The 70,549-nt window shown below is 29.9% G+C and overlaps 6 protein-coding genes across 9 annotated transcripts; 1 reads left to right on the top strand and 5 right to left on the bottom strand.

Moving 5' to 3' along the window:
* Nucleotides 11,175-26,735, top strand: LOC109325538 (auxin response factor 18-like). Of its 3 annotated transcripts, XM_019557961.1 has the most exons (15): nt 11,175-11,179; nt 13,184-13,187; nt 22,764-22,878; nt 23,005-23,100; nt 23,318-23,374; nt 23,479-23,631; nt 23,732-23,816; nt 23,920-24,010; nt 24,142-24,306; nt 24,406-24,525; nt 24,665-24,737; nt 24,822-24,975; nt 25,061-25,656; nt 25,773-25,960; nt 26,255-26,735. In XM_019557961.1, the coding sequence occupies exons 3-15, from the start codon at nt 22,777-22,779 to the stop codon at nt 26,391-26,393; spliced, it is 2,019 nt and encodes a 672-aa protein (XP_019413506.1). In that variant the 5' UTR covers nt 11,175-11,179; nt 13,184-13,187; nt 22,764-22,776; the 3' UTR covers nt 26,394-26,735. The 3 variants fall into 3 exon arrangements, with proteins under 3 accessions (XP_019413506.1, XP_019413504.1, XP_019413505.1); XM_019557959.1 differs by lacking the exons at nt 11,175-11,179; nt 13,184-13,187 and having other exon boundaries at nt 22,439-22,878; XM_019557960.1 differs by lacking the exons at nt 11,175-11,179; nt 13,184-13,187 and having other exon boundaries at nt 22,439-22,878; nt 25,064-25,656.
* On the bottom strand, nt 16,323-28,673 carry LOC109325539 (thaumatin-like protein). 2 transcript variants are annotated; one of them, XR_002105143.1, is made up of 3 exons: nt 28,509-28,673; nt 27,224-28,018; nt 16,323-16,333 (listed from the first exon to the last, which is right to left on the bottom strand). XR_002105143.1 is itself a non-coding variant. In XM_019557962.1 (2 exons), the coding sequence occupies exons 1-2, from the start codon at nt 28,579-28,581 to the stop codon at nt 27,342-27,344; spliced, it is 750 nt and encodes a 249-aa protein (XP_019413507.1). In that variant the 5' UTR covers nt 28,582-28,673; the 3' UTR covers nt 27,065-27,341. The 2 variants fall into 2 exon arrangements, 1 of the variants encoding a protein (XP_019413507.1); XM_019557962.1 differs by lacking the exon at nt 16,323-16,333 and having other exon boundaries at nt 27,065-28,018.
* On the bottom strand, nt 33,370-35,056 carry LOC109325541 (light-harvesting complex-like protein OHP1, chloroplastic). The gene is made up of 3 exons (XM_019557963.1): nt 34,785-35,056; nt 34,540-34,662; nt 33,370-33,514 (listed from the first exon to the last, which is right to left on the bottom strand). The coding sequence occupies exons 1-3, from the start codon at nt 35,007-35,009 to the stop codon at nt 33,446-33,448; spliced, it is 417 nt and encodes a 138-aa protein (XP_019413508.1). The 5' UTR covers nt 35,010-35,056; the 3' UTR covers nt 33,370-33,445.
* On the bottom strand, nt 36,743-38,975 carry LOC109363175 (L-type lectin-domain containing receptor kinase IV.1-like). Its single transcript, XM_019609333.1, has one exon. The coding sequence runs from the start codon at nt 38,817-38,819 to the stop codon at nt 36,813-36,815; it is 2,007 nt and encodes a 668-aa protein (XP_019464878.1). The 5' UTR covers nt 38,820-38,975; the 3' UTR covers nt 36,743-36,812.
* LOC109325858 (L-type lectin-domain containing receptor kinase S.4-like) lies at nt 45,396-47,807 on the bottom strand. The gene has a single exon (XM_019558455.1). It carries the CDS (start codon nt 47,646-47,648, stop codon nt 45,597-45,599), a length of 2,052 nt encoding a protein of 683 aa, XP_019414000.1. The 5' UTR covers nt 47,649-47,807; the 3' UTR covers nt 45,396-45,596.
* LOC109325027 (zinc finger protein GIS-like) lies at nt 68,506-69,926 on the bottom strand. Its single transcript, XM_019557174.1, has one exon. The coding sequence runs from the start codon at nt 69,685-69,687 to the stop codon at nt 68,833-68,835; it is 855 nt and encodes a 284-aa protein (XP_019412719.1). The 5' UTR covers nt 69,688-69,926; the 3' UTR covers nt 68,506-68,832.

Here is a 70,549-nt window from a genome sequence, read left to right on the forward strand (position 1 = left end):
GAAATGAATGAACTCATTCTCATTCAATTGAATTGAATGAATTACAAAAGATACCAACCTACTATATATAGTAAGTGGTTAAATAACTTCCCTGACAGCTTTCTACTAAGGGAAACAAATGAAACTAAGCTAGCATAAGCTTAAACTAATCTAATTCTAAAGGGGAATAGCAAAACCAAATCCCAAACAATCCCAATTCAGCATATAAACCAACAAGAGCAATCAAAATATATCATTTACTAAATAAAAAAAATCATAAATCAATATTTTTATATTATGTGATCTTAACGTAACATTTACATCCAAAAACAACCAACAAACATAAACATACAACACCAAAATAGAACCAAACTCGCAAAACAATTGATAAATAATGAAGAAGAATGTATCTATTGGGCTGGAGAAGAGTAGTAAAATGCTTGAATAGGAATGGAGAATGAGGGATTATAAGGTAAACAAGCCTCAAATTATTTTTGCTTGCTACTCTAAAATTCTAGAGAAAATTGTGTCACATTTCAACAAGCTTCTAATTTTATCCTCTTACTATCACTCAAATATACATTTGGTATGAAGTGCAGAAAGCTATATGATTATATTTACTTTTTGTTCTCTTTGTTAACAAGTTTTTTTAGGAATCATGAAAGTATTATAACACAACCTTTATGTGGTCATATAATATTTTACCTAAGAAATAATTATTGCAAGCCTTTTGATATCGTAAGGGTTTATTTAGGAGTTGGATGTTGGAGGGAAAGAAGAAAAATAAAAGGTTTGAGAGTAATTTTACAAGTGTATTTCATGGCTCTAAAGTCTTTTTTTCTCTTTTTTCCCCTCCAAAATCCAACTCACAAACAGACTCTAAAGATGTAGTTTTGTTAGCCCAATCTGCAGCAGTTTGTGGTCCTTGATTTGAATCAAGTAATTAAAAGCTCCTCCTAGCTTTGGATTGCATAAGTTTTGCTTTGGTATTGCCATTTTCTTCTTGGTCTCTAAATCTATTCCTTTGGGCTCTTATCTTTTATTATTAACTATGATTTGGAAAGGAAGTGTTGAATGAGTATTACTAAATATTGTTACAGTTCATGGGAATATGCTTATAGTCTTATAGATTCTCGACAATACCCATGTGCATGCTTAATTTACTGAACTAATCTATGCATCAATGTATGGTATCAACTTATGATTCCAAGCACATTCTTTTCAGTGAAGTTTTTATATCAAGGCTTTAATAAAGAAACAATAGAAAAAACTCCTCCAAAGATAATTTTAAGCAACTTCATATGGCATTGGTGTATCTTGCAAAAATAAGAGGAATTTTATATGCATGCATACTTTCATTGGAGGAGAAAATGTTCTCCACATTGATTGTCTCTAAGTGCAAGCATATATGTTGTTGTAGTTGTATATTAGAGGAAGAATACTATATTCTCCTAAAATTTAAGCTTAAAATCCTTATAATAATATCTAAAGTAAGTATTGGGTGAAAGAAAAAAGTGTATTTATTATCTTAGAAATATAAAAAAAAAACAGGCAATATTTATTTTAGGAGAATTTATCATTTATTTTTATATAATTAAAGGAACTTTATTAAGATATACATCTAGTTAAGCATTAAATTGGAGGCTTCCCACCTTCTAGGAAAGGTTGAAAAGCCCAAAATTTTATCATGTGCTACAAGCAAGATAAAATACAGCCACCAAATCTCATACATAATAAACTTCAGCTTTTTTGCAAATTCCCCCAATTTATGTAATAGCTTACACTAATTCAATAAGTTCCAAAAAAACAGCATATATAATCTGCATCAAACATTATATGATCATAATTTTATGTCACGTATGAAAATAATTCTTGTAGCTTATATTTGCAGCTATAACACCAGTTTGCATAATGTCTCATATTTAATTTAAACTATTATAAAAAGTGAACCTCTGAAATTTCGTTGCTGAGGAAACTAATATATTTTATATATTCAGAGGAAATATATCACTGAAAACAAACAATGTAAATGTAGTATAGGATCGATCAATTATAGCTTCTTCAGGAATACCATATGGAATGTTTTTTTTATATTCTCTCAATCTCTTTTCCCTTCATCATAATCACCACATTCAACTTCTTGGCTTTTCTTTTGGAGTAAATTACACTCATAAGCATTTTGCATTATTTATTTCATGTATGTTTAGGTATCATTTCATAGTTTGTGATGTGAAACTTGTTGGTCCTCTTATTCCTAGAGAAAAATGGTGTTCAACTCTTCATTCAATGCCCCATCAATGTTAATTTGATATGATGATTATATTGCTTCTCAAGTTTAATAAGACTAACAATATATAAAGCATATTTGGTTCAACATATAATAATTATTTTCATATTGGTGGTAGGTATGTGAATATTTTACTCCATTCTTATATACAATGCCCCATCAAACAAGGAAAGGAACAAGAAATCAATGGTTGCATTCTGTTTCATTTCTTCCTCTCAGGAGATTAATTTTATGATTCAATCAAATTCTTGGAATAAACAATAATAAAATTGAACTTTTTGTTAGCTTAACAAAAGATAAAATACTTCATTAAGATAGCACAATGGATGTTAACTCAATATAACTAAGACAACAAACCTAACAAGAATCAAACCAAGAACAAGGATCCACAAACCAACTAGCAAAGTCAATACTGTTATTCTTTATTAAAGCAGAAAACCAAAGTCAGGATCTACGCTTAATCAAGTCCATAATAATTAAAAAACTACACTCTTTCCCATTAAAAACCAAATCATTTCCCATCAACCACAAGAACCACATTGTTACATACCACAATATATACCAGACTTGAGATCCTTTCTTCTTTTTCCAAAAACTAATGTGAAGTTTAAAAAAGTCATTACACTTTGTCGGCAAAATGAAATTAAAGCCAACCCAAGAATAGAACTCTTTCTAAACCACAGTAGAGAACTCACAAGAAAGAAAAAGATGATCAATAGTCTCATTGCCATGCATGCAAAAATGACAACCAACCCCTAATTGACTAGAAAGGATAGATCTTTTTAGAAGTTCACACTTAGTTGCAACTTTTCCCCTCAACAACTTCTACACAAAGCAGTAAATTTTAAAAGGCAAACAAGAAATCCAAACCTTACAAAGAAGAGTGTCTAGTGCATAAACCATAATCTGCAATTGTCATAAATAAGTAGCCTTCAACGTGTATAAATGAGTAGAAGACAAATTCCAAGACCACTCATCCACCAACCCCTATCTACAGGAAAACTGATGCAATAAAATGACTAATTGTGCTTCTAGATCCTCCTCCCAAACAAACAACCTCCTTCTCCACTTCAGCAGCCACACCCACTGCCTATCCCTCCACTCCCCACAATCACCAACACCACAATTGACATCCATCACTACCAAAAACAGCCTTGGAAAAGAATCACATAATCTACTCAAACCACACCATACATCCAACCAAAAGTTGGTTGGAGAACCATCACCTAAGTTTCTATAAGTGTTGGAAGAAAATCAAAGACCACCCTCCCCATCAGGTCCACCCAAACTAACAATATATTTCCACCACGTCGATCCTACCCTAGACCAATAATTAACATAAGAACTCCCATACTTTGACTTAACAACCAAATCCCACAAAACATTGTTAAACAATAAAACATTGTTCCATTTTCCCAATAAAACATTGTTAAACAACCTCAAATACTTAACTCCTAACCCACCAACATTCTTCGGCTTACACATCTCCCTCCAAGACTCCCTTTATTATTACCCCACAAAAACTTCATTTGAATTCTAGCCAATAACAGAATTACAAATTTTGGAGCTTTAAACAAAGAAAGAAAGTAAATTGGAATATTTGCTAACACCAAATTTAACAATACTAACCTGCCCCCAAAACAAATAAACTTACTCTTCCAAGATCCAAGACGAGATTTAACAGCCTCAATCACTAATAACCATGTTGACAACTGTTGGTGCAGCGGAAGCGATCGTTGCGCATCATTGGCCACAATCAATCAAATAAAGGCATAAAATAAATAGAAGAGAAGAAACAAGAGAATTTGTTAACAGGGTTAGTCTTGGTAATTATGGAGTGCTGGGAGTGAAGTTTTTTTTTTCCAAGGGGTTAGTCTTGATTGGGTTGAATTTTGAGTGAAGACCTATTTTGGTCCTTCAAAATTTTGGAGGGTAATAATTTGGTCCTTAGAAAATTGAAAAACTTAGAATGGTTTCGAAAATATTAAATGTAAGTCAAATTAGTTATTTTTTACATTTTTATGACTCTCAACAAAGACTATTTTACCACTCATTCATAATATTTGAGTACTAATTTGATTTTTTTAATTTTTCGGAAATCAAATTAGTACACAAAAATATTTAGTTAATTTCATTTATTTATAATTATTTTATCAATTATTATTATCTTATAGTTGATAATAATCTTTACCTATATAATAAATTATTTTTGGACAAACTCATAATTCAATTTAACCCATCTTGTCTAAACTTCTAATTAAACTCCATTAGGCATTGGTCTATGATTTCATGAACCAAAGTAGACCTACCCAAGTTCTGCTAGGCATATTTTATTAAAATGCAAAACCTTAAAACAATGGTTATATGAGTTTTTTTCACTTAGCTCTAATCTTCCTCATCAATTTTATTAAATGCAAAACCCAACAACTTTATTCCAGTTAGCCTCATAAATAACTTCATGTATAGACATGATCGTCAATGTATTATGACTTCCATCATATAAAGCTCACGTACAAAAAGAGTATGGTTGCATTTTTAACTAGTATTTTTTTTTATATAAACTTGCACCCATTAAGCCTAAAATTGGCATTAATCTCACTGATAATAAGAGTTATGACTGACTAATCAAAAGGTTGTAACATGTATTCCTAATTGATTGCCAGTTAGCTAGCTATCTACTTTAATGACAAATCATATGGTTCTTACATGACACACTTTAGGTTATATATTATTCAGAGAAGTGTCTCTTGAAGCTAAGGTAGGGTTATATATGTTATGTTATATGTGTTTCTGTCTGAATTAAAGAAAATACTATACTTTATGGTGGAGAATTTCATCTTTAGTTTATTTGGGTGCTATGACTATTATATGCTAATGATAATCAAGAAATCCCAAATGGTGGAACAGAAAGATTTGAAATTGATAAGCTTTTAAGATTTATTCATTTCTGGTGTAAAGTTTTTTACACGATATATTATTTATCGTTCATTTGTATTACTTTTATTTAGAAACAATAATCCCTAACATATGAATCAAAAATTATGTAGTGCAATGTATAAAAAAATTTGCACTTCAATCCAGTAAATAAATAAGAAAACTTTGTTAAATTGCAAGGAGTTGATGATGATGTCATTAAAATATAGTACAAGTCTTTTACCCCAAACAGAAATATATTTAATGCGTTCTCCAAATTTAAATGATTTATAATGGGACATTTTATGTTACTAATTATATCATATACCTTTGTAGCTGTGTGTGCACTATGTCAATAATGGATCTTTCTCTAAAGTTCATATAATGCTCACATATTATGACTCACACAAAAAATGTCTCACTTGAAAGAAAGATCCCACAAGGCTTCGGATACATGATTATAGATTCAAATCTTTTATTTTAAAAGTCTAGATGAATATACTCATTCTAGCTTTTGTATTGATTTTTAACTTAACTTGGAAAGGGACAAAGCACAAGGAGTTATTGAAAGTGGAAAAAGCAATTGAGGTTGTCTATGGTTGTCTTGGTTCTTTGGTTGAAAAGAAACCCACCTCTATAGTCAAATCAACATTTATAAGATGATGTTCTTTTTCCCTAGATAGCTAAGAAGAACCTTAAATAAGGTATAGGGTGGGGAACAACTTGGGATGTTAGAGGACCAAAGCTTCCACTAGGACCATATATTTTTCTCTTGTGACCAAACATATGCAAGCATAAAACCAATGGAATAATGGTAACCCTCCACCACCTACAATACAAAACCTTAAAATTTTCTTCCCATTTTCTAATGATTGTGCACACATGGATCCCAACTTCCCAATCCAAAATGTTAATTTATTCAGAATATTTTGAAAGGGAAAGCATCCAACTAATATATATCATATCAAATTGCATTTTCCTACTTAACAAATACAAGTTGAATACTAGCCCTACTAAATCAAGAGGGAGATGGTATATTGGTCCATTAATTGATTATGCATCGATATTTCAACCGAGTAAATCAACACATAGCAAGACACAACAATAATAATATTAGACATATTATCACTAATTGGTATCAACTTTTTTTGAACATTTAAGAATTAAGTCCACTCACAAATGTTTTGGAAACTAAAACCAAAATAGAATCAACTTAAGAAATAAACATATATTTAACCCTAGTTGTTAGGAATTCAAATCCTATTAGATTATTAGTAAACTATTTTACTTCAATAGAACAAGCTCATTAAACTTTTAAGGTGTGTCCTAATTATGAGATGGGTGAGATAGCTACCTCCAACCTAACTTCACCTTAAGAAAATAAATGAAGATAGATACAGAGAGGAATCTTCACTCTTAGGTCAATTTGCTAAAAGGCATTTTATCATTTGTTTCCTTTCCAAAAGAATATATATTAATTAATTTAGCTCCAAATGAAATCTTTTGCTTGTGCAGGCCAAGGAAAACCAACCCAACCACCTACATTGGTCTCCACATGTGGTCCTCGATATATATATATATATATATATATATATTAAATTACAATCTCCACCAAACATGCCACTTCTCTTTTTCTCTCACATACACACACCTATAAGCAAGTGCAAGTTTATTGCATAATTGATTATACTAAGGTTTAAAGCTTTGAGGTCTTTGTCTATTGTGCTTTATAAAAGTGGAAGAAACATTCCCATTTGAGTATGAGGGGGTGAAGGTAGTGATGGTGGTGGAGGAATCAGCAACATGTCCCTCTGAATCCTAAAAAAAGCATAGATAATAATAACATATCCACAATCATTCATCTAACCTACTTTTTTCCTACCTCATCTCCTGGATCATAATAATATGATAAATTGACTTGTAGTTTTTGAACTAGTTGGAAATGTTTGAATAGATTCCTCAAATAAATAAATAAATTGATTGGATCTTTTAAGGTAAAAAAAGTTTTTGACTAGGGCATTGAAGTGAAAAAACTTTTTTAGTTGGGTCCTATAGCTAATCTTTGTCAATAATATTATCAATTGTGATGGAAAATTCTAATTTATGACATCTTATATTCAAATAGATTAGTTCAATGCATTTCACTTTTTGCTAGTTCACTACACAACAGATTGATGAAAAAAATATTTGTAATGTCAGAGTTTTATATATTATTAATCTATTATTCACCATTCATTTTTTAATTATTATCGACTCTTCAAAAACATACAAATGAATGGTGAATGATATATTAACTGTGTATAAATTATACTATCAATATATAAAAATTATATTGTTAATCAATTCATTGCAAGGACACATAGGACTATATACTGAAATTACCTAGTTTACTAAGTGTATCCCCTCCCTTTTTGGATAACGAATTAATCTATTTCGGGGTACTTGATTGTTCCTTCCAACAAGTGTCGTTCATGAGAATCAAACTCTTGACCTTTTAGTCATTCTAGAGATATCTAGTAGGGCTTTACACCACTAAATCAACACCTTGTAGTTTTTTTTGTCACTTTAAATACTTAATTAAAGACCATTTTTATTTTAGTGTGAGTTACAAATAAATATATAATAATAACACTAATACTATGGTAATAGTATTGTTTCCCTTTTTATTCATTTGCATGTATAGAATAATAGTTTGTATTTAATTTAACATCATAATAATAATACTTTTTTCGTTGGCAAAAGGATGCAAGTGTAATTGGTGGAATAAAGCAAAGGACGTGATAAGCATACAATTAATTGGTTGCTACTTAAAGTAAAATTAATTTGGTTATATTGTCAGAAAGACATGTGTCAATTAATAAGGTAATGTATAAGATATTCTACTTTAGGCATAGTTATGGACAAATACAGCTTAACACACACATAACTAAATTGTGATTGGTTTTAAGCAATTTTAATTTGTCTCTCTACATGTCCATGTTCCTTGAAGAATGCTTATCCACACTAGTGTGGTTTAATTAGTTTGCTTTATCCACCTCTGACCTAAAATATTATAAATTGAACAATGATTAGGTGCATTACTATTAGGACCCATTAAAAATAAATGGGAAAAAGTGAAGTTTTCTTTTCTATAGTTAGAGGATGCAATAAAACCTTGAGAATAGATACTTGAAAATTCATTCTATCAAAGTCAAAAATATATCCTAAAGACGGCTTAATTTGGAAATGATTATAAGATCCTAGAAAAATTTCTTTTAGGTAAATAATCCTAATTCCCATCCTTTTAAAGTAAAATTTCATGGATCTATATTCTTCTCACCTTTTCAAGATTTTGGTTCTTTCAGTAATAAAATATTTTGTAAAACTAATTTTTGTGTGGTGAATTAGTGACAAGTGTCATGTTAATGGGTACGGTTGAAATAAAGTTAGTGGTGATAGCAATAGCAATAGCAATATGGTGTACGAATTATAAAGGAAGGTACCATTAATTAACACTTAAAAAAAGCTTATGATAAATTAAAAAAAGTTAAATAGGTGATTGGGAGAAAGGGATCGAGCATAAAGGTTTTGATCAGTGGTGGTGGGTGGATGAGAAAAAACATTGCCAAAAAATATTAAATATGATTGTATGAGAGAATTATTTGATTGGGAAATATGAAAAGTGGGAACAAAACAATGTCACTAATTCATGCAATTATAAATTAAGCATCTACTTTTCTCTTTATTCCTAGCTCTTCTAAGAAAGTGCTCACAAAGAAAAAGTAAGCAGACAAATAATTCAATATGTATTGGAATTTAATCTTAAATTTTACTTAGATACTTTAATTATATATAGTTAGTGTGAATATAATCATGTATTGTACTTAATTAGTCTTTCAAATCAAATCTGGAAAGGCTTTAAAATTTTGTCTAGTATCTTACAATTAGTTTAGAGATAAATAATTTTGTATGGATGCACTAAAGAGTAAAGAGGGACTGAGAGAAACAACATTAGGAATTGCACGTCTTCTCTTCTAAAAAAATAATCTAACTTGCATAAAAGTTAATATAACTTACATTTTTGCACGCTTGATAAATAAAATGTTAAAAGAGTAATGAGCAATGTATTATTTTTTATTTATTTAGTGTGAAGTGTGTTTTAGGTACTCTTGTTTGTGTTATGGGTTATGACACTTTTGGGTAAAACAAGTTTGGTACTTTAAAAAGAGAGTAGAAAATTCTTGAGAAATTCAATAGATTAGATTACGAGTTTATAGGAGGATGTGAGGATGCAAAAATAAGAGTGTAGTCCTAAGTTTTGAGAATGCTTTGAGAATGAGAATGAAGATGAATGGTTATAGTTTTTGAACTAAGTCTAGAGTTGTGTGGATTACAACAAAGATATGTTGAGATGGGAAATTTTTAGGTGTACATATGTATTTTGAGCTAGGTAAAACTATTTTAAAACACTTAAGCTCCAAATGTAAACACATGAGTTTTTTGTGCAAGAGGTAACCTATCAAATGGAGCATAATGTAAATACTATCTTAGGTAGTATTGGATGTTAGTTATAGTAGTGTAGTTGCTATAGTATGGGTACTTTGGTTATTGGAGATATTTCAAAGATTATTTTATAAGTTGGTTAGGTGGTTAGGAAGCTAGGTAGTTAGTTAGAAATTAAAATTATTTTGTTATTTTATATTATTCTTTGCTTGGAGGACAAGCTTCTTTTTTATTTGTATAAATAAGTTATCATTGACTTCTTTTTCGAACAATGAGAATGAGCTAAATTTCCAAATTAGTAACCTAGGTGAGACTCTATGGTTTTATTGTTTACCATGGGTGTCTATCCTTAAGTAATAATTGATAATAATCTTTCATGTAAGGTTGATGAGTTATTATGGTAATGTTTATTTTCTACCAAGTTGTGGTATGTTTAAGATCCGATTCCACAAGAATAATTACGGGTTGGGATAATTTAGGATGGGTCAATCAAAGTTTAAAATACTCATTAAGAACTTAACCTTGCTAACTTGAGTTAGTTTGCATTTTCATTTAACTTTTGATTTTGAGGCATATATTTGTTTTGGTTCCCTTATTTTAAATTCCAAGCCTTTTATATTTTAATGTTAGAGAAGGCATAAGTACATTAAGGCACTACTTTCGTAAAATTTTAATTTTAAACAAAAACTTATATATGATTTTATATAAGATTTCTTTGCAATTGTTATTTCAATGTACTACATATTTAACTTGCATGTCTTTCAAGAGTATCAAATTTACTCTCATTTTTAGATAAACTATTTAATTTCTTAGATAAAGCTTTGAGTCAAAAACATATTCAAAACCTCTAAACATCCTTTCTCTTCTTTGCATTCTATTTTTTTCCTTTTCAAATGTATAAATTGGACACAACCCTATGCGTCACATACCAAAAATTATGTTACTGTAGATAAATATTTTTTATAAATATATACTGTAACAATTATGATACGAATTGTATTATTTATACATTTAGCACTATAAGCATTTTTTTTATCTCATTTATTTTATATACATGGTTTCAAAAGTACATAAAAAACACAAGTTAATATCCTTATTTTGATGTAAAAAAGCAATATTTTCCTTGTAATAATATGTCAACTATGTTGCGTTCAAATTCCCCATTGTCTAACTGTCATCAATAATTATATTACATCCATAGATAAAGTTAAGAAATATGAAGTTTGAGTGTCCAAATTCAACTTTTCTAAAGTATGTGCTAACCTTCTCTTTTATGAAACTCCCTTGAGGAAAATTAAAAATCTTATATGTATAATTTGCTTACCTGTTTGCCGGTAATTAATTTCCGACTTAATAGCCATTGCTCCATAGGGAGCAAGGTTTCAAATAATTAATAAATTTTGGAAACTATGAAAGTTATGATATTTTAGGTAATTGTAGACATTTATGGTCGATGTAGTCACAACGGTGATCGTGATATGGGTTTAACGATAAAACCTTGACATATTAGTGTTTGTAGTGATTGTAGATCCAAATTTAAGATCTTTATAGGAAGATCCATCAGCACAAAAAAGCTACATGAGACTAGCAGCTATGTGTAGAAATCCTAACTCCCAAGTATCTCATGCAATTCTCTAGAGAGAAAATTATATATACAATAATTGGATAAAAAAATTTATACTGTAATTGCATCATTCATCGTATAATCAAATATAATAATAATTGATTTTAAATAAAAATAATACAAATAAATAATAAAAAATATATAAATTTTTAAATTGATAATATATAATTATTACACTCTACCTATATTGATACCAATGGATGTTGGTTCAAGTGGTACATACTTGATTCCCCTTATGCAAGGTCTCGGGTTTGAGTCTTGTAAATGGAAAAAATGTCTGCTGGGAGAGTTAGCCTCACGTACCTGTGGATGTTCCCGGCTCAGATAGGATTGCCTCCAGTGTAAGGATACATGTGGGAAACCCAAAAACTCTACCTATATTGATCCATGAACCTTATATATCATTACTAAAATACATCTCATTAAAAATTAAGAAGAATATAAATGAAACATTTATGTATAAACTTACTACGAGTCGATTCACAATAATATGCAATATTAAATCCTATTTTAATGGTTAATATTAAAAAATAAATAGATAATATTTTTTTTACTCTAAATCATTTATGTAAAATTATATAATCCAAATTTATTATTTTCACAATTTTCAATTTTTATATGATAATTTATTATCACTTGTGTCGCTTCATATATATCTATACTAACTTATAAAGCCAAAACACTTGATAACCACCCATGGTGTAATTTTGATTTCAAATTTACCCTTAATTAAAATTAACACTATACTTTTTTCAACTTATGAAGAAAATGTGTTTAATTGGACACTATATTCCATGAGAGATGAGGATAGGGATGGCAACGGGCACGGGCGGGCACGGGTGGTAGCTACCCGCTACCCGTTTCGAAATAGGGGAGCAATACCCGTACCCGCCCATACCCGTACGGGTACCCGTTGCGGGTTTTTTGCGGGTATTTCTGTGTACCCGCGGGTAAAACGGGTACCCGCGGGGTTTGCATATTTTCATTGAATTTCTAATTTCCTATTTCTATTATGTTTTAAATGAGATGAAATTTAATTATTTTTGTGTATTTTGAATGAATAGTTGACAAAAATGCTAAATCTAATGAAATTTTCTGTTTTGGTGGTTTGCAATTCTCATTTACTTAACAAAAAACATATATTTTTCTTTGTAAGACATGTGTGTTTTTACACATGAAATAATATTTGTAGTGTATTTCAACACCAAATTAAAAAGATGTAAACAATGTAAAAAGATGTAAGCAAAGTAAAAGAAAAATATGTACATAGTGTAATGAAGGTTATGATAATATATTTTTTATTTTAATTAAAAATAATATAGTAATCATATACATAACGGGTACCCGCGGGTACGGGGACCATAATACCCATACCCACCCGTATGTACTACGGGTATTTTTAAAAACCCGTTTTTAAAACCCGCGGGTACCCGTTTGTGAGCGGGTACGGGTTTTTTTGCCATCCTTAGATGAGAGCGGTTTCTCCTGGTAAGAAAACTGTACATCAACCAAACAACACCTTTATCTTTTGTTTCATTATTCTATTCTCTCCCACTTTCTATAGATTACTATTTGTTATATTGTTCATTGACAGTTTTTGGAGAGATACTGCAATATCATAGTTTTTTGTTCTTTACTGTTAATGATCATTTTTATTTTCTCTCTTCTTTATTAATGACTGCTTCTTCTTTTTAAAATGTGTAGGTGAGTAAGGAAGAATTTATGAAGAAATTTGTGCACAAACCTATTTGATAAAAAAATTCACTCATTGCGTTTGAAGATAAATACTACACTGAGAAACCAGATAAGTATCATAGTTTTTTCTTTCTTTATTGTTAATGTTCACTTCTATTATCTCTCTTCATTGTTAATGGTTGCTTCTTCTTTTTAAAATGTAGATGAGTGCCATGGCTTCATCTACATAAGTATCAATCAAAATATGTTACTTTTTTGTTTTCCTAATTTTTAATAATCATCTCTTGTACATATTCATGTAATATGGAAAGGAAGAATTTATGAAGAAATTTGTGCACCAAACCTGTTTGATAAAATGCTTCATTCATTGCGTTTGGAGATAAGTATCATAGTCTTTTCTTTCTTTATTGTTAATGGTCACTTCTATTTTCTCTCTTCATTGTTAATGATTGCTTCTTCTTTTTAAAATGCAGGTGAGTACAATGGTTTCATCTACATAAGTATCAATCAAAATATGTTACTTTTTTGTTTTCCTGATTTTTAATAATCATCTCTTATGCATATTCATGTAAGATGGAAATGAAGAATTTATGAAGAAATTTGTGTAGCAGACCTTTTTAGTAAAATGCTTCACTCATTGCGTTTGGAGATAAATACTAATGTATGCCCAAGAACCAATTTGTCATGTTTATAATAAAAAATTTATATGTATTATCATCTTAATATCATATTCATTATTTATCAAAATAATTAATATGAAAGATCCTTGATTAAAATTAGAGATTTATTATTATAATAGAGATTATAATAATGAGAAATAAATCTTTTATAATTTTAATCCAAATCGTTCTTGATCATAGGATTATTGAGCTTAGGATACTATTAATCCGGATAGATCAATATATGTGTAATGGTCTTTATTAGATAATGATTAATATATCTCATTTATTAAATAACACATATAAATGGTGCATATAGAGATATGACAATTGAACTGACTCAAATGAGAATTCTTAATGGTTAATATATTACCTTTGAATTGTCAATAACATATTCTTGTGAAGAAATATATATTTTCCTTAGACTTGAGATTATCATAGTAATTAACAAGTTATTTATTATATTTTGATATCGGACACCTAATGCCTTATGATATTAGTTGAATGATTATTGAGTATAATTAAATCCTTGTAGAATTAGTGACTAATCAAGAAAGAATCCATCAACTCGTGGTAATGAGTTTGAACTCAATAGAAATAAAGACCTTGGCCAAGGGAAATTGAATGAATGAAGAAATGAGTTTCTTAAGTCATTCACTACGAGTTAACTTATTAGAATTTGACAATTATACCATATTCTAGAGTTAACATAGAGTTGTAAAGATGGAAGGAAATATTATATTAGTCTTCTAATGGTTTTAAAGTAAAAGATATTACTTCATTTCTATCGATCGTTAAGGAGTATTGCTAGATGCCAACCTTGATTAGTAAATTAATGAGTTAATTTACTACCAGTTTAGTAATGAATCTACGGGGTCACACACTAACGAGTATTCTGATTTTTGTTGGACAAGAAAATATTATTGATTAAATTAAATAGTTTAATTTTGTATATTTACTTTTAAGTGGAATATTATTGTATTTTTTGCTAGCACCGAAAATACAAATAGTATTATTCAATCATCACTATTTAGGCCTTTCATATGATTATCAACTCAACCTAATATATTTTTCTCTTATATTCGTTGGAAATTCAAGAATAAATGATAGAGATTGTAGTTATAAATTAAATTTGAGATAAAGTGGTTCCATTAGAATAATTAGGTTGCCCTAAAACAGAGATATAATGTAACAATCAGACATCAAAATTTATATTTTTGGCAGTTTCTTATTTATCCTTTTGGCATTGGTAGCAATTTGGTCTTCCATTTTTATGCTTTAATTCTCACATTCATTCTTATTTTTAAATGAGAAAGATCTTTTCAATTTTTATCATGGAATACTTGGACTTGAAAATAGATACCATGGAGAGAACTCAAGGGGTATCAATCACAATAAGGATGAAAAAATTTCTGAGCAAAACCTATTCAGTGAAAAAATTTCACTAACTGCAATTAGAGAGAACGCAAAACAATATAACAAATATGATTTATCTTATAAATTCCAAGGTATATTCATAACCTAATTTAATATCAAGTTTGCATGGGATTCTTTCATCACTATTTATGCAATTCATATAATTATCAAGTTAATCAATGTCATGGTTATTAGTAAGATAACATAATGCAATGCATGTTTCTACTCTAATGATATGACAAGCACATTGATTCATTTCTTTAAGGTTCATGTTATAGATCGCTTCTTCAAGAGTTTTTATCTTTGTGCTTCATATGAAGGTATTGTTTATCTTTTTTCCCCTTAATTGCAGGATATGGTAAAAGTCCAAATCAGTAAAGCTTATAGTTTTTGTTGTTGTGTTTGAAAATAAGATTCAAGTACAAAACTTTCATTTTTTGATGAAGTTTTCATTTTTCCATGCTCTGTTGTTATTTTTGTTTGGGTAAGGCATAATTTCGAAGTATTATATTAAGTAAATGTACCTTAAAGTACAAACTTCACTATTGCTTATGAACTTCATATAATCGAAGTTGTCATTTTAAATGAAAGTGTATAAATCTTTGATTTTTGGTAAAGTATCTATCTTTGTGTTGGAGTTACTATTATTTATTTGCTAAGATGATTTTATTTATATAAATCTTCTATCATTCTTCATTCTCTTAGTGAAAGATGATTTTTATTTTTTGTAGCTAACTTTTGTTTTTGTAATTCTATATTTATTTAAATGACATATTTTGACTTGATGCCAGTTCTTTAGAGAATTCTAATTGAAAATCACAAAAATGTTAAAAACCTTACGCATAAATGGTAAAACATTAGACCTTTCATCAACATCAATGTTTCGTACTATAGTTACTTATGGACATGATAATGGACTCAAGACTATTTGATCTTTACCAACTCATAAATCAATTATTTTATTTACTAAAGCAAATAACATAATTTTTAGCTACAATAAAACAAATGTAAAGGAAATTAGTGTAAATGCTGAAATTCAGGTGATTGTGGAAAAGTGATTGATTTTTGGATGAAAAAAGTGATTAGCCTTTTGCCATAAGGATACTTATAATTTGTTATACTAATAAATATGTGGAATTAGTGATCCACCTTAAGTTGTATGATCACATATACCTAAATTTATACGATATGAAATTTAGAGAAACATAATAATGTAATTTTTTACACGCAAAAAGTTTGCATTATACATACATCCATATAATTTGGTTACACTAATTACTAATATAAGTGTATGATATCTAACTCTCACTATTGTTAATAATGAGAGGGTATATGTCTTGAATTGCAACTTCAATTTAAAAGCTATCAATCTTCTATAAATATGGTTGGGTTAAATTATTTAACAACAGTAATTATGTCACTAAATTTAAATTTTAATACTTTTGGTATTAATATATCCAAGTATTCAAGTGTGAGAATAGTTGTAGGCTCGGGTGTAAGATGCTACGACTTTTTTAGTTTCTTTTTAATAGTTTTCTTTGGCGAATATGCAATCAAGCATTTGCTTTTAGAATTATTGTTCTGATCAATTTCTATAATTAATACAAATAATTTATGCTCAAGTCAAGTACATGTATTAAACATGTAGCACTAGACTATATTATCGAAAGCCTTTTTTACCTTGGTAGTCTTTCTCTGTTACCTCTCTTACTAGTTTACAAACTCAAAAAAAAAATTGCTGCATCCTCTAAACTATTAATCACGTTGATGTTGATCTTTGGAATGTCTATGATGGCTATAAGAACTAGCCATATGAGAAGCAATGTGGTTCCTGTTGTTTCTCGCACTGTTATTTCTCAAGTTATCCAATAGTTTAAGTCTTTTTTATTGATTTAAATGTTATATGAACATAAGATTTTTGAGGTTTCGTGAATTGCTTTAAATATTTTGAAATGAATATAAAATTCAATAACGATATGGTTACAATCACTTCTTTCTCTTTGAACATGTTAGACCAAAATGTAGAGATTTTGTACTTCAAATTTCTGAAGTAACACTTTGAGAAACTTAAGCTAAAATATTTTAATCAATAATAGTGTCATCATTACTTTTAAACCAACATCATCGATTCAAGATTATTCTTTTCTTCTTTATCTTATCCCACTATTTTTTTTGTAACTCAATTATAAATCATTTACATTTTGCATATTTATTACATCGGACAATTTACATATTATATTTTCCTCAAAAAAAAAAAATTACTGATAAATTTTAGCGTTCACTATAATGGGACATTACGACTTTAATATTCAACAACAACACTATAAATATAATTATTTATCAATTACATCCTATCAAATAAGAATCATCACTAGGATTATAATATTTACTAATTTGTACACTCATTATTACAAAAAATAAGAATGCAGTTGACAAGCATTTCACGATGACATTAACTATTACGTTTTAAACATGATAACTTTATTTCAATGATTACGCCCTAATTATATGCTTCACTTACAAAGATAATTGTGAGTGATGCAATTATTCGAAAGTTCAATTTTTAAAAATAAGATTGAACAATTACCCCAATCGAATATATTCAACTATAAATTATAATATATAACCCAAATTACTATATCTGACATTGACTATAATGTATAGTCCTATAGATGTCAAATTTTATGCCCTCATTTTACCTATTACATTTTAAACATGATAAGTTTATTTCAATCATTACGCCCTAATTATATATTTCATCTATAAAGATAATTGTGAGTGATTCAATTATTCGAAAGTTCAATTTTTAAAAATAAGATTGAACAATTACCCAATCAAATTATTCAACTATAAATTATAATATATAACTCATATTATTATATCTTACATTTAATGTGTAGTCCTATAGATGTCAAATTTTATACCCCCATTTTACCGTGACATGCTTATTTACTATATTTGACATTTATATCATGTAAACTATATATTACAAACGATAAAAAAATGGATTGACAAGAACGACACTGCATGTCAACACGCTCATATTTATATATAAAGTCTATGAATTAGATGGTTGAAAGATATGGGATATGAGAAAAATACAAAATCCAATTGTTTAGTGGTAGAGGGAAGAGGCATGGAGAACAGTTAGAGAGAAAAGACGTGGAACACTCACCAGCAAGCATCTTCGTACATATTCTCCTAAATCCTAATGAAAAAAGAATATTAAATAATCTTTGAGTCTATGCTACTATCAATATTGGGAACACCATTTGAATATATCACTCAAAATTCCATCTAAATTTTCAGATATAGCTGATAGCTTAGTTGGACAACATAATTGATAGCATGTTTAATTAGTAAATTATGTCTTTATATTAATGAAAGCATAGTTGGTTTAAGTAATATGTATTTAATTTGTTTCTTCTTAAGATTTAAGTTTTGAGTGTTATTATAATGGTGGGATATTATGCTTTTCCTCATTGAAAAGAAATGGTGGGGAAAATGGAAAATAACCCTAGTTCCACACTAAGGGTTAGTTTGGGAGTTGGATTTTGGAGGGGAATGGAGGGGAATGGAGGGAAAGGGAAGGCTTGGGAGCTATGAAACAAGTGTATTTCATGGTTCCCAAGCCTTCCCTTTCTCTCCCTTCCCCTCAAAAATCCAACTCAAACTAACCCTAAAAGTTTATTTCCAAAGCATGGAAAGAAAGTGAAAAAAGTTGATATGTTTCAATTTCACCCATCCATCATCGTTATTATAACCCAAGTTTTATTTTTTTAGAATGTAATATATTAGTATAAAGATTTATATATAATTATTATATTATTCAGTTTTTATTTGTATTACTTTTTTAAAGAATCAATAATAATAAAACGTGAATGATAAATTATGCAATGACAATATATAAAAATCATACCCTATTATTTTTTGGCAAAAGCTCTATTCTCTCTTTTTTCTTACATATGTCATTCATAATGAATTAAAAATTCATTTCTTTATTCATGAATCACTGCTTAGGATGGGCAACAAGAAAAAAACATTTGTGGTGACTCTTTGATTTGTCACATTTGAACCAACATATTAGGAACAAAACTAATTTTAAAACTTGCAGTTTCATCTGGATAAAATGATGAAGCTTCTTCTACTTCATCTTCAGAGTCTTCTTAATGCTCATTTTATTTTCTTCTCTTATTCTCTTGTAGAATAAATGAGAAATCTTTTATATTGTCTTCTTCATTGTTAATTGTAAAGATTTAGTAAACATGAGTACCACTTATTTTCCTAAGTGTTTTTTATCTCTGTATTAATATTTCTTCTTTACTAATAAAAAAACTCATACTATCAATACTACATTTTTTCTGTATTTCTTATTTATGTCATTTTCCAAATTTTGTTTTGTTTTGTATTACTTTCTTTCATTTCCTTCCATACCAAACAATAAAACAAATCACCTAACATGCACTCACTCCATCATCTAAAGAATCTTTACTTGATGAAATTGTATAATCTTTTTACTTATTTTCTTTTCTTTCACTTTCTTTTCTATGCCATGATAAAGACATATGATTATGTCATTTGTGGTAAGTTGGGAGCAAAACCCAAAATGTACATACATGTGCTTAGTTGGGGCCCACAATGTAGAGTGTAATGGCATGGTTCACAATTATTAACATTTCTGAGGGTCAAAGTTTGAGTCATCTATAAACAGCAATATATGATGAAGAGAACAAAAATGAAGAAATAATTGAAAAATGAGAGTTTAATTTTTATGTATTGTTATTGTAAAAGATTTATACACAATCATATATAATACATTTTTTATTTATATTATATTTTTGAATAAGCAACGATTATTAAATATGAATGATGAGTAATACAGTATTAGTGGAAATCTTTTTACACCGTTAATATATATTTTTTCTAAAGAATAAATTAAAAAAATGAGAGAAGAAATAACCTTTGAATTAGAATAACTAAAATGCCACTGGCAGGTTAACTTGACCAAATCTTTTGCCTGCTATGAAGCAGACATTGAAAGAGACGGCAGCTAACGGTGAAAGATTCACGTGACTGCTCCGTTAACATTTTCTTTCACGTGATTCATCCGTTAACGTTACCGTTAACACGACCTCACGCATCTCGATGAGCCACTGTACCAATTCAAGCAATATCATTACTCCCCTGCCGTTACACGCACTGTTTATTTAACCACGCAAACTATATATTAAATAAATAATGTTTGTCCATAAAAAATTATATAATTTTATAATTATCCTAACACATTAATTGTATGTTAGACATTCTAAATTTCTAATAAAACAAAAAAATTAATATAAATATGCTCAATATAAAAAAATTATAATATATACATTGATACAAAAAAAGATATTCCACATCTAAAATGAAATTGATTAAATAATAATAATAATAATATTATTATTATTATTATTATTATTATTATTATTATTATTATTATTATTATTATTATTATTATTATTATTATTATTATTATTATTATTATTATTATTATTATTATTATTATTATTATTATTATTATTATTATTATTATTATTATTATTATTATTATTATTATTATTATTATTATTATTATTATTATTATTATTATTATTATTATTATTATTATTATTATTATTATTATTATTATTATTATTATTATTATTATTATTATGTTCTTCCAGCAAGTTCACTTACATGAATCATTTTCATCTTTATCTTTGGTCATAATAATATCAATGGTTATGTTTTTTAAGACAAATGAGTATGAAACTCAAAATGAGTATCATTGACTTGGTCCTTGTAAATAGTATATATGAATCGACAATTACTTATATATCATTACTTTATATGTTTCTCAATATGTGTCCTTTAAGGTAACCAAGCAAAACATTATTTTTTTCCTTTTAACAACATTGTTAATCATTTGTCATTTTCTATCCCCATTTTGTCATTATGAATATTATCCTGGTATAGTTAAATATAATTAATATTTTCTTCAACTTTAAAAATAATTCATAATAAAAATAAAACTTCTCTAAAAAAATACACACATTTTTTGTTCTAAAAAGACTAACAGTTTAAAAAGGAGTAGAACTATTTCATGTTTTTTGTACAAACATGAGAAAATTTGCTTGCGGTACATAGTAATTTAGTATTGTAGATGTAATTTTTTTATTTTGTCCGATATGATAAAAAAACTAAATTTGCATCTTACATTATTAATAAGAATATTCTCTCAACCTATTGATAATGAATTAATTATTTTCGAGATATGTAATTGTTTCTCTCAATAAGTGTCATCTCAATCATTATATCTTTAAGATTTCTATACTAGCAACATATCATTTAATATTCATGTGTTAATCATTATTAATTTTTACCATATGAGTGATGCATAACTGACAATCTAAAAAAATCATTCTGTTCAAAATTGAAATTGTAGAGTTGTAGAAGAGTTTTACCTAACAGAGGGTTAATTATATGATCAAAATCACACTTTTATTGATTTAAATATGCTTTTTCTTTCTCTGTTCACTCAATTTTAGTTTTAGTCCATATATTTTGTGGGATGTTGGTTGTTAAATATTCTAAAAAATTGGATTTAATCTTTGATGTTAGGTAAATATTTTCTTTGTTTATGAGAGGAGAAAAAGATAAAACATATATATGAATTTGAACAGGAACATTCACAATTTATGTCACACATTTCAAACAACTAAACTTATGTCACTTAAGTGAACAACTCTCGCATGTTACTAGTTGATACATCATCACTTAACTCTGAAACTAAACCAAAATTTTAGAACTTAATTTTAAGAATTAAAACTGCTAAACTAAATTTTAAATAATTGAATATATAGTGGTTTAAGACTAGATACCAGAAAAAATTAAAAAGTGAAATTATCAATTCATATTAGTAATACTTATGGAGATGAATATTCTTGGTATTACAAAAAAAACAACCAAAATCTAATTAAATATTTTCATGAAGAAAAAATATAATCAACTATTTTCTGTATTATGAAAAAATTATTGGTATGTCATTACTTATTTAGTAATATATTTTTTAGTATTATGAAGAGTATTCTCTTAAGGAATTAATCTTTTCTTTTTGGGTTCGTAATTTTTACTCTCAACGGTTGTCGTTATCATAAATCGAATTATCAACCTTGTGATTTATTGGGGTCTTACACTTGAGGACTAATACATTGTTGGTAGAATATATTACATTTAATGTTGCATCTAATCAATCATGAATACTTTGAATCATTCTATTCTAGGTGGAAAAAGATTCAACCATTGATATTACATATGAGTGACAAAAATTCAGAAATGTAATTGTAGTAGACATAGACGACAAACACTTAACATAAAACAACAAAACATGGTACTCTTATAAAATGGTCACTACCAAACGGAGTTGTTATGTGCTGTGTCATTTCAACAAACGCCGTATCCTTCATTGCACAAAGAAAGAGAAAGAAGAGAAAGAGAAAGAGTTTCTGTAACTGTTGCAGAAGCAGCAAAAGCTGGTTGTGTCATAAGCCATAAATTCTTCACTTTTAACTCTTAATCATTAAATTCAGTTCAGTTCAACCGTGACCCATGATGATATATGAAATATTGTTAACTGGGTAGGATTCAGATTGGTCAAAAGTTTAGTGAAGTGAATGATGTTGAATCATAGTGAAGATGATGATATGCTGTATGAACAACTATGGAAAGCATGTGCAGGACCCCATGTTGATGTTCCTCATGTTGGTCAAAGGGTCTTTTATTTTCCTCAGGGACACATGGAACAAGTTTGTTTTTTTCTGTTGTTTCTATGTTTTTTTCTTCTTTTTGTCTGAAAATGTTAATGTTGGATTAGATTAGATGTTTGGTTTTTTTTTTTGTTTTATTTACTTTATGTATTGTTTTGGATGTAGTTAGAAGCATCAACAAATCAGGAACTAAATCAGAGGATTCCCTTGTTCAATCTTCCAACCAAGATCCTTTGTCGTGTCATCAATGTCAATTTATTGGTAATTTTCTCTATGATCTTACTTTCTCATATTTTCCATCTCTACTATTACTTTTCTCCTTGATCTTCCTTTTGAATTTCCCTTTTTTGTAAAATAAAAATTGTTTTGGTTGCTGAGAAATTGGTCAAAATGATTATTACTTGATTATGTAATTTGGGTTAGGCAAAATTGCAAAAAAGAAAAACTAACCTTGAAATTTGAATGTTGACATGTTTAGGCTGAATCAGAAACAGATGAAGTTTATGCACAGATTACTTTGGTTCCAGAATCTAATGTAAGGCTTTAGATACCCCTTTCTATGTTCAAATTATTTTCATATTCAACCTTTAGATTCTTTTGTTATATTGTTTAGAGTTCTAATGGAACAAAATGTCTTAGCAAGCTGAGCCTACAATTCCTGATCCATGCCCTGCTGAAGTTCCAAGGCCAACAATTCATTCATTCAGCAAAGTCTTAACTGCCTCTGATACCAGCACTCATGGTGGCTTCTCTGTTCTTAGGAAACACGCCACGGAATGCCTTCCGGCTTTGGTAAGAATATCTGTTTTGTTTTTTTATTGAATTTGTCGTTCGGATTCGGATACCAGATTGCGTTAGTTGTTTACTGAGATTATGTATTGTTGGTGTTTAGGACATGTCCCAGTCAACCCCAACTCAGGAATTGGTTGCTAGGGATCTTCATGGTTACGAATGGCGCTTTAAGCATATATTTAGAGGTAAAAGGCATGAGAATTTCTCATTCAAGTCCTTGTGATTTTAACTTTGTAGTTATTAGTGGCCTTAAGTTTTTCCATTGAATGTGTTTCGCTTTCTAACCAGGTCAGCCTCGTCGACACTTGCTCACAACGGGATGGAGTACTTTTGTGACTTCCAAGAGATTAGTTGCTGGAGATACCTTTGTGTTTCTGAGGTACACATTTGATGTTTTTTTCTTCTTCTTTTTCTTGGTTTCGATCATACGGTTTAGAAAATATTCTGTTGTAAAATCATATAAGAGTTTATGTTCGATTACGGAAGTCGTAAACAAGATTCTATATGTAGAGCTGACAATGGAGAATTGCGCGTTGGAGTGAAGCGTCTTGCTCCTCAACAAAGCAGCATGCCATCATCTGTGATTTCCAGTCAGAGCATGCACTTAGGAGTTCTTGCAACTGCATCTCACGCTGTTGCAACTCAAACTCTTTTCTTAGTATATTATAAGCCAAGGTACAACTTTTACTTGTTGCTAAAGGAACGAGAAACTGTCTGTGTTACTATTAAGTAATTAGTGGATGATTGTTGAGACGGGCTTTTTCGTTTGCATAGGACGAGCCAGTTCATCATAAGCGTCAACAAATATTTGGAGGCTGTCAAACATAAATTTGATGTTGGTTTGAGGTTCAAAATGAGATTCGAAGGAGATGATTCTCCCGAGTCTGACAAAAGGTACTAAAGTTTACTTCTATAGTTTGTAACGAACTTTCTCATTAGATACTTGGAAAAAATGCTATAAAGCCATCACTCTTCATCACGTCAAAATTATGTCTGCGTAGTATTACTCATGTTCTAATACATTGTTGATCAGATTTTCAGGCACAATAGTTGGAGTAGAAGATATTTCTCCTCAATGGATAAATTCAAAATGGCGATCGCTTAAGGTATTTTCTTCTTTGACTTCGCAATTTTTCACCTTATTTCCGATGATTGTATGGTATTTATCCAATGTCTTCATCCTTTACCAGGTTCAATGGGATGAATCTGCATCTGTTCCAAGACCAGATAGGATTTCACCTTGGGAGATTGATCCTCTTCTGGCTTCTGTTCCTGCACCTTCTGCTCAACTTGTTGTTGTAAAGAATAAAAGGCCTCGACCACCCAGTGAAATTCCGGATCTTGGTGAGGAATTACATCTTTTATCTCCTTCAAAATTCTTATGTTGATTGAGTTGATCGGTTTTGACACTTAAGTAAAACTTTCAAAGTAGACACAACAGGAGCTGCCTCAGCTTTCTGGAATGCTGGGATGACACCGCCGAATCTACAATTTAGTGCTATGGGTGAAAGCAAAAGGAGTGAAAATAACCATATGTGGCATCATAAGCAGATTGATAATAGTAAAAGCGGCTGCAATGCTATTTCAAGGAATCAGGCGGACGGAATTTGGCAATCTTCTCCTCATTCTAGTGTTCCTTCTAATTTATTTTATGACACGACCGATGACAGCAAGAGTGTATCAGCTTGGCCTAATTCGAAAACTCATTCAGAAAAACTGAATAATGATAATTTGCGTGATCAAGTTGACAAGGAGAACAAAGTAGAGGGTGCTACAAGCTGTAGATTGTTTGGAATTGAGCTTATTGGTCATACTAAGAACTCTCCTGCTATAGATGGAGCATCTGTACATGCAGAAAATGTATCCGGTGTCTCGAACGAGGGCTGTGTTAGCACCTTGTCCAAAACTGATGCAGACCATAATTCTGATCTCTCAAAGGTATCTGAAGAGAGGAACCAAGAACAGTTGCAAGTGTCGCCGAAAGAGACTCAAAGCAAGCAAATCTGTAGCAGAAGTTGCACCAAGGTGCATGACATATCTTGTGTATTTATTCTACGGAAAAAAGTTTTTTTTATTAGAAGTTTAGTGTTCTTAAGCCTAATCAGTACTGTTTCTGAAGTGAGGGTGTTTGTGTTCAAAAGGTTCAAATGCAGGGTATTGCAGTGGGCCGTGCCGTGGACTTGACCATGTTGGACGGGTATGATCAACTTATAGATGAATTAGAGAAGATGTTTGACATAAAGGGACAGCTTCAACTCAGGAACAAGTGGGAAATTGTCTTCACTGATGATGAAGGGGATATGATGCTTGTCGGCGATGATCCGTGGCCGTGAGTATCTCTTTATACACAGTAATGTATGCTATTGAGAGAATTAGTAGTGAAAATAAGAATGGTAAACATAAGGGAAGAAGTTATATGGAGATAAATACTTAAATTTTAGCTTAGAACCTTATAATACTCATTAAATAAGAATCACTGAGTCTATTGTTAATAGTGGATAATGCCTCATTTTCTTTGTTATATAGTAGATAGATAACTTAGTAAATCATTGTTAAACTAACTGGTTTATTATAATTCTCATTCATTCATGCATACATGCTGATTAGTATGTTTTTCTTGCAGTGAATTCTGTAACATGGTGAAAAGAATCTTCATTTGTTCGAGCCAGGATGTGAAGAAAATGAGCTCCGGGAGCAAACTGCCTCTATCTTCTTCAACAGAAGATGAAATTGTATTAAGCTCAGACACAACTGAGACATGAACATTCTGAAATCTTGTCTTGTTTATGTTTCTGTTAATCTAAATTGTTGTTGCTGCTGCTATTGTTCGTTTGTGTATGGAAGTTGGTCTGTATTTGGCTATGCAAGTTTCATGTTTGTAGATGTGAAACATTGGCTAATTGTAGTTTGATTTATGGACTCCAAGCACTAATTGTCTTTGAAAGGAGAAATAAAAATGTTCAAATAAATTGGTGAGAGTGGAAACTTTAGGCTTAACATATATGTGAATATTAATCATGTTAAGCTATTTGTGCTTGTATGAATAGTATGCTAATATGTCTTTCAAAAATTCTAATCTAGGTGAATGAATGTCCATTGCTGTTTATGTATATCTGGATTTATCTGCAATAATCCTGTGTTTGTGTCTAAATTGCATAGGCTTATTCAGTTGCTTGGTCCTATCTTAAGGAGTCTTTCACCTTCTGAAGTTTGAAGAGCATTTATATGTTGTATCAAGCTTAATCTAGGAAGGTGTTTACCAACAAGGTATTGGTCTAGTGATGTAAGGTCCGGCTAGATCTGCAGGATGACCAAACGGTCAATGGTTCGATTTCTGAGAGCGACACTTGATGGGAGGGGTAGCCATAGAATAAGGGGATATCCTTGGTAATACCAAGAAAATCTAGGAAGGTGTTTACAACTAACTATTCTCAAGTAAACTAGATTATACTTCATTCATGACAAAGCATCATTAACCAAAAAAGCAAAAAATGTGAAATGCTATTTATTATCAATTTACCCTTCTTTTAAACTATCCTCATGACAAAGAAAACATACTATTCAAGAATAATTAGAAAAGACTTACAAAAACAAGATAGAACAAAATACTAAACATATCCATAAAAACAACTAATAATCTATGCAATTCTATGAGGGTAGCTTCAACTTCACTTCTTTGTTTGTCACTCCTGGTTTATGGTATATCGGAGTCACTGAGGGGGAGGACAGAAAGTGATCACATACCGCGAAGCTCGGCATCGGTTAAGGCTGCTAGTATCATCATAAGCATAACTATAAGCCTTAGGGCATATAGCCTTAAAGAGATGTGCAAAAAGGGTAGGCTTGCAAGTTTTGGGATCAGAATAATTCCCAGTGCAGCAATACTTAGCTGATTGCATAGCTAAACAAGCACTTTTGCACCCTATAACCTTACCATTTATCTTAACTTCCAATGCTGATGGACAACAAACATTCAAATCTACATCACAAGAAGCTACTCCACAACCAACTCCGCCGCCAACAGGTTTCATCGAAACCGGTAAGTTGAATCCATCAACCAAACTCACATCATAGAAATGCAATGGTGAAGATGAAGTTCCAAGTGTCATTTCAACAACAGTTGCTGGTGGAACTCCTCCTAGGCCTCTACAATGTAGTTGGCCATTACAATCACCAGTGGAACAATGACCTTTTCCATTGTTGTCAAAGGTACAACCTTGTCTACCCCAAATTCTACCAGACCATTTTTCTGCTACATCAAGTACTATTTCTTCACCACTTCCTAGATGAATTCCACCATCTTTTGGTGTTTCTTGACCTGCACTTCCTAGTATCCCTGGCCACACACTTTCCCCACAATTGTTCACTAGAATTAGTTGAGCTCCATCTGCAACCAATAACAAGACATGTAATTAGATATATATATAGCATTTGATGGATTAAAATTTTCTTCGATACACCCGAATAACAGCACAGAAGGTGAGTCTCGACACAACGATATAATTGTTTATCTTGTGACATGTAGGGTTCAAGTCCTGCAGATAAAACTGTTTTCATCTATCTTCCTCAGACCCTACTAGAGCCGAAGTTTTACCCTATTTCGAGCATGGTCTTACACCATTCACTCAACCTATGCCATGTTACTTTTATATATATATAACCTTCCACTTTCTCCAAATTCTGAAACTTTCATGACACTAAACATGAAAGTAATTATTTGCTAATAGGAGTTAGTACTAAAAAAATTAAACAATAATATTCATCTCACATAATTATGAACTACACCCCTTTTCATCTCATTCTAGTTGATGCACATATATACTAAAATTAAATTCACAAAAGAATCAACAAGGAGTAATAAGAGTAAAGAATAATGCCTATGAGCATGATGGAGCAAAATGCAAGAGTATAGAAAAGAAGGGGTAACATAATGGAAGAAGTTTTTGCCATTGATTTAGCTCAAGCTTCAAAGTGAGTAGCTAGAAGTTGAAGAAATGTTGCTACCTATATAGGCATCAGTGGCAGTGTGTGGGAAGCTTCCAAATCAATATTATTCCTATTCAAGTATATTTCATGGGCATATTATATGGTTCACTCATTTATCTTAGGTATCTAGTATTAAATTTGACGTAATGAAGTCTTATAATAATAATGTAAAAAATAATGAATCGGTAGAATCCGCATATCACCTACCATAATCGGTATTTTATACTATTAGTGTTTTAAATTGCACGTACAGTTGCGCTTATTGTAATTGTCGCTGTTGCGGTATGAATTATTGTGAGTAAAAAGTATTTTTAAAATCATTGCGGTCTGATGTAGTCGTGTTATGGCTTGATGCAGTCCGATGCGATTGTAGCCCATTGCGGTCACATCACTGTAATTCGGTAAAGAAGAAAACTGTTTTGCAACTTCCCACTGTCAATCTCGTTAACTTTTTTCTGCCTTTATTTTATCTACTTACTTTAAACTTTTGCTTTCTTAACATAGGAGCATATATGCATTGCTTCCTGCAGGAGATTTCTTTTCTACGTGCCTGTTTAATTAAAATGATTAAAATAATGTTATTTAAATATTTGGGATTTTTTTGGGTTCATGTTTCTCCTAACTTTGAAAATTGTAGCATCTTCCAGATGAGTAAAATAAAGCAATAAAATATACCATATGACATTAACTTTAGTAAGTTTGGATAATTATCTTATGCTAAAGACAAAAAAAATGATACCGTATGAGTTTGATATACTATTACTACATCATTAATATTATAATTGTCATCATTCATTATTTAAAAAATTAATACAAATGAGAAATAAATTATGTATTGATTATGTATAAATAAAACTTTATGTGACTTGGACATTCTTTTCCATGAGAAGGGAAGTTATAAAAGTAAGAGGCTCCTAGTACTATTATATGGGGTTTTGCTTTATAGCATCTTCAATATCTGCTTCTACCTTAAACCGGAAAAGCATATATTAAACATAATAATTATGCCCTTTACTTTGTTCAGCCTTGTAGCTTAAGATTTATTTTTATTCTTAGTGTTGCAAATGAGAATGTTAATTTAACACTCTGTGCCTAATAAAGTTTGATTAGAGTGTAAGCGTGACTAAATAGTGAGGATGTATTCAGAGCATGCATTGAATTTAATTATAAGATGATAACCACTACGTCTCAAACAATTTTTTCCATTGTGCTAAATTAAATAATTAGGCTTCAACAAAATGAAAAAAGTTTAAATCAACAAAATGAAAAAAGTTTAAATCATCAAAATAAAAATTTACGTTCAATATATTTTAATTGTTTTTATTACATATTAGCATCAATTTTTTTAACTTTTTAAAATAGGGACAAGTATATGAAAACTCCTAAACTATGTATTTTGTAGATAACCATCATAAACTATTTTTTCTTACTAAGTACTTCTTAAATTTTATTCGGAGAGAATATCACCCACAACAAGAATAACACAAAGGTGTATATTAGCCAATATAGATGACCGATGGAGAGAATAAATGGATTTTGTTGATGCAGCGGAAGCGATCGTTGCGTAGCGTTAGCCACAAACAATCAAATAAAGACATAGAATAAATAGAAGAAACAAGGGAATTTGTTAATGGGGTTCAACCAATTGTGTCTACATCCCGAGGAGCGTTGAACGACTACTACGATATTATTAGAGAATAAGGATTACAAACACTAGCACACTCATGAGCCCACCTACCCATGGGGTGTTTTTATTTGATACTTATATATGATGCATATTATAATAAGGGACTTGGGTCCAATATATAACACTGACTACTCTACTCTATTCCAATATTAGACAATGTAGGACTAACACAATAACATATTTCAAGCATCCCCAACAATCTACACCTTGATTGAAATAGACGAATATCTCGCTCCTTGGGAAATTTACACAAGAATCTCCATCTTAGCGAATATATGACTCCATCTTGTTCAATGTTTAATTCTCTTTAACTGTTCCCCTACAATGTAGACTTTTTGAGTATCCTTGACGATGTTACCAAGAACCTAACTCTCCAAACTTGTAGTGCAGCTTCCCATACCGCTATCAAATGTAACACCCACCTAGCCACCTATTGTAGGAAGTCTTTCGATATATTGGAACTTCTACACAAAAGTTCACCAACAATCGTCTTCTTCAATATTCAGTCAAGCTGAACCTTGAGCTTCCTTGGAAAGCTTCAACCACTACCATCATTGTCTACTCTAACAATCCTAGTTCAAAAGAACTATCATACTCCACCATAAGGAGTATACCCATAACACACACCTTCTGTCAATGCTATATAATGTATGTGTCACATCCTTACATCTAAGTCAATGCTCATGTCACACCTGTGTATCACTACCAATGCCCGTGTTACAACTTACATCAAAGTCAATGCTCATGTCACACCCTACATCAAAGTCAGTCATCGCCCTTTTGCTTTTGTGGATCTGCTAACAATTAATATATTTCACTATGATGTCTCATACACACCATTATGATATTATCTTTCTCATCTCCAATGAGAACATTCTCTCAACATCTAGAGAGATATTGTCAGCATCTAACTCAACACCTCTGTCTCTATCTCCACTTTGATCTTAATCCAGTATATGAACTTCTAGGATTCTGGATCAACACATACAGTGCCCCACTACAGGTTCACCCTGTTTTCTTCTCATTCAACTCATCTATTTTATCCTTGCACAATACATTTGATGCACCTTGTCTAGTCATCACGCCTTCACCCTCTCTAGCCATTATCTAGCGTCTAGGTTAAGAGCCATCTACCAATTGGCTTTGATACCAATTGTTGGTGCAACAGAAATGATCGTTGTGCAGTGTTGGCCACAAGCAATCAAATAAATGCATAGAATAAGTAGAAGAGAAGAAACAAAAAAATTTGTTAACGGGGTTCAACCAATTGTACCTATGCCTCCAGGAGCACTGAACGGGTGCCAAGATACTATTAGAGAATAAAGATTATAAACTCCAGCACATTCATGTGCCCACCTGTCAATGAGGTGTTTCTATTTGGTGCCTATATCAATAAGGGACTTGAGTCCAATATATAACATTGGTTACTCTACTCTATTCCATTACTAGATAATGTGAGACTAACACAATAACATATTTCAAACATCACCAACATATTTCATAAACTAAAGGATGAAATATGATAATATTAGTATATAAAAAATTAAAATGAAAACAGCAGATATTAAAACAAAGTCCAGATAGGTGAGAATTTATTATTATTACTAATTTAACATTATTTTATATATAAATCAATTTCATTAATAGTTAAAACAATAGTTGATAAAATTACTTGCAAATGCATAAAGTTAGGGGTCTCAAAATTAGTGTCTAACTTTCACTTGAAAAATCTTCTCCTTATAATTTTTTTTTGAACCACAATCATCTATTAAATCCTTATGTTTAAGATTCTCCAAAACATCATAGAACCTCAACAACAATAATTTAGAAAAACTTCTCTCTACATGCGATTAATGTATTAGGCAAACACTAATTCATACCCTATTCATCACACATGTAACAATATTTACTACATCAGTCCATAAATAGTGAGAGACACTTAGAATCATTAAGCATAATTCTTTCTAATTCCTTTAAATAATGATATTTTCTTAACAACTTTTTTGTTGGGAAATTCTACAGACTGAATAATAATGTGCAATACCATACTTACTACAAAAGATATCAAATTCATGCTTTGCAAACTAATCATTGTGATCCCTAAGAATTAATGCATTAGTTAGATTCTTTTCATTTTGGATAACCTTAGGAAGCTTATTAAATGATTTTCATGAGATAGAAACAATATCCATATAAATCTAAAACAATCATCAACATAGTAACTTTTATTTAAACTCATAACTTGAGAAGGCAAGCTTACCTAAAACTCAACATTTCACATATGTTTCACGACCCTAAATATTCTTTAAAGACATACTAGATCGTTTCTCAATCCATGTCTCATATGGTCTCTTTATTCAACCATTGATGGAGCACAATTTAGCGTGAAAGTTGTTGCTAACAAAACATGTCCCTAGATAGCGCTAGGGAGATCCAATTGACCCATCATAAAATGAACCATGTCCATTAAAGTTCGACTTCTCCTTTGGGATACATCGTTCCACTATAGTGTTCCACGAGCAATAACTTTACATAATCTCAAACTCCTTAGATAGTCATCAAATTCTTGACTTAAAAGGCTCTCTATCTCAATTTGATTTAATTATATTGATTTACATTTCATTAGATACACAAATCCATATATACTCAAGTGCTCAATAAATGTGATGAAATACAGAAAACCTCCTCTAGCAATTGTGCTCATTAGTCCACACACATCATTATGTATAAGGCCTAGAAAATCACTTGTTTGTTCACCTTTTCCAATGATGGAGCCATAACCATACTTCCAAATAAATAATATTCAAGTGTGTCAATTGATTCAAAATTAAAAGAGTACAAATATCCATTTTGATGAAGTTTCTAGATTTTCTCATTTATATGACCTAATCTACACTACCATAAATAAGTATGGTTCAAATTGTTAGCTTTGACCCTTTTCCAAATTTAAATCACCAAATCTTCTTCCAACTCCATTTGTTGAATTCCCCATATCTATAACTCATAAAACACCTCTTGTAGTACTTGTTACTTTACTTAACAGATTAATGTTGATCTACTAGAACTTTCATCAAAAAATTTCACAAAATTGTTTTTAAAAATAAGAGTTAAAAAGTAGTTACAAGTAGGAGAATGGATTGTTCACAAAGGAAGATTCAGGCCTTTCCCAACTTCAACTCCAATCATCTCAAGTATTCCCTTATTCATCTTCTGCAATTACCATAATCACACAATTACCAACTCATCAAAATGCTTTACCAATTTCAAAAACAAACGAATGAAGTTAACATTGTATGAGTTTTATATATTTACTGTATTGTCCATTATTCATTTTAATTATCATCGACTCTTCAAAAAACTAATACAAATGAATGATAAATGATATATTATTTGTGTATAAATCTTGATATTGATAGTGCATAGACATTACATTCAATACCCAAATGCCTTAAGAGTAAAAGCACATTCCCCCAAATAAAAAAAATCATATTCCTGCTCCTAAGAAGCCTAGATGGCAATCAAATTAGTTCCTTTCGGAACAAATTTGAAGGAAGCATTAGTTTTCAACATGACTAAAAGACTATTTCAGGATTTGAACACGACTTATAGGTTACAAGACAAACAACTTTACTATTACACCGAAGATCGAGGCTCACCCTATGTGTTCTCAAAAAATCAAATTCCATTCATGCCCTTAGCGCTCAAGCATAAATTATGTGATCTATATTCAAATCAAGGAGCTATTTATACTATCAATATATTTATCCAGTAGAATTGATTGTTTATTTCACAATATTTAGAAGTTTGTTATATATAAGTAGAACTTAATGAAATGCTAGATGGATCACAATGCCCTCAAGATAAAAGAACATTAAATAATCGATTTGGTTAAATTCTTAATCCATTCCATTATAAATCACCTTATTGTTACCAACTCAACCTTAATAACCATATGATCTTTGTTTTTCTTAAGCCATTCTATCTCGCGAGCAAGGAACTAAAGGTTTGTCGTTATTGCCCCTTTCAACAGGTGTTGCTCACATAAATCGAATTTTTAACATTTGGCTTAATACTATACATGTGGATCCAGTGAGTCCTTACATAGCTAGACCAACGTTTCGTTCTTCCTCTGACTAGACTATGATACTTGACAAATTCTACCAACTAAAAACCTTAATACCCATATCATATATGTGATAATAAATTATAAAATGGTGAACCTATAAAATACTCACAAGCTCAACAATGAAAGTTCCAATGAGTCCAATCATGCTAGCTCTTGAGTTCCATATTTCTGCTGTATTTGTGAACCCAACAAATGGAGCCTTAATTTGTGGCTGCACTTTTGGAAACTCCACCTGAAGAAGAAAAAAAACACACCCAACTTGTTCATAATGCAAAAATATCTAAGAAACTAATAAAACAATATGAACACAAACATAACTGAAATGAAACAAGAAGCAAAATATGAAGTGCATACACCAGAAGGAGGTTTTGCAGCTTGTGCTTGAACACTAAAGGAAACTCTCTTCTTCTTTTGAGGGACTGAATTATTGAGATAATGATTTTTATGGAACATTACTTGATGGTTTATAATTGGTATGGTTCTTTCTGAGATTAGTGATGATGGTAATATGGTTGATGAAGTGAAGTAACCATGGCTAAGGTTTGGTTTGAAAACTACAACCATTGTTTCACCATGCATCTTATCTAAACTTTGTACTTTAATATTTGCACTTTTTTTTTGTGTGGTTGAAATTAGATAAGGGTTGGTAACACATTGTACATGTGTACAAACAAGAGCATTTCGACTGAAGGGGATCCTGGAGAGTCCAATATTGGATAGGATTAAGATATGTAACAAATTTTTTCTTTTAACGGTTATGATTACATGTTATATTTTATTAAAATATAAATAAAAATTCTTCAAAAAAATCTCATCCTCATTTTCCAATATTGATTTCTCCGGTACTAGAGAGGAGTTGAACTCATTTCCACAACCCAACCATTCCAAGTTAGAATTTAATGAAATTTAGTACCACTTAATGAAAATTAAACTAAATATCAAATTAATATATCAATAGTTTTATTCTCGTAAGCTAAAGTTATTAGAAGTAACAATCACACGTCTATTTCAAAAGGAATAAGTTTTTTACCCAAAAAGTAATATTTTGGTAATATAAAAAAACAAAATATCACATTATCAATAATGAAAACAAAATCATAAATTTGCTTGACATATGTATTGGGAATAGATTGTTTGAATAATTTCAAATGCCTTTATGTACTAAAATAAAATATAGTTCATTTAAAATTTTATATTACACATTACATTGGTTATAAAAATATTTAATCAACCGTTTTTAACTAATACAAAAAGTTGAAATTTCAAGGTGGACTAAGACTAAAAGTTAAATTGCTCATTTAATACTTTCATCAATTTGACTGTGAAATTATCTTCAACCAATTCTTTGTTTCGAAATAATTACCATAAATAAGGGTTATAGTTTGTTTCCAAAATCTCCCTATGGAACTCTATGTTCTCTTGAAAGGAAAATATCATCACATAAGTCATTGAAATTTTAAACATTACACTGCATTAATTTTTCTGTAAATTTATTTGCTGATACTTTAAATCATTATAAAACTTAATTTTATATTACCTAGTAATACTTTTAACATTAAGCAGCTTATTGGATGACATTTTTTGGTAAAGCACTTTTTACGATTCAGCTAGTGATAAATGTATTTTGTAACTTATAAATATCAATTTAATTTATATCCTAATTTAAAAATAAAACAAAAATACTACTGCAGAGTATTTATATGCTTGAAGTGATGCAGATGATTAATCATAGACCAACAATGAACAAAAGGTCAAAAATTCGATTTCTGTGAGTAACATTTGTTGGGAGAGACAACCATGAACTCAAAAGAGATTAATTCCTTACCCAAAAGGTGAAAAAGTACTCTTGATAATACAAAAGATGAATAATTGTAGCTTCTTTCCATTTCTGAAGAGAAATAAATTCAAACAAACAAATGTATTGCAATTAATGAAACAAAATAGTGGAGTGGAATAAGAAGATCTCATATACTTCTATACACTGTTAACTCAAACACACTACTTAACTAAACTTCTTTTGTTCTATCCATTTCTTTGCAGAGTATAATACAAAATCAAATATTAAGTAGACCAATCAAGAATCTAGAATAAAACACAACCATGAACAGGAAATTTGTTCTACAACATAGTAAAGGGACATATGTTTTGTTCCATCATGTAATGTTCCATTCTATTCTTCTGACCGGAAAAATAAAGATATATTGTCTCAAATCATATGTCATACACTGTCATATGTCAATTACAATGAAACAAAAATATGAATAATAATGAAGTTTTAAAATTTTAATTAAAATGACATATTTTTATTGGCCCGAGACTACACAAGATTTGAGACATCGTATTTATGTTCCTCCGAACTCTACCTTTATGTCCCTTATGAAATCAACGACCACCAGAGAGAAGTGACTCAGAAACAGAAGAATTATGAGAAAATGATCTATCCATGGAAGAAGGATATGACATTGGAAAGTCCTGAAAATTTTCATGGTGCCCAAAAGTTAAGCCATTGGAAGATAATGTAAGCAAAGACAAATCTGGCAAAGTCACTTCCCTCTCTAAATATTGCACAACTTGGCGCATACTTGGCCTAGCCAAAGGCTCAGAATGTGAACACAACAAACCAAGTTCCAACACTAACTCCACCTCTTCCAACCTATAATCATGACCCAAATTTTGATCCTTTGCCTCAATTATCTCACCCCTTTTCCAACAATCAAAAACCCAATCAACCAATATTACACTCTCACATTCCCTTACTTGCTCTATAGGCCTCCTTCCACAAGTAACTTCCAATAGAAACGCGCCAAAAGCATACACATCGGAACTTTTTGTGGCCTTACCTGTTCTAGTATGCTCAGGTGCAAGGTAGCCAAGAGTTCCAACAATATGAGTAGTTTGAGGATCAGTGCCATGATCATACAACCTTGCAAGACCAAAGTCACCTAATCTACCATTCAATTCGGAGTCTAGTAGCACATTGCTGGCCTTAATGTCTCTGTGGATTACAACTTGCTCCCATTCTTCGTGTAGATAGAACAAACCCGAAGCGATGCCTTTGATGATACGAAACCTCTGGCTCCAATTAAGGGTCACTCTTGGTTTGTTATAGAGATACTTGTCTAGGCTTCCATTAGGCATGTAATCATAAACCAAAAGCAATTCTCCTCTGCGCCTGCAATAGCCGAGAAGGGGGACTAGATTCCTATGACAAAGGCGACCGATGCTAACGATTTCAGCTACGAATTCCTTCATCCCTTGCCTTGATTCATGAGACACCTTCTTTACCGCAACCTCGATTTTTGAAATCGGCATCACACCTTTGTAGACTCTACCAAATCCACCACTTCCTAATAGCTCATTCTCTCCAAACCCTTTCGTGGCGAAGTAAAGATCTTTGTACTTGAATCTATGAGGACCATAGTCCTGTTCCCAATCTTCGAGCAACTCCGAAAACTTCTTCTTCCTTTTGATGAAATGAACTATTCCTAGAGTTACCAAAAGAACCAAACTAATTGATATTAGAGGCAATCCTATAGTGATAACCTTAGACACTTTTTTATCACCTAGTCTAGGAAGATTAGGTAGTTCAGAAATTACAAGTTCTTGAGATTTTCCATTGATCTTAAAACTCCAACCAAGAACATAATGAGAAGTTAAAACTGAGCCAGTAGAAGATGAAAATCCAACATACATAGTACTGTTTAGAATTGGAGAAAGGTCTTTGATCAATGATAACAAAGGCTTTTCTGGTTTGTTATAGTTGATTGGAGCTAAAGTAACATCAATTTGCTTCTTCACACCATCATATTCTACCCATACCTGGATTGGATTTCCACTAATGAGACTCAAATTCGTAAACTCGCCGCGATCGTAATACCCTGCAGAAGCTGATTTTTCTGACTTCAGGCCATTGATATCAATTCCAACATGGTTGTCATTGATATCATCAAATTCACTGCTTAGAATGGTATCGATTTCGACGCCGAAAACATGGTTGGTGCTGTTACCATTGTTTGTCTCATTGAATAGGCCAAGGTACTGACTTGGAAGAGAATTTGGAAGCCCTTTTGTTGGAGAAACTACAAACACAATTCCATGGCCACTCAGATTAGGGTACTCAGATCTTATGGCAAAGACAAAAGTAGTAGAGAAAGAAGACACAGTTTCATTGATATTGTTCTTGAAAACCATAGGATTTTGATAGAAAGCATGACCCTTTTGTTGTTTGGTATCATTGGTGAGTTTAAGAAGGCCATTAGAAGTGAATTCAGCAATTCCATCAAGATATAATAATTGAGTTGATTTGAAACCATTATAGAAGAAACTAGTATTTTCACTGGTTACTACTGTTACCAACAAAAACAACACTGCTACAAGCTTGAGAAACATGGTGATACTATGTAATATGATTCTTGTTACAAATATTTGTACTGTTTGTGTGATTATTTTTCTCTTTCTAACTCAAAGTACAAATATGAACTTTCATTTGGGCCTACAAAGAAAGATCCTAGCACTTTCACTTTGAAGAAGCCAAACTTCTATTAGGTATTTTATATTCGAACCGAAATAGGTTTGTCGAGCCATATATGTTGTCTTGAGTCAATGAAAATATAAGTTAATTAAAAAATTTAAATCTTTATTATTATTATTGTTTTTGTTTCATTATTATTGGCACGAGCGAGTAGAATTTAGTAAGGAAAATATTTGTTCCTATCTATTCAAGGGTTATGACCAGCAAGGTCTTTAATGCAAAAACTTGGATCCATGACTTTCATTTTGATTATTCACGTTTTTTCATTTTTCTTAATATGATGCATGAAATCGAGTTAACTATATTAATTATTCATGAGTTTCAATATTATATCATTAAATGTGTTGACATGTACTTTGTATAAATTTATAAGTCAATATTTTGATGGGTGAAAGAACAATAATTTTAATTGATAAATAAAAAATTAATTTTTAACTAATAACAAGTCTTCGAAATATGAACTATACCTGATTGAATGAACTATGTAATATATATTAAATTTGTGTAGCTGATTGTTTATATTCAGTATTTATTTCTTTATGAAAATATAAAACAATGCACGTGGTTGGTTAAAAATCAGATTAAATATTGGGCTAAGTTTATATTTTAATATTTATTAGTTTCATTTAATTTATATGGCTGAGTTCCAAAACTTATAAATTACACATCCAACTCCCAAAGAATATGGTGGAATTCATAATAGTGCTAGTAATTTTTTCATGTCGAATTAATTGGTTTAACTTAATAATTTTCTTCAAGTACCTCGTGTTCATGGAAAAGAATAAATAATGAAGATATCAGATGAGAGATAAATCTGAATTACTAAGATTTGTTACATTAAAATAATTTTAACAGTTGAATTTTGACATATGTTCAAATTTATCCAGTTTCCATGAGTTTTAGTTGAACTCTTTAATTAGTCAATAATTGCATTTAGGGTGTTATCATAAAACTTGATATATTAACAAGGCGTTAGTCTAATAGTGTAAGGCGATATTAATATCTTTAAGGTCGTTGGTTCCATTCATGTGAACAACATTTGTTGAGAGGGACAAACATGAACCTAAAATGGATTAATTCCTTACCCAAAAAGATAAATAATACTTTTGGTAATACAAAAAAATATTAATAAAATATATGACTATACTTGGTGATGTAAATATTTATAGTTTCTATGATTTTTTTTTCTTCTATAATTAAAAGACAAACAAATCAAATGTTTAATTCTTGGTAACGATATTGGTTCATAAAACAAAAAATTTGAAGTTTCATTTGGGGCCTACTAGGAAATATCCTAGCACTGAACTATAAAGAAGCCAAACTTCATTATTATACTAATCAAAACATCATCCCAAGTTTATTCATGCAAAAGTTCAGATACATCACTTTCATTTTTAAAAATTTCAATTTGAACTTATTTCGAGTTACTTTCTTATATTCTTATTTTAGTCTCATTTGCTTTAATCACTTTCTTGTTTCTTTAATTTCCAAAAAATACTAAATTGTATTTTCTAATAAAAGTAATTACTTTTCTTGACTTGTTTTAAAATGTGATAAGATTCCAATCTTACATTAATTTAATATTGTTTATTAGTTGATAATTTCAATGATAATATCAAAACATACAGATAGTCAAAGCTTTAAAAGAGGAAGAAATATGATTGATAGAATATTTTATTAGTTGATGTTTAAAATAAAGATAGAAAATGACATATTGAAACCCGTCAATATTTGCCACTTATGATGATGTCAATTTTGGATTATAATTTAATCATTTTCTTTAGATATAACAAATATTCTTCTGGAAGCACAAGTGAAGGTTCCTAAATTCAAAGGTAGAAACAAGGGTCAGATAATACATGCAAAGTGGGGAATATTGGGGTCCTCTTTTTAGAGGGTTGTTGAGTTCATTCAACATTTTGTCAGAAAATAGAGAGAAAAGATAAAAGAGAATAAACATGAGTTAAAGCTTCATATATTGTTTGTGCTTTTATCAAAGTAATGTATGTACTACAGTTCTAATTAGTACAAAATTGATGCTTTATTTCAATATAGTAATGATTTATCTTTCTTCTCATATAAATTATATATATTATTTATAAATTATTTCAAGTTTTATTTCAAAATAAAAAAAAACAGCACATATTTGGAATGATGATATGATTCTTGATAATATGGTTATTATGGTTCACTTGCAATACTTCTATTTTTAGGAATGAGAATTTAGATGTGTTGCATGTATTAGATTTAATTAAAGTCCGTACTTAACATTGGTTCAATAATATATGTGACTTTGATATTTCCTTTTCAGACTGATGTATGAATTCATATGTTTGTATTATATGTGTATGTTGACTCTTCTGTATTTGGGTTGAATACTCCTAGTACTCTCTTCTAATACATCTTAGCTTATCAAAAATACTTTGTAATACATATTAATTTTTATATGTATGAGAATTTGTAAGAGAATATATTATTTTTATTATTTATTCACCATTAGAATAATGGCAATGGAGCTTTTGAGACAAATAAAGTTAGCTCCCTCCTTCATGTGTAATATTCTGTCTAAAACAATAAAAGGTGGTCAATTCAATTGCCTTCAAGTATACGTATACCTTATTTCTTGTTTGAATTTGAAATGTAATTTAAGGATGGGACTATTACTATTTTGAAATGTCTATTTATGTTTTTTATTAATCAATCACAAATTTATGAAATAAAAAATAATTTGAGGATGAGACTATAAGTCATTAAGGAATATGGATAGATAATATAGAGTTTCAATAGCTTCCCTAAGCTTCAATTTGTTTATGAATATATTTTTATACTTTTGAAAATTATACTAGTATTTGCTAATGACTTGGTACCAAGTTTAATTTATCTTCTAAAACTAAATTTATTTAAAGGAGAATGAAACAAGAACTAGAGATGTTGAGCTTTAATTAAATGCAAAAAAATACTAGATTAGCATTCTATGTTAATATGTATTTTAGAGTTGATCCTATAAGGTTTCTTTGTTTTAAATAAGTCCATTATTATTTTCTATTTGATCATTTAAGTTATTTATGGTCTCAAATGGGACCTACAAATCTTTGTTTTATTATTATTATTTTTGCTTGAACTTCATTTTTAATGATACAAATATAGAAAACTAACTTAAACGGGCATATATTATTTGGTGTTGCATGAGTCCAGTTTCTTTAAATATAGATTCATATCTCATCACCCCTTTTTTTGTTTATAAATAAAAGTCTTTTCTTTATTTACATTCTTTCTTGTGATTTTTCTCTAAGTAGACAACATTTCAAACCTTTCCAATATTTAGAATTCAAAAGGATGGAATTTGTACCGTTGGAATGGAGTTGCTTCTATTCCAAATATTTGGATATTCAACGTTTGATGAAAATAACTTTTCTCATATATATACATATATATATATATAGCATGAATAAATTATCTTCTGGTACGAGGAGATAAGTTATTTCCTTATAACTACTAAAATCATTACATATGTTTTATTTAATCATTTTCTATAAAAATATTTCGAAAACTAAACAAAATAATACATATATCATATTTTTATTAGTTAGAGGATATAAGTTATCTCTTGGTGTGAAAATATATTTTATTCTCATAAGTTAAATTATAACTCCTTAAAAATCATTTCATATTTCAAAATTGATAAATCTAACCACTAAGGCTTTGATTAAGTAATGTAAGGTTTTGTCAGATCACAAGAAAAATCAAATGTTAAGATTTCGATTCTAAGAAGTTAATGAGGTGAGCAACCACAGAACCTTTTAAAAGAGATTAGTTCCTTAGTCAAATGAAGCACATTTTTTGTCTTAAAAAGTGTGTCACTCCATGTGTCACTTTCTCTGATTAGTTAGAAAAATACTTTATTATTAAATTTTAAACTGAAATATATGTTTTCCAACAAATTAGAAGAAATATCACATAGAATGACACACTCTTTTGATAAAACAGATGTTGACGCTTACCGAAATGGTAAGAGCATACCCTTTATAGTACCAATTGTTTTTTTTTGTTGATAAATCTAGGTTCTAGAAATGCCACTTCATGTGGATAGCCTACAAAAAACATCTTGATTTAGCCCACCTCATATCCTAGCCCATTATTGAAAATGCTTGATTTAGCCCACATTTTAAGTGATTTAGCCCACATTTTAAGTGGGTTAGCCACATCGAAACCATAGGCTACTACTATGCAAATAAATTTTATGCAATATAATATGCTTTTAAAATCACTTATAATTATTGTTCCACATGCCCATTATTGACTTAGTCAGGATAAAGACACCTTAATACAATTTTACTGGATCATGTGAAAAACAATTCATGAGTAATAATAATTTAGATATTGTTGAGTGTTTTCTCATAAAATACATCAAAATTAATCTTTTTTTTTGTTTCTTTTCCTTTACTCTCTGTGTTTCAGCAATTCAGTCTTTATGCCTTCGGTCACAATTTTATATTATTCATAAAAGCCTGAAAATAAAGTTTAAGAAAAAAAAAAACTCGATTTAAACCATGATTTAGGTCTATATATTGGTTGGGTCGACATAATTTCAGCTAGACATATTAAAAAACACTCATTAATATCCAATAATTGAAGGAGTCATGACAGTGACTTTACATTAATAATTGAAGTTGTACAAAAAAAACATTAATAATTGAATGAGGCATTAAAGTGACTTTACATTGCATTAGTTATTCAAAGGAGTCTGAATCATCAACCACTTACAAGTCAACTTTTCATTCTAAACAAAACTACTCCAACCATTGCCCATTTTAGTTCCAACTATGAGAAATATTTGTGTCAAAATGTACGTAGACATAATCAATTAATAATACATTAAAAATTTAATTCTAATTAAATTTTGATTATAAATTATAGTATGAAAAAACATAACATATCTTCAAATATGATGTGTTAGTTATGTCTCTATGAAACTTTTTCTCTCCCACTATACCTACTAGAGACTTAATCATGGACCACTTACATTTTTGTATTGACACCACGTTCAACATAAAACCTTGTGGAATTAAAAATAAGTAAATATAAATGTTTGACCTCCCTTTTTATTTTGTACAATTTTTTTAATTTGATATAAAATATGATTAAAAAATTAAGCATTGCCAATGTATGAGTTCTATACATTGTTACTGTATAATCAATCATTTATGTTTAATTATTATTAAATCTTAAAAAAATCCAAATGAATAATGAATGACATATTAATTATATATAAACTTTTACACTAATGGTATCATCAAATATATCATTAAATTAAACTTTTCTAAGTAACATTTTACAATGTCTTTAGTATGGGTGAGTATGAGAGGAAAGAAAGAAAAGAGATGGGAGAAATAGATGAGATAGAGAAAAAATAATGAGTCCCACTTAAAATAGTGGTGCTTGACATACATTCAATAATTAATTATATTTTTACCTTTTCTTTACTTCAAGGACACTTTTGTTATTTCATATTAAGTAGTATGTCATAGACATGTCAGAACAAGGCAGGACAGAACATAAGGGTTAGCCGGTTGGAAGAGTTAGCCCCACTTACCTATGGATGTGCTCGGCTCGGACAGGATTGCCTCCAGTGCGAGGATACCTGTGGGAAACCAAAAAAAAAAATATTAAGTAATATGTGTCTTTTGTTTCTCTTATTTTTCTATGAGTAAATACTCATTTTAGTCTTTCATGTTTTTTGACATTACTAGTTTAATATTTCAAAAAAGAAAAGACTTAAATGGTCCCTAAAAATTTCAAATGTGGATCAAATTAATCTTTTTTAGCATGTTTAACAACACTTGCCAGACTAATTTGATCCTAAAAGGACTAATTTGACCTACATTAAAAAATTTTGGGACCATTTTAGGTCTTTTCTTTTTTAAAAGACTAAACTGGTAAGGTTAAAAAATATGAGAGAGAGTAAAATGTCTATTCAATCTTTTTCTATTATGTCAAATAATATCAAATTCTATTATAATACTCATATATTTTATTTAAGTTAAAATCTTCTTTATTAATAGAGAAACAAGTAGACCCAAAACAAGAGGAAAAATGATATGATTTAGTATTTTTATCATTGAGATATAATAAGATGATACCCTATATATAAATACAAAAATGATAAATCGTCTCTCCTTTAATATAGATGCTAATTTACCTTTTTATTCTCCCTCACTCTCTTTCTCATATTACATATTTATAGCTCTCATTTTCTAATGCCAACCAAAGTATTAATGATGACATTGATTTGGTTTGAGATTTATTTAAGTATGTTTACAATTATTTGTTCAATCTCAGGTGACAATGACTGCCCCATAAATGAGTCAAATACAAAGACATAACATAAATTAATTCTCCTAATCCAAGAAAAGAAATTATAATGATTCACTAGACTTAAGGTATTCCCTTTCATTTGTATATTTAAAGGGAACATAATAAATACACATCATTAAGCAAATACTAACATTACAAATATTATAACTTTGTTTTTGGTATTTGATTCACCATATCCAAAACTTTATCTATAATTGAAATAGCACAAATTTCTTGACTAAGAAGAGAAAAGGTAAGAAACCCTTGTCTTAGTTCTAGAATCACCTTGTTTCTCCTCTATCATGGAGAAGAGAATGAGGTGAATTAACAAAAGAAGGAAAACTCTTATCCATTTCTCTATTATTACCAAAATATGATCCTGAACTCATGTTATCAAAAGAAGATGATGCAAGTGAATGCAAAAACTCATCAAAGCCTTCATGATGAGTTACATCACCTGGTTTTCTAAACTCATGTGGAAGTTCAACTTCTCCATCCAAATACCTCATAACTTGTCTCATACTAGGCCTAACATTAGGATCATCATTTGAACATATCATTCCTAGTTTTATCACAACCAAAACCTCATTTTCATCAAAATTACCATGTAGTTTTGGATCAACAACATCAAGTATTCTACCTTCTTTGTACCTCTCCCATATCAAATCCACCAAAACCAACTCTTCTTGTAATGCCTTTGGTTCTATTGGTCTTCTACCACATGCTACCTCAAGCAAAAGTGCACCAAATGCAAAAACATCTGAGCCTGTTGTTGCTCTTCCTGTTCTAGGTAATTCTGGTGCTAAATAGCCTAAGGTACCAACTACCCTTGTGGTGCTTGGGTTAGCACCATGTTCATACAATCTTGCTAATCCAAAATCACCTAGTCTTCCATTGAGTTCAAAATCTAGTAACACATTGCTAGCCTTAACATCTCTATGGATAACTACTTGCTCATACCCTTCATGTAGGTATAATAGTGCTGAAGCAACATCCTTGATTATCTTGAATCTTTGTCCCCAACTTAGGACAATTTTAGGGTCATCAAATAAGTACTTGTCCAAGCTTCCATTGGCCATGAAATCGTATACTAGTAAGAGGTCGCCGCGGCGACGACACCATCCTAATAGCTGAACCAAGTTCCTATGGCGAAGCCGGCCTATGCTTGCGATTTCGGATACAAATTCCCTAAGGCCTTGTTTTGACTCATGTGAGACTCTCTTGACAGCAACTTCAGTCCTTGAATTAGGCAATGTTCCTTTGAAAACTTTGCCAAATCCACCTTGCCCAAGTAACTCCTTGTCCTTGAAACCTTTTGTAGCTTTCTTGAGTTCTTGGTAGGAGTATCTATGTGGACCAATTACAAGCTCCCATGGTTCTATAACATCAGCATTCTTGATTTTCCAGAACAGGTAAATCCCAATGAATACAACACATAATGCAATGACAGAAACTGAGACAGAAACACCTATAATCATAGGAGTTTGTTTCTTCTTCGGTCCTGGAAGTTGTGGCAGAGAAGAAAGATCAAGTGTTGGTGCTGGTCCATTCATCTTAAAGCTCCAACCCATGATGTAATGAGAGCTAGCAAGTAAACCAGTTGATGCAGAAAACCCAACATACATAGTATCATGAAATATTGTTGAAAGATCCATAACATAGGACAAGATTGGTTTTTTGGGTTTGGAAGAAGTTGGTGAAATAGTAACACTAATAAGGCTTTGTGAAGAATCATAATCAACCCAAGCTAGTATTGTTTTACCACTTTTGAGTGTGAGATTTTGCTTAGTTGAATCATCAATGTAATAAGCTGCAGTAACAGATGCATTGGACTGCAAGCTATTGATATCAATTCCAACATGGTTATCATTTATATCACCAAACTCAAAGTCTTGAACAGTATCAAACTCAACAGCAAAAAGATGATTAGAAAAGTTACCAATATCAGATGAATTAAGAAGACCAAGATATTGACTAGGTAGAGATTTAAGATCCTTAGAAGGTACTATTGCAAAAGCAAGGCCATGCCCACCTAGTTTTGGATACTCAGGAACAATTGCAAGAGCAAATGAAGTACTAAAGGATAAAACTTTACCTGTAGTTGAGTTCTTGAACTCAAAGGGTGTTGGGAAAAAAGCATGTCCTATTAATCTGCTAGTATCATTTGTTAATCTCAATATACCATTTTTCTCAATTTCTGCTACACCATTCAAGGTTAGATTGTTGGCACCTATGTCCTTGAATCCAGTGTATAAAACTTGGTCAATCTGAGATGAAACTGGGATCAAAAGTAATAGGAGTAGTATAGAGAAAAGTTGAAGAAATTTGGCCATGATGATAAAGTGATGGAAAAGTTAAAGAAAGGTTTGAGATTTTAGAAGGTGGTGTGAGTATAAGAAAGATAATAACATGTTATGTTAAGTGGAATTGAAGAAAGTTGGTAGTGTAGATCTTAGAGAAGACTTGGAATGAATGAACTAAGGACTTAAAATAATGGAATTAATTGTTCACATGGGTCAGCAGTTATTGAAAGCTTTGTGGGGTTGAGTTGTTTTGTAGTTATCTAAAGTCTATCTACCCTTTCAATAAAGTTTAACAAATGTATATAATGTATAAAATGAGTAGCTAGATCCATAGGATAATAAATAAGTTGAGTTCGATTTTTGGGAATGACACTTGTAAAAAGAGAACGAGTGAGAGGAGGACGGGACAGTTTGTGAGCATTTACTTTCTCTTATATATACAAAAATCTATTTTATATTATTTAAATTTATTTATTTAGTGAATTAAAATATTAATAAATTTTACTGACTTCTTAAAGATAAATAAAATATGTATGTGTGATTGGTTTAAGTGATATATGTTTATTTTAGAAGCTTATGTAAGAGAAAAAATATGTGTTAAGAGAGTTAATCACACTATATTAAAAATCTTCTAGATTCAAAGGATATGTGGGATTATTTGTAAACAAAGTTATTAGAGGAACCTTATCCTCTATTTATTTATTTGTCTTGTAAAATAAGAAATTTAATAAATATTAATTACGTCATGGTCAAAGAGTAAAGCAAGTAAAGCTCTTGCTTTATGCCCCACAATTTATTTTCAATAGAACCCCAAATATTTTATAAAATAGACCCTCTAAATACTTTATGTTAGAAAGCTAATTAACAAATTCTAAATGATGATGAATTTTGGGGGCCCTTATACTGCTCAAACAATAATTGTTATCTTTTCTTTCGATATTAGAAAATAAACTAAATTCTTTGTTAAATATTTCAATACTCCACTAAATTTATAGTCTTCTACTCTCAACCTCTAATTATTTGTTTTAAGTTAAATGAAATAGTTATATAATCCAAGTTCAAATTCCTGCAAGCAATCTCCTTCCTTCCCTTGAAATATTTTAAAAAATGTTTGCCTATCAAAATAATTTATCATTTAAAATTTGTTATATTTGAGTTACGTTTGTTGTCCTTTATTTCACATTTTCTCAATACTCTTCTTTTAATCATCAATGTTGTTGAATATCAATTAATCAACCATCATAAATAGTGAGATTCATTTGCCGAGAGGTGCATTAATAACCTTTCTTTTTAATAATGTTTTTTAATTTTAATTATTTTAATTGATTTTAAAATACTTATATGCCAACGATATGTTGATCTATTAATGTAAGCCCTCACTCGATTCTCAAGTTTGCTCAAATGTCTCAAAATCAAGTTTTAAAGATATAATTGAGTTAAATATTTAGTTAGGAGAGTTTTGCCACCCTATGATTTTGTCATACCTTAATATGGATTGAATGTTCTTGTCGTGTTGGAATATTGGATGCTTTATTTTAAGGATTATCATAATCTTCGCCGAAAGCTTTCATATGCATTGGACATCCCATGCTACACTTATGTTGTATTTATTGTATCCCGATGTTTGTGTCTTACTTGCTATTAACACTTTGTCAATTAACTATAATTTAAAAGAATCTATATAATGGATGACATATTAACTATATAAAACTCTAAATAAATTATATATCTACAAATAAATCTTCATATTTAAAAAAAAAAATCATAATCACATCCAATAAGTATGCTTCTCTTCTTATACTTGAGTCAGATTCCTCTGCATTACTAGAGATAACATTTATAGAAAAATGCATCAAAAATTAAAAAAAATGACATTTATAACATTTAATTTATATTGAAATTATAATTTTAGTCTTCAAAATATACTAAAAAATATAACTGTCATCTCCAATAATGTAGAGTGGATTCTCCTCATACTTATCCTTCTGAACTGTAAAGTAATGGACCCGTGAGGTGTGCAGTTTTGAAGCTTTGCATATTTGTATTTTGTCTATCTATTTAATGATAGAATGCAGAGTTGGCTAAAATCCAAAATAGGAAGAAAAAAAATGTAGGCAAGTTGGCCAGTACTGACTTGGCTGTTTCATATGATACTTCTCTTCAGCCTACCAATGAATATGCAAGGCTAAAATCTCCCGCTTGGGTCAATGGGCGGAGGGACAAGGCCCCAGTATCATATTCTGATTGAGATGAATGAGGAGAATTCAACTAAAAGACTAGTCTATTAGGTGAGAGAGTCTTATGACTTAAGTATCATATTAAGTTTGTTATTCTACTTAATGTGTGATTCCTAAGGGCCGACGCCACAACAACTTTTAGTCTATCAACACTGACCTGATGTTAACCCCTTCTCTTTTTGGCGGCTTCACTCACCTATCAATATTTGGTAATGTACCTTAATTCAACCTATGAGTAGTCATTTCTGTGACACAACTCTCAATAAAAGCACCAATTGTTAGGACTTAAGCACATGATGATACTAATCTTTTGGATTGAGTTCTCCTCATGTGCTTAAATCATAACAATTGTCTTCTAGGTTGGGTTCTCCTCATATGTTTAAGTACTAAGGAATATATTTCATAATTGTTTTGTATTTACCTTTAATTTTCATCTCATTCTTATACTAATTTTGCACTTTTAATGTGATTAATAATAATAAAGAAAAAATGTATGCATCTATAGTGTATGAGTTCTATACGTGTCAATGCATCATTCACTGTTTATATTTAATTATCATTGATCCTTCAGAAGAAAAAAATCCAAAATGAGTAGTGAATAATATAGAAATTGTATATAAATCTTTATACTGAAAATGTATATATATTACACTAATAATAATATTAATACTTTTTGCCGACTAAAAAAAGTATACAAATTTAAAACTACTTCTATAGGAAAAAGGAATTGACCGGAAGAAATTGGCTCTCACTTAGAGGAGGTCAGCTTAGGGCATGTGATACACAAAGTTTGAATGTATGTTTATAGAGTAAATTACACTTATATTCTTGAGTTTTAGAAAATTTGTATAAATCACTTATCACTTTTCTATATTTACACAAATCCTCATAATTTATATTTTTTTTACATTAATCATCTTTGCACGAGAAATAAATGTAATTTTTTAATAAAAAAATATAATAAATGCAATTAAGTTAAAAAATATGTTATATTATGGAGTCAAGTCCAAATAATATAAAGTCAATGTATTTTCATTATTTTTTATTACAAAATACATTAACAATTCTAAAGAGATATTGTATAAATAACTCTTATACTATATCGTAACAAATTAAAAATAATGATGAAATATTGACTTGTATATTATTTGCATTTGTCTCCACAATATATCATATTTTGTTTAACTTAATTACACTCATCACTCTTTTTATTTGAAGATTACACTTATTTCTTCTATAGAAGTAATTAGTGTAATGTTTATATGTAAATTATGAGATTTTAGTAGGTGTAAAAAAAAAGTAATTTATATAATTTCACTAAAACTCATAAGATGTCAGTGTACTGTCATTTATATGATACATACATACGTTGTAGTCAATTTATATTTATACTCATAAAAGCTATTCAAAAGTTTAAATTATAAACCTTTTATTTTATCTATATCATTTTTAAAGCCAAATACAAACGGATAATTTTTATCTTATTAGTTGTTATGGTACAATAATATTATTAGAGGTGATAAAATTATCAACAATTTATTATCTATCCAAATCCAAAAAATTAAATTCATTCATAGAGCTAATGGATTTAAATAAATGAAATGTAATGAATAACTTTAGTAATGAATAAATTTGAATCTATCCATTATATCTAATGGATATATCAATTCAGATGAATATCTAATCGACCAAAAAACAAAAATTCAAAAAATGATGTTTTTTTGCTTTTCAATTTCATTTAATATTAAAGAAAATTAAATCCAAGCAAATTCATCCATAATTCTAATCCTCACATTTAATATTTTATTAAATCAATATCAGTTATAGGACATGTTTATGTAGTTAATATCAAGAATCTAATATTTATTCATTGTCCGTATAAAGATTTATACAAATTCACTACATTATCCAACATTTATTTTGGATTACATTTTTTAGGAGTTAATGATAATTAAATACTAATTGTGGATGATGTAGTAACAATATATAAAACTCATACGCAATCACTTGATACACTTTTTCTCTAATATTAGAAGTCTATTCTTATTTACATAACATAGGTAAGGATGAGAAAAAATACATGTAGCAACGGTATATAAGTTTTATATAATGTCACTACATCATTTATATTTAATTATCATTGACTATTTAAAAAAGTAATCCAAATTAATAGTGGATGATATAATGATTATATTTAAATATTTACACATACAATGCATATATATTACACTCTATAAACATTTGTTAAAAACTTTACACGTAGAAACTTAAACGCCACGTGCTTGTAGAATTTTGCAAAAAATAATTTTTTTAAAAAGTTCAAAAAATCACTTTTTTAAAAATTATTTTTAAAAGTGTTTTTTAAAATTAATTTATTGAGATAGTAGTTTTTAAAATAATTGTTTTATTCAATAGTATTTTTAGTTCCAATAAAAAAAATCAAATAGATTAAATATATATTCATACAAATCCATGAAAAAGGAGTCATGAATGATTTGAAATTCGTCCATTAATTTTGGATATAGATGAATTGAATAACTTAAAATATAATTTAAATTGATTTATATGGATTGATAGATGATTTTGATCCATCTATTAACATCCAAATCCATCTAAATCTATCCACTCGCCACCCTTAAATATTATTATAGAATTTTCATATGTAATTTACATTTTGTAAAGGTTGGTCCGAACTCACATAATAATTAATATATTTATAAAATGTATGCTACATTTTTATACTATAATTTTGTGTGTGTATCACCTCCATACCTAAAATTTCTACATCCATCTCTCTACATTATTAAGTATAATATAAAACCAAGTTATTGTGAAATCCTTAAAACAAATGATATTATCGGTTAAAAAATACTATTCCTATGGAATGGTAATCAAATAATGTCTCACTTTGTATGTTTAATTGTGTCCCAATTTAATTGAAAGTTGAACCTATTTAAAAAAACATAGAATAATATTTTTATGCTAGTTGGTGGGATATAATTAACTTGAGACATAAGTATAAGTACAGGAAATTTTGTGTCATAGGACCCTGGTTTACTCCTATGAATATGGGAGCACAGAAGCTAAATGAAAAAACTTGGTTTATAAATATTTTGGTGGCTCTTAAATTTTCAACGGATTAGTTGCTTCCGTCCTGAGTAATTATTGTCTCATGTCAAATCTTATTATATGGTGATATAATAAACCATTGGATGAAAAAGGTTCCTACTATTTTCAACTGGGTCAAAGTTATTATGGGTTAGAATGTTGATACAGCAATAGTATAAATTAATTAAGCAATAGTATAATACTATAATTGCCTTTTTTTGGTGTTTTGATTGGTGTGTTGTACAATGTCTACTATAATTAAAACCAAACTATCATTTGAAGAAACATGCTGCCACATTTGATTATACTGGTGGGGTGCCAAGGGATGAATGAATGGAATGAAATAGCACAGCCACATTCTATAAAGGATTATTCTCAATTGGGGTAGGTGGTGATTGCTAATATCTATGTATTTACATTTTCCACTTAATACATCATTTACTATTATTCATTTGTATTACATTTTTAAGAATCACGATTATTAAATAAGAATAATAGATGATACAATACCAGTATATAAAAATCATTCACTGTGAGTACATACATTTTTCTATAATCAAAGAGTGTAATGTCTATGTACTATCAATGTAAAGATTTATATATACTTAATATATTATTCACTACTTATTTATATTACTTGTTTTAATCAAATTGGTATGTGTATATAATTTGTTTGAGTATGTGGTTTATTATTTTTTATATCAATTTTAGGAGACCTTTGTAATGATATATATATATATTATCATTATGTAGGAGGATGATAGATACAATAAATAAGAGAATTATTTAACTATCTACTTATATATTTTTGAAAGATGATTCAAAATAAGGGGACCATACTCCAAACCCTTTTGCTAACTTTTCATTAAAGAAATATAAAGGTGGTTTCTATGAATGTGAATTGGCCTGTGGAAAACTTTGGATAAACAACTTTTTGTTATTTTAATCACTAAAAAACAACTCATGCTGCTTTGAAATAAGAGAATTAATTGGCATTGCAAATAACGTTTAATTAACGCAACCTTCTTATATTATGCCCACGCCATCATATGTCGACAGAACTATAATTGTGCAACCTTGAAGACATTTTTTTCTATTTATTTTATGTTATATTGAATAACTTGTTGTGTGACAAAAATCACTAGATTAGACAACAAAACAACTATGTCAGGTTAATTCTGACATGTTCAAAATCAGCATGTGCTTACTTCGAACTAATTACTTAGTACTGGCCTGACAACGAATCAGATTAATTTAGAATTAGTTTCAAACTTGTACCCAAAAAAAAGAAATAGTTTGAAACTTTGATTTGTTAATTAGCTGAATAAATTTTGGAGGTTTAATATTTATGTATTGTCACTATCAAATTTTAATAATTAGCGTATCATATATTATTCATTTGCATTACTTTTATTTAAGAGTCAATAATAATAAATAATACATAAATAATAATTATAAAAAATCACAATATAAAAAGTCTTTATACTATTAGAGCATAAATTATTTTTCCCCAATTATTCTCATAAATAAAGCGTGTAAAATATGATTTTGTTCCTTATATGGGTTGAATTTGATGTAAATATAGATTTATGTACACATAGGAGATGTATAAAGTGGGAGGGCACTTTTAAATGCCAGAGTAGATATGATTAGATATAATCATGAGAAGTTAAGACTAAAACAAAAAAATCATGTCATTTGTTCAGTAGTCCAAATGATTTTATTTAAATAGCCTACTACTCTTAATTTTTTAAATCTCAATCGTCCCTATATATATATTTAAGATTTATTCTGCCTCTCATATTTGGGGTTACATATCTCCTTGGTTATTTGGCTCCAAGTCATAACATATATCAATATATTATACATTACCAACTTGCAATTATCAATTATGGCATCAAAGATTGATTACTAGCTGAATTACAACTATACCACTCTATTTAAGAAATTTTCATGACAGGTTAAAAAATGCGCAAGCAAACTATTAATGTTCTTAGTTTTGTATTCTCACTGCAATGCGAGAATCAATCTCGAATTACCCACAATATGATTATCATTGTTAATTCTCGAATTAATCACAATATTATTACCAATGTCAATTCTTAGATTTTTCATAATATGTCTAATAATATCAATTCTCGAATTTCTTACGATATAACTACTTGTGTTATTTCTCATACCACAAAAAGAATGTGAGAGAAAACTGGAAATGCTTTGATAGAGAGATAGAAGAAAAGTTGAGAAAATGCATTTCAATTGATGTATTTTTTTAAATGGAAACATTTCTATTTATAAGCGGAGAACCCAAATAACTACTTTGATCTCACGACCCAAAAAACGATTTCATAAAAAATGTGAAGAAAACTCTTATACCCCTTGAGACACACCCCAAAGATACAATAATTGCTTATAAACATTTTTGAAGAATTTCCAACACAATGTAAGACTTGATATTTTTATATTTTATACCTAAATGCACATTTGATCCAACAGTTGTCGGATAGAAAGGTATAATGAAAATACTCTATCATACCAACATAGGGTTATAAATGAAAACTTCATCTCACCACTGACCCAAATACCTTTTTACTTATTATTAATTTTTAACTTTTTTTTACATATGTTGAAATAATGAGTGAGATAAAATTTAGTGTTCTTATTCATAAACTGAGAATTTGAAACATTTAATGTTATATATACAAATTAATTATGTTATACTTATGAGTCATATTTATATTAAAAATCAATAATATTATAATTTCAATTAATTAACTAAAAATATTGTGTTAATGTATGGACAAAAGTATTCCTTTGCATTATTCATTAAAAATATTTTTCATATTGGTGTAAGTTATAAATGTCATACTTCAAATTTTTTTAAAATAATATCACAATTATTTTTATCTCACTATACATGAATTTCCAACATTTGTAGATGATATGTTCATTCGGTTTGCGTTTGGACCAAGTTGGAGATCCGTTGCTATGAGATCATAATACTTAGACAAATTTATTGTATAACAAGATTTTAAGAGATATTCTTATATTATTAAAGAAATTTTAAGTAGTTATGCATTGTTTAGGATTTTACTATGTATATTTTGTTACCAACATTTATGTGGGATGAAAACTTAGACAAATTTTTTACCTCTAGCCTTTGAGAGTCAAGTTCAGAATAGGATAACAAGCCAAGTTGACAAAATGAAGGTGAATTTATCGCCTATAAAGTACTCTCATGTCGATAATAAATGGGAAAAGAGAGGAAAGATGCATTGTCATCCACATTTATTCGAGTAATAATTATTTCTAGTATTGGAAAGTAAAGTACTAGAAACAAAGTAAAAAATAAAATAATATAATATTTTTATCCCTTTATATACAATGAAATAAGACTTTTACTCTTAAAAAATAAAAGGAAAAACAAGAACTCTCGTCTTTGGACAAAATCGTTGTTCCATTTATTCAAGCTTAAAGCATTGATGAAAAAGACTACTCACTGTCCAAGATTTTAAGGCTAATATTAGACGGACTCATAAATTTCAACATAATATGTGAGCCCACAAGACATAAGGGCACATTGACAATTGAATTACCAATCCAAAACTGAAACAGGCCCCAAGATATGAATGTAGGCAAGAAAATATTTAATGATCAAGATTTAGACATATGTTACATGGGTACACATCTACTCTCCCACAAGTTGTTTCACTGTATGTGCCGTCAACTCTGATTGATCAGAAAAATAATTAATTTTTAATTTTTTAACTTCAATAGATTTTTTCATTCAATGACAGGCTAGTGGCACAACATATGAGACAACAGATGTGCTCCCTATTACATGATTGAGACATATGTTATGACTCAAATTTAGAAAAGAAGCACAAGCCCAAATGATGAAATGAAGAGGACATGTGGTCTCTAAGGCTTAATCCGGAAGTGAAAGTTTGAATATTGAAGATCAAAGATAAGTCCTAAAATGAGTCACTCTAGTTGAACTTTATGCATACTATTGGAAAATAAAGAAGTTTCATATCAAGAATGAATGAATCATCTTAACAAGGGTGTCATCTAGTGAATAGTTAGAGACTAATCTTTTTCAAGACATAGATCATCCTATTAAATAACCTTTTCCATACACAACATGAATTGAACTCCTAACATCATGGTTAGAGAAACTAACTATCTTCCAATATAGACGAAAAATATTAAATGAAAAATAAAATAGACAGATCCCAAAGATATTTCTTAATAAATAATTTGATTTTGAGAGTTCTTTATACTGTTTACTAATTCCAATATTCCATATCATTTCAGATGTGGTTTTTAATGGAATGATAATATGAATCAAATATTTTAATGATATAAATTAAAATTGAAATGTAAAAATTAAATACTTAGTAATTGAAACTTAATAGAAAAAAGTGAGTAAATAATGTAACACCCGTTTTTTGCAACTTAGAAATTAGGACTTCATTATAAAAATATGATGAAAATTTAAATAAAATTAAAGACAAACTGTTAGAAAATCAGAGTGAATTTAAAATTTCTTTTCATTAACATGTTCAAGATGCGGAAATATTCAATATTATCATTACTAAAAAATGAGGTATCACATTCCACCTGAAAACCATGATTTATATAATTATCTATTTGTTTAAGTATATAGCTTTACAAAATCACTAATCTCAATCTTAACATAATGATTATAAAAGACACACGGTATGCGAAAAGAATCACTCTTAAGTATTTTTCATAAAATATAACTTATACAAAAATTAGTTCAAAAGACCAAGGATATTCCTAAATCAGAGCCAATAATCCCAATAGAAACAAGATACTTAACTATATATCAACTAAGTTCTTCTTGTCTATATTTTCATCAATGGATCTGGACATACACATAGTATAGACAAAAGAAAAGGGAGTAAGAACCAACTACGGTGACCACAACGTGAAATTACATAGAGAAATAACATTAAAGTGAGACACCCTATAACAACACCATAAACAAACAATGTCAAACATATGCAAATGATGCATGAAGTTAGTGTCTTATACAAGAGGATATTCACATCCACAATTAATATATCTTTCATGCAATGCAATATGCAATTCACCAACCAATCACCACCAAAATTACAATATCTGAAGGCCAAGATCGTAGTGGGGAAGTAACTGGAAGTACAAATATCCTTAAGAACGACAAGTAACAATATCAATTGGTTTCCAATTACCTCTATCAGAGGTGCTTACGTGGTAAGCCCAGTCCGTTTCAGAATTCCTCTCTACCGATCACGAAATGTACAAAGGGGTGTCAGAGACCGCTTAGTTTGCATGTAAGACTATACTGGTCATATGGGTAATGAACCCGGACCCTCACTAGTCCATCCCACCTAAGGAATCCCCAAGGCTTCTTGACGAATCACCGTCATTGCCGCCCCTATCCAAATCCCAATGATATTTCTATTATCATATCTTTCCATTTTCTCCAACTTCAACTACACGAATGCAATGCATGTGCACTAACCAAAGTTAGTCCATTAAATATTTTAATCAAGTTTTTCCAATTTTTTTATTTCAACAAACATCACCTAAGTTAGTCGTCTCAGCCCCAATGGATTTCTATCATGCCAAGTCCAATGGACGAGCTCAAGACGCTAACTTAGTATCCAAGATCATTAGGTAAAGTCCCAATTCTCACCGCACTTCCAAGTGTGTGAATAACCATAGGCTCTCGTCAAATTCAATCTTTCCAAAAATACAACCTAAGTTAGTTCTCTCGGCCCTAATGCATTTTTACTATTATTTATCACAATACTCACATGCATTCAAACAAAATTATTTAACAACCTTCCATGATGATGTAATACCATAAGCGAGTACCTCACATTATGTTACACACAAAAATGAATTCATACACATATTTCTAGCACAATCAAATATCTAAGACTCTATACATCGTCATGAAAAAGGATTAAGGACTCTTACATGGAAAAAAGTTTCCATGGAAGTTCGTAATCTATAAGACTCTTCGACTTTTGAGATTATCAGAGAGGAAAAACTTTAATGAAATACTCTAAGACCACAATGATCTTCTCCCCCACCTTAGGCGCTTTATCTCATAATTTCAACTTGTTGCACCACCATGAGCGTCACCATTAGCCTCCACTTGATGAAAATATAATCACTTTATCAAACAATGAAATAACAATCAATTCAAACAACCCAAATAATTAAGCACATCTTAGAGAGACATAAAACATGGTTATACGAAACCAATTTTTGTTGCTTTAAAACTAAATATTAAGACATGATAAATATTTAAGTACTTGAGGGCTTGGAGTATTAGTCATAATAATATATATTACAATAAGTATATTAGTTTAGCCTTATGTATATAATAGATTTTAGTTGGCCACAGTTTTTGTTATAAACAATAAAGGAAATTGGCTTTTCTAACAATCAAATCATAAACTAAACAATAATTATCAATTTTGCAAACAAAGATAACCACAAATTCAAAGGCCTATTATTTCACAGTATTATTACTCAGAATTTGAACTGGAAATCTAAATTACAGAACCACATGAGAGAATTACATGTTATAAAATAATAACAGCTTAAAAAAAAATCAAATATTAAAACCAAAAATCAAGGGCTACAAAGATCATCAACCTCATAAACTAAGATGATTGCAAGAGAAATCGAAGAAAGAATTGAAATACCTAAGGCTAAGGGTTTTATTCACGATGATGTATATAGAATGGAAAACCATTTACACATATAACAAATAGTTACTAATATGCTCTCAACATTTTACAGAATCACTAATCCAATTCAAAAATTAAAAACAAACCTTATAATCAGATTGAACATAACAATTTTCTCCTCTATGTGATGTGTTTTTTTTGTACATAGGAGAAGAGAAAATATGTGATGGTTGAAGATATGGGGATGACATAGGATTGTATGTAAGTGAAAAGGAATAATGCATATAAGACAGAAAGATAAGGAATTTATTGAAGATGTGTGACAGTTGATATAAAAAGGGTTTCACATTTATCTACAACTAGCGTGTACATACACTTTGTGTCTGCTGGACAATATTGCATGCTATTACATAATAAATTTTTATATTTTTTATTTTTTAAAATTAGAATATATTTATGGTGTTCGATGTACATTTAAAAATAATTTTTTTTTGTATTTAGGATAATGTTCAATTTAATGTGAAAAATGTAGTTAATTAATGTGTTGATGGAGGTTATTTATGATTGTATAATTTTTTTTGTAAATATTAAATAATGTTAAGGGCAAAACAGGAAGTTGAAATTACATCATGATGGAAGTTACACTATGTTTTGCCTTTATATATAGTATAGAAGTATAGAAGTATAGATATATACACACTAAAATAATTAAAAATAAAAGCCATGTCAAAATAATATCTATGGCTTTAAAAAAACGTGCGAATGTATAAGATTATATATTATTATAATATAATATAGAACTTATAATTAGGAGATAAAGATTATATTATTATAGAATAGAGATAAAACAATAATAGATAACAAGGATAAGATGGAGAAAGATCTAAGTAATAAAGATCAACATAATTATTCAAATCAAAATTAAAAGAAATATAATCTCACATAATAAATAATATTGAAAAGATTATTTCATAAATTATTTACTTTTAAAATATATTTAATACAAATCTACAACGTATTGCAAAAATATACGTGAATACTTTAATAACATAAGAAAGTGCAATTTTATCCAAAAATATATTTTCAAACCTATAATTCATAGAAGATAAAAATTCCTTAGACTAAAAAATAACCGATCAATTAGCTTGTTTTTAAAATAAAACAAAATAATTACCTTAAAGATAATCATTCAAAGATCTATAAGTCATCTAAACATCATATTTATCTTTAGATAAATTTACAAAAGTAAATCAAGTTTTTTCACTCACATATTAAAAGAATAGAAAATTGAGGGCGTTACAAATAAGGGGTGGAATAAATGCGTAAGCTGAAGAGAAAATTCTTAAAGTTGAAGAGAAACTCAAAATGTTAAAGAAAAGAGAAGTCACTATAAATGAAGTCTCTTAGCAGAAGTCAATGGTAACTTAGTCTATGTAAACTAAAGATGAAGTAGATGAACAAAGATCCTCATCTATCTAACCAAGATAACTATCTATCTATCAGAGCATTGGTCATTATCTGACTTAGTCTGAGTCAATCTATCATAACATGATGATCAAGTACATCATTTTGCAAGAAAGGAATATTTTTTGTTTAACGAAGGATATCCCATCACCATATGAGTAAAGAATTAATTTCTTTTAGAACACGTGACTATTTCTCCCAACAATTGTCGTTCACATGATCTTGAATATGCAACTCAACATTTGAGAGGAAGAGAGAAAAAAGAGAAAAGAAAAATGCATTTGCTTTATTTCATTAGAAAACTACATGACTTATATAGCGAGGAAAAGCTGCTATATATAACAACTATTACTTTCCTAAAATAACTAATAGACTTATAACAGAAAATTGAAATTAACTAAAATAGGCTAATTGGGCTTTAAAGGAAAAGAGGCCCAAATAATAGAAAACAATCAAAAGAAGCAACCCGATGGAAACAAGGAAGGAGAAGAAGAAAAGCTTGATGATGAAGTCTTTAATGAATTCTTTCTTCTTCTAACACCCTCCTCAAGTGGGACAATGCACATCCAGGAGGCCCAACTTGGAAATGAACTGCTGAAAAGACTTGGTGGAGAAAGGCTTAGTAAAAGCATCATCTAACTGTTCTGTAGTAGAAATAGGGAGAAGATGGATAACGCCTTTCTGAATTTTCTCACGAACTACATGGCAATTAATCTCGATATGCTTTGTACGTTCGTGGAAAGCAAGATTGTGAGCCAAGTAAATTGCTGATCTATTATCACAGTAAACAGGTGTTGGTTGTTTGATAGGGATGTGCAGATCAGCAAATAAGTAATTTAGCCATTGAATTTCACAAGCCTAGCTTGCTAAGGGCCTATATTATGCTTCTGAGGAAGAATGACTCACAGTATTTTGTTTCTTGGTCTTCCAAGACACAATGGAATCTCCTAAGAAAACATATAATCCAGTGATGGATTTTCGGCTATCAAGGCAGCATGCCCAATATGAATTAGAGAAAGTAGTGAGTTTGAGTGTAGAAGTAGAAGAGAAGAAGAGGCCTCGAGCTAGTGAAGATTTTATATAATGCAAAACTCTAGTGGCTGCTTTGTAGTGAGTGTTAGCAGGTCTATCCATGTATAAGCTCAATTGTTGAACAGAGTATGAGATGTCAGGTCTAGAAAGAGTAAGATACAACAATCGTCCTACTAATCTTCTGTAGGAGGATGGATCTGCAAGAGGTTGTCATTGTTGGAGTTGCAATTTGATTGATGGGCCAAATGGAGTCTTGATTGGTTTGGATGTTAGGCAGCCCGAATCTTTAAGAAGGGATAATGCATACTTCCTTTGGTTTAGATGAATTCTTTTGGTTTATCGAGCTAGTTCAAGGCCTAAGAAGTACCTGATGGGCCCTAAGTCTTTGATTTTGAAAGATTTGTGCAGAGTGGCCTTGACATGGTTGATAACTTGGATACTGTCCCCTGCAAGAACCAAATTATCTACATAGACTAATATCACAATGAAAGAAGTGAAAGTAAGTTGTGTAAACAAAGCTTGATCAGCTTGTGAATGTATAAAACCAAGAGAAATAAGAGTAGATGATAGAATAGTATGTCATTCCCTACTGGCCTGTTTAAAGCCACAAAGGGATTTGTGCAACTTACAAACCAGGTTGGAATTGGAAGATAAAAGACCATGAGGATGTGTCATATATACTTCTTCATGTAGGTCTCCATGTAAGAAGGCATTATTGATGTCACATTGTTCAAGAAACTAGGATTTTGTTGCAACAATAGCTAAAACTTATTATTAACCATAAAATGACTTAATGTGAATTAACTCTAAGAATTGTTTAAAACTAGAGATTAAGGATTTAATTAATCTTAGTATTAGTTGCTAACATGTGTCTAATAAGTATGCAATACAATTTATAAAAAACCAGATTAATATAAAATATTATCTTCAAAGGATCACTCACTAGCCAGAACTATAAAACAATAGCACATAAAAGTGACTTTCAACAACACTTTTGAACCATGTCGTAGAATGTAGGGTTAGTTTCAACAATGCTTCAAAAGAGTTGTAGAATATGGCGAATCAGCAGTGCTTGCTATAGCAGGTACCATAGAAATTGGAGAATCTACAAGGCTTTCTCAAACAAGTGTTATTAATTGCGCTTTACTCAATAACACTTTCACTAGTAGGTGTTATAGAAAATAGTTTATCAATATCGCTCTCAATCAAGAATTGTCGATTGTGTCAAATCTCCACTTTAATATATATATATATATATATCAAGCACATTCAACAACCGTTAAAATTACATCCAAAAACCAATAAGGAAAGAGAGGAGTAGCTCAAAATGTTATTAAACCATGCCTAGGAGAATGAGGTAGAAGATGAGAAACGTAATTCCCAACATATCACCTCCACCAAAACCAGCCGGACCAGGTGAAGTGTCACTTTAAATCCATGATTAATGGGCATATTTTGGCACATGACAACAAAAAAGAAGTTGAGCTCTAAATTTGGTACCATGTGAATGTTCCTTCTCAAAACTTATCGACAATGACATGAGTAGTCCAACAAGTATTTAAACCATGCCTAAATGAATGAGGTAGACAATATGAACTTTATTCCCAACAACAACACATATATATATATCAAACAAATTCAAAAACACATATGTATATCACTACTCCAATATTAAATACATTGTCTATTTATTTATGCAATCCAACAACATATACTTGCATGCCAAAATTTGAACATTTATATATAGTATCTTAGACGTGGCAAAACTAATTCGTCTATTTATCTATATAATATTTATGATATAGTTAGCTCAATCTTCCCTAAGTTATGTAATCTTATCATCAATGTATGTAGGCAATGAGTTCACACAAAGTCTTATATCGTGATCTTTGTCATTATTGAATGATATCCCTCATAAAGTACACCATATAATAGTTTCAATCATTTAAGTTGATTTGGTGGAAGCATTACTATTAAAAACCAATAACATTCATTTTTGAAAATTTTAATTATATGCTACAATTGTTTGAAATTTATCAATTACCTTTACATGAATACATTTGATGATGTTTGAAATAACTTTGGAATAAACTTTTGTTCTATAAATATATAGACGCATAAAATATAGAAAGTTTGTAGTTATATATTCTTGGGCACAATAATATAATTGGTTCCAAATCTGATCACTTATCTAGTGAATAATATTGCTTTCATGCCGGGAGTACTTGTTCGCATAACATGAACCAATAAATCCAAATAGTATTTTCGTTCTTCAATGCAATTAATGACGACCAAAGACCATTTACGCGTACAAAATGTGTGCATTATGGTTAGCAAATGTTAAACACAACATATTTTCTAAAATATAAATGATGGTTACAAAAAAATTGCTCACAAGGCATTATTAGTTGGAAGGAATATTTTTGTATTTGTATTTTCTTGAAAAATACTAGCTATATATTGCGATTATCCCCTTTTTTATTTTTTTATTGAAGTAAACTCTTTAATAAAAAAGATTTCCTTGTATAGATAACAATGTCCATATTGTTTTAATGGATAAAATTGCACACACTTCCTATTTTAAATGGGGGATGACCTGCAAGCATTACTAAATAGTCTAAAAAGAAAAAAAGTGCATACAACAAAATCAAAAGAAATTATATAAAGTAGCCGAAGATAAACTTTTAATTTTTTATATAATACTTTATATGATGTTGAATAAATGACATTATATATCATAATTTTTTTAGACTTTAAATCACATATCATCATAATTTACTTGCTTTTTTATTTTTTATATTATGCCTAATAATTGTCTGCATTTCCTAATAGAAATATGTGTCGTCTCATTAGTCAGGCAAAATAGACAATGAGTAAAATTTACCATAAAGAGTAAATGAAATACACTAAACCCATTTTTCCAATTTTTTACGGTAAAGAGGATTCAAGCCATTTTATCAACATGAGTGTTCTATATCAAGAAAATTCCAACAATTTAGTTTTTGAAACCGTTTCAATTTCAAACTATGTGGATGGATCAACATACATTGTCCATTTAACATCTATAGTTGCATTATTTAAAAGTCTACCTCTAGACATTTTATTAATTTCAAACAACATAACTTCAATTCTTTTTATATGATGGAATAATTATATTTTATTAAAATGTTAACTAATCTCGTGAGCAAATGATCTCCCTTCTAAGCAATTATACTCTTAGTTGTCAAAACAATTATAAAGAATAAAATCCCAGACAATACCAACTCCCAATACTCTGGAATTACACTTTCAAAACTATATGATTCACAAAAAAAAACAATGATTTGGAATTGGAATTAACAAAACATAGATTACCATAGAATTTGATGAGAATAATATCCCAATATTCCTCCTAACTCTATAGTCTATAATCGTATTATACCGAGGAGATCACATATTTTCATTCATGTCTTATTTTATATATCAAGCTAATTAGAAAGTTCTATTCAATTAAAAAGGAAAATCATAAAAATAAAATTAATATTTTAATATTATGTTATGAATTTTTATTAGTTAAAAACATAGAAACAAGAAAATTTCGGGATAGATGATCCTTATTATTCTGCAACTCTTTTTCAACTGGACATAGAAACGACACTTTCTGCCCATGTGCATTTCTGTCACTTATCTCCAAAACTTCATTGATACCTCTCTGTATAAATCAGACCTACCCAACTCACTATTTCAAATGCAGACAAAGCTCAACCAATTGCTTTTAAAACCTCTTACATAGTTACACAAATATAGCACTTTGTTTTCCTTATATTATACCATTCATTTCACTATACCTTTCCTTGACTCTTTGTTACATGCAAAATTAAGGAAAATAAACACTTCAATCGAGGAAAACAAATGCCAATAGCTCCTAAAATCATTAAGGCTATGTTCAGTACTGCATGAAAGGAAGACAATGATACAATGTGGAAAGAATAAGGAGAAAACAAGAGTAGAGAAGAGGTTACTCCTCTTGTTTTCAATCATTATTAGATAGGAAAGAATAATGGTTTTAATGGAAAAGAATGATTTTAATTTTGACTTGTAAATGTTTTTTTTACACCAAATATTTTTCTATGAAATTGTGAGGATTTAAACTCAGATATTCATAGATGAAGTTCTAGATCTTAATATATTTTACATTTTCGTTGTATACTAATTAACTCTAGTGTTTATAAATAATTTTTTTGTGAAAAATAATTTTTTAGCCTCTCATAAAGTTGAACAAATTTCCTTTGTATATTTCTTTTTTTCCAAAAGGAAAAAAAAAAGAGAATAAAAACTTACACAAGTAATCTCTACATGCATGATCATAATAGTTTTGGACAAATTATATGACCCTTGATCAAGATTAGAAGTAACATGCAGATCTCATATGATCAAGTCATAAATGTTTTTGTAATAATCAACTGATAAATGACAAAACTCATAGTTAAAAATGACCCTATGACTTTATATGTTTTTCATGAACAAGTAATTAATAATGTACCATAGATAGATGTTATCCCCACTGTATTTTAATTGTAATCATTAATTTATAATCCAACTATTAAAATGCACTAATTTTTTTATCTACAAATTTATATTAGTATGTTTATATTTATTGTGAGTGAGACTCGAACCCTCAACTTCCTTTACTCCAACCCTTCACCATAACCATCAAACCATTATATAACTCATTCTTTTTTATAAATTATTTATGATTCCTTTAAAATGTACTCATTCTTTTTTATAAATTATTTATGATTCCCTTAAAATGTACTCATTCCAATCTCACAATGAACACTTCATCATATAAAAATAGTAAAACTTGTTAAAATTTTACAAACTCGAACACTGACAAACCCCCGAAAACGGTGTGTTTCAGTGACCTTACTAGGTACAATACAATAAATTAAACCATTTAAGCAAAGGGTATTCCATCAAATTCCCATTAAAGGTAACGATCATAAAGCAGTACCCAGAATGATTGCATTGTGTTCTGCAACGATTTGTGCCCCAAACTCTATTACTACCTATATATAGTTAGGGTTCTTAGGGAAGTTAGAATTCACACATCATTCTTTATAAGTCAGAGCTTGTCATTAAGTTAAGTGAGAGTGTATACCTAATTCATTTTTTAATAAAGAGAGTGTATACCTAATTCATAAATACAGAAGAAGAAACAAAAATTGCTTTGTTAGAGGCTATGAGCATTGTTGGGATAATATTCTCTTTGTGATTATAAAAAAAAGCAATGGATAATATAATAAACAATTTTTTAACAATATTGATTGTGGAGTAGGTGGCAAATTTTGGATGGATTTAGAAGAGAAAGAAAAAAAAAAGGTGTGAAAGAGAACACATGCAAATGGATTTATATGTAAGATAAGGATACTAACTGCAACAAATCTTGTGATGATGACTATAATACAAAGGAAAAGGGAATCAATGTTGGGATGTATCTGACTTTATGTGTCTTTGAAAAGCTTAATTATTGTGTTTTATAGATTAGTTTAGTAACATTTGTTATCTGTCTAATGAAATGTCAGTGAGGTACTGAATGAAAGAAAAATATTGTTTAGCTCAAAGCACGATATTCCATGCAGTTCTTAGTCAGATCCTTCACCCCTTAACCCACACAAATTAAACATGCCCTAATCTTAAGACTAATACTAAAACCTCAGCATACAAATCATATCTCTTTCAAATTCTCAAACAAACATTTATTTAAATATACAATTTCTCTTTCTGCCTCATGTTAAGTTGATGTTGTGATTGTTATCACAATTGAGAGAAATTATGAAAAAAAAAATGCAGTTAATGAAGCTGCAATTGCAAATACAATGTCATTGCTGAAATTTCTATAAGGATAATCTTTTTCAACCAAAATTATGATTGTAGATTGCAATTTAAAACTATATTCTTCCAAAATAGTTTAGATGTGCATTCGAAGTTGGACAGTTTCATGGATTAACATTCCAATTAGAGTAATTAGATGCATATTTATCATTAACTCTCTTCATCTAGAGTGAAGCTTTAATTTTCGTTGAGTTAACAATGCACTGGTCAGTGCGGATTAGGCACATATGAGTACGGAAAAGAGACTTAATGGTCAACTCCTACATGCAAAACGATGAACTATTGTCAAGATCATTTTATGTTCACTTCCAAATTCAAAAGACCAGCAAGCATAAGTTCGGTGTGACTGGATTTATTGATGAAGACACATAATTTACCATGCACAAAGACGAATAAATAAAATTAAATAACATGGTACAATGTAAACTAAATGTTAAAAAAATTCGGATTATACTAGAATATATGGTGTACATTTTCAAAGCGAAGATTATAGCCATAGAGATTTCTATCATAGGTATCTTATTATTTTACATGATCCTGGCTAATAAAAATCGATGGAACCACCAATCACAATGTTATGTGTTTTCTATCTACGAAGGGGTAGTTTACAACAATTCGTCTGTGATAGCAACAATATTGTTATTATCACAAATCCAATCATACTTGAAAAGCTTCCATACAAAGTATTCAAAGAAGTGAACAAAATAACCAACAAGAGTGAAAACATAAGAGAAGAAATTTATATATCATAAACAAAGGGTTTTTCCTATATATGCTAGTAGCCTAGTACTATACCTTGGACCTGTATCCAAGCCTTAGCTCCAGATCCAGCTCTTCTATGGAGCTAGGGCTAAATTCAAACATATGTGACTGCTTTTGATGTGTTTCAACTGAACCTGATTTTGGGAAGAATGGATTTGATGCATCCTTTCTCTTCTTCTTGAAACTTAATAAATCTTCTTCTTTAGTCTCAAACTGCATAGGTGTGTAAGCTCTACACACAAAGTTCAAGTTGAAGCTCACAGCCACATCAGTATTATCATTATTCCATCCCTTGGAGATTCTGTCAACACAAGGTTCAGCTTGATTTGACAAGGAGTTAGAAGAAAGAGTAGGATATGTCTTATGGAAAATAGAAGAATTATAAAGTGGAATACTCAAGGTTTCTTCTCTAAAATTCTTATTAACTGATGGGGTTAAAACCTTAGAAGATGAAGCAAGATCATGAGGAGGATCAGAATAGTTAGGGTTAGTGTTGTTTGTATTGGCCAATCCAAAAAGTGAAGAAGATGGGTATAGGTAACTTGAGGTTAAAGGGTTTTGAACTTGATGATTCAGAATTTCATTTTGTTTGGGGCTAGATGGTTGCTGATTTAGTCTTGCTCTATCCCTTCTATGAACATTCATATGGCCACCTAGAGCCTGTGCTGACCTGAACTCTCTTCTGCAAAAGCTACAAGAATATGATCTTGGTGGCCATATGCAACCAAGCCCAGCTGCATCTTTTGCAAAAGCTTGTTCTTCCCATGATGAATCATCATAGGAAGAGGGGTAATCATTATTATTTGGTGAAGAAGAAGTATGGTTAGACGTCATTGAGTATTTTCTTTTGGTGCACATCTTATATTGACCTTGCTCATCCATTGAGGAAAGGGAAATTGATAAGAGGAAGAGGATGAAGATGGTGGATTAAGTGATCTTATATATGTAGGGAATTGAAATTTTCATGAAGCCTACTATGGAAGGAGCTTTAGATAGATCATCGCTTATAGGGGAGAGTGTGTGTTGAAGATGGAGTAGTAGATACTCTACCTAGAATTTCTTGGAGTTATAGGTAACTTTTTTGGATTTTCTGGTTGGCTTCCAGCACAGTCAATCAGACACAAGAACGAATGTTAAAAACTCTAACGAAGTTCCCATTTTCCCTTCATTTTATTTGTGATGGAGAGCAAATCTGAAATGGCTTAGAAAAATACCTATGTGGGGTCCAGAAATGTGTTACATAAATAAGATTTGATGCTGATATAGAGTATAGGCTCAAATGAAGAAATAAGACAGAAATCCCTTAGGGGAAATCCAAGCATAGTAGTGACATTTGGTTTTACTTGAGCAGAAAACATATGGGTCTTCATGGGTTCATTTCAAGTATATCCACTTAGGTCAAGGTTGAATATCTGGTTAAGCTTTCCGCTCATGCCCAAGTCGCCCTTTCGGGTTTTTAAACCTACCAGACTTTTATTGATATTCTAATTTTTGCTTAGTTGCCCTTTCGGCTTTTCAACCTAACATGTTTTTTCATTTTTTTAGGCATAGAATCTCTTAACCGCGTCTGTGTTCATAGGCTGGGTAAAACGTTCATATCCATGTCTTGCAAGATCAGAGCCCCCATTAAGAATGCATTCTTGACAATGTAGGGACCTTCATAGTTTGGGCCCCATTTTCAACGAGCATCTTCCTGATTTGGGAGGATATTTTTAAGCACTAAGTCCCCAACTTCGAATTCTCT

The sequence above is a fragment of the Lupinus angustifolius genome, chromosome LG13, assembly GCF_001865875.1.
Source record: "Lupinus angustifolius cultivar Tanjil chromosome LG13, LupAngTanjil_v1.0, whole genome shotgun sequence".
Classification (NCBI taxonomy): Eukaryota; Viridiplantae; Streptophyta; class Magnoliopsida; order Fabales; family Fabaceae; genus Lupinus; species Lupinus angustifolius.

Bases quoted from the DNA above. Each gene is read 5' to 3' on its own strand.
- LOC109325858 (XM_019558455.1), bottom strand. From the start codon at position 47,648: ATGGCCAAATTTCTTCAACTTTTCTCTATACTACTCCTATTACTTTTG.
- LOC109325027 (XM_019557174.1), bottom strand. From the start codon at position 69,687: ATGGATGAGCAAGGTCAATATAAGATGTGCACCAAAAGAAAATACTCA.
- LOC109325539 (XM_019557962.1), bottom strand. From the start codon at position 28,581: ATGGCAAAAACTTCTTCCATTATGTTACCCCTTCTTTTCTATACTCTT. The intron at 28,019-28,508 runs GCATTATTCTTT...TATTGGTTGCAG, and splicing joins TTGCTCCATCATGCTCATAG to ATGGAGCTCAACTAATTCTA.
- LOC109363175 (XM_019609333.1), bottom strand. From the start codon at position 38,819: ATGTTTCTCAAGCTTGTAGCAGTGTTGTTTTTGTTGGTAACAGTAGTA.
- LOC109325538 (XM_019557959.1), top strand. From the start codon at position 22,747: ATGATGTTGAATCATAGTGAAGATGATGATATGCTGTATGAACAACTA. The intron at 22,879-23,004 runs GTTTGTTTTTTT...TTTTGGATGTAG, and splicing joins CTCAGGGACACATGGAACAA to TTAGAAGCATCAACAAATCA. The intron at 24,738-24,821 runs GTATTTTCTTCT...ATCCTTTACCAG, and splicing joins CAAAATGGCGATCGCTTAAG to GTTCAATGGGATGAATCTGC.
- LOC109325541 (XM_019557963.1), bottom strand. From the start codon at position 35,009: ATGCATGGTGAAACAATGGTTGTAGTTTTCAAACCAAACCTTAGCCAT. The intron at 34,663-34,784 runs GTATGCACTTCA...TTTCTTCTTCAG, and splicing joins CTGCAAAACCTCCTTCTGGT to GTGGAGTTTCCAAAAGTGCA. The intron at 33,515-34,539 runs GTGAGTATTTTA...TGGTAATTGCAG, and splicing joins GAACTTTCATTGTTGAGCTT to AAGATGAATAAGGGAATACT.